Raw genomic sequence first — 71239 nt, forward strand, 5'->3', positions numbered from 1 at the left:
TGAAATTGTCGAAGCTAAAAAAATTGAGCCTCCTGAGTATGTTACAATGATGGTAAGAGTGAGGCTTCCTGTCAAACACCTTGAGCGCACTTTTGTAGAGCTGTTCGATGGGTTTTAGGATCGTCACGCCTGTGCAAGACCAGTTTGTAAAACAGTACTCAATGTGTGATAGGATCATACAGTGAAGATACGATCTGGCAGCTCCAACTGTCAGGAAGGGTCTAATTTGTTTAAAATTTTGAAGGTTGAATTTAATCGTATTTGTGACTTTCTTCACATGTTTTTTAAAAGTTAGGGTTGAGTCTAGTATGACTCCGAGGTACTTGAACTCTGGGACAAGTTCAAGTTCCTCCCCACCCAGAAACACATTTGAGGACTCCAACACAACTGGTCTTTTGGAGAAGGCCATGCAGACTGTCTTTTTGGCATTCAGGAGCAGACATGAATCTATAAGCCAGTCTTGAATGCTTGTCAGAGCTGAGGTTAAGATTATTGACACCTCTGCATAGCTTTTACCATGGGCAAGTACAACGGCATCATCTGCATACATCTGGACATGTAGATTATTACATACTTCAGGTAGGTCATTTATGTACAGTGAGAACAGAATTGGACCTAGTATTGAGCCCTGGGGGACACCGACCGAACAGGTGTGGTAGGGGGATTTAACACTGTTTACACTTACACACTGTTTTCTGGTGGATAGATAGGAACTAAACCATTGTATAGCTTCTGGGGAAAAATTTTAATGTGTTAATTTGGACAGGAGGACCTGGTGACAGACGGTGTCAAACGCCTTCTTGAAGTCCAGGAACACCGCCATTGCACAGGGAGCTCTGTTCAAATCACATTTCAATTTTTCTATGAATTGAAATGTGTGAAATGCACTCTGCTGTGCTGATATGAAAAGGCATAAATCTTGCCATTGATTGCAACTTCCAACCTCGATGGATACAGCGTGGACCCTCTGCGCAGGCGCAGATTCGTCTTTGTTTTGACGTGCATCGAGTTCACGCCCATTCATCGAACGTGGACCAATCGCGTGCGGACAAGGGGTTATCTCCTGCGTCACTCACAGCACGTGGCCCAATCACCGCCCAGTGCGTGGAGAGAGCTGGGCGGGGCTCTACCGGGTGGAGGGTCACCGCTGCTTTTTGACGACGTTACAGTCTAGATCCCATATTCCGGATGGACTATCGCGCTGTGATTGGCTAGTTGGTTGTCATGATCACAAACAAGATACATTGCAACCTGATTGTAACACGCTGTCCATAGATTATGTCTGACAAGGTACTATTTTCTCTGTGGTTCATTGGACGATTATATTCTCTAACGTTGCCAATGTAGCCTTCGATCAAGACGATCATATATGTATTTTATCAATTTTGACATTCGCATATCTACGATATTCTTTGCCTCACCCCCCAGAGTGTCCTGCACTTTCACTAGTAAATCCCGTATTTCTACGAACAAATGCAAAATATAAGGTGCTTAACCGGGTGCCCCAAATGTTATCTTGGCATTCGGAATCTTTGTGCACTGTATTAGTCCGTATTTTTCAATGATATGTGTTTTAATCCCGTCTGTGCATGAACGCAATTTTTCCCCTCGTTTACTTCCTTTATAAATTGAGTGTAATACCGGTTTTCACCGGATGCGCCCCGTGACTGCCGCCCATTGAGGAATACAGGGAACTTCCGACAGAATCCGACTCAGACGGAATTAAAACACATATCTATTGAAAAATACGGACTAATACAGTGCACACTGGTTCCGAATGTTGGGTTAACATTCGGGGCTACAGGGTCAGCACTTTATATGATTTTCTTGTACATGTAAGGAGAAGTACGGGCTTTCCGCGCGGATGTCGAGTGAGAATGGCGGGGGGTAAAGCCCAAGACTATCATAGATACGAAAGTAAAAGTCAGACTCGATAAAATACATATATGATAGTCTTGATCCAAGGCTAGGTTCATTGGACGATTATGTCCTCTAAAATTGTCAATGCATGTATGAGATTACACACACAGCTGTCAAAATAATTAGTAAAAAAGAATGACATAACATGACATCCTCGCGTCAGTGGTTGCCTGACAACCAACCACCCAATCATAGCACGGGCCGTTCACCCGGGCAATGGGATCGAGACTCTCTACCTTTCCCCCTTTGCAGCGGATCGGCAGTGGATCCAATGAGATCACGCCGCGTTCCGGGCCCTATGTGTGAGCACAAGCCGGTGATCAGAGGAAAATAAAAACTACAGATGCGTTGTGTGTGAATGAGAGACAAAACCAAGGGAACTGAAACCGGAGAAACACGCGTTAGTTGATTAGTTTGAGTCTCTGTCAGCCACGCGCCGAGTTGCTGCTCCATCTGGGCTGGTTAAAGAGAGGTAAGTTGTGTCATCATGTGTCACTCATGTATTCTGACTGATGGCTGGGAGGCAGCAAGGCTATAGCTAACAGCCTGTCAAACTTGTCATATAGGTATGATAATCAAGTTGGTAGGAGTAGCTTAATTCTGAAAAAGGGGCAACACATGCGAATGAGATGACCTTATTGTCCAGCAATGACTGAATTTAATATGTCAATGGTGTATTCATCTCTAATATAACCATGTAGGGACTTCTCTAGCCTTGGATGAAGACTATCATTGATGTATTTTATCGATTTTAACTTTTGCATATCTATCATAGATACGAAAGTAAAAGTCAGACTCGATAAAATACATTTATGATAGTCTTGAATTTGATCCAAGGCTAGGACTTCTCTTTGACGAGCCAACATGTACAAGTTGTTTCCAGAAACTAAAGAGAGTGCTCTTTGTTGTTGAATGGCCAGATTTCACCTGTGCATCCATTAGTGTTCATGCCTCATTGCTAGAAGTATCCATGCTCAGAAACATGCAGAAATAGCCTGTTGTTCAACCAGAAATACACATTTAACTGATTGTTATGCATTTTGTGTGAAGTCAACCCAGTCTGAGGCTCTGGCAAAGAAATGCCTTTGTCTCCTTAAAGATCAAAAGAGATGCATTTATTATCCTCCTGTTAAAAATAGTTGCAGTGTGTCTGCCTGCCACAAGTTGCAGGTGTTAAAATCTAATATTACACACTTAAAAATGGCATTACTTCCACGTGTTTGGAAACTGTATACACCTCATATGCTCAATGGGTGAGAATCAGGATGTGGTCCATTAAGTGTAGTGAACCTGGCAGGTTGTCCAACCGAGGAACTAAGATCCTCATCCCACTTAAAGTTAACCTAACTTTTAACTCCAAAGAAAGAACCAATATGAAGGACACAGAATAGTGGCGAGACTTACTGCCATGATCTGTTAAAATGCCCCATGCAAAATGTTTTGAATGATTGGGTAGGGACTAGGGAAATGGAAAATGGCTAGATCCTTCCAGCCTAGCTTCTTTCATGGACAGGTTAGTGAGGCCAGTGAGGCATAACTGGAAGTTTTGACTTGTAAGCCAATGAAGTGAACATTTTTGGTCTGTAAACAGATGAGGAAACACCATGATGTGTATTGAAATAATATACAGATTTATTTATTTTTTACACCAGGGAAATATTTTGATTCTTAGACAAAAGTATTACATTGATGCATTAATTGAATCAACTAGCTAGGCTATTTAATGTTAATTGACATATGAAAGTGAAATAGATGGTTGTCAGACAGCAAACCAGAGAGAGACAGGAAACCAAGGGCACAGGGGGACCTGAAATTCGTATCTGTCAGCATTTCACTGTTCAAGCTGTCAGTGTTGCAGAAGCAGATTATTATACCTTTTTATTTTATTGAAATCTGGCACATTTAACTAGGCTGAGGCACCAGTCACCCCTAGCCACTATGTAACCCTTCTGTAATTACACATTCATGCAGACTGTCCCTTCCTGTGGCTTCTAACATTATGTTTCTCCTGACCAATGCCAGTTCTTTTGGTTTGATCCTGATTTTGGAGAGTTCTAGACCACTTAATTTTATTACCAATGTTTTGACTTTTGGCCAATATTTTGTGTTGAAATCAATTTGGGAAAACCTAGATTTGATTAAATTAATTTTTAACTTCTAAGCAAACAAATACATAAAAAAAAGATGGATAAGACATGTAAATTAACTACATTAAACTTATGTGAAAATTACTTTTAACTTAAATTATACAATGAACAGCAAGCAAATAAGTAAATATAAAAAAGTCACATAAACTTTAACCACTTAAGCCCTATTAAAAAAAAAAAAACGTAGCCAATCTACAAGCTTACAACATGCCGCATCATGATTCGTTGTGAGCTTGTAGGTCTGCTATTTTAGATTATTGTATTTCTTAAAATAGGTTACTTGCAGCAGATCCTGTGTGCTGGTTTGAAAATCAATGAAATGTAAGTAAATACTGAGTGAAGGCACGCTGCAATAGCAGTTGCAGTAAAAGTCCAAGCTCTTTGATAATGACAAGATGCGAGCTTGCTCTATGAAACTATTTTTCAACCGTTTCAGCAGTGACACTGACACACGCTTTGTTTGATTACTTCAATTTCGCAATATCTGGCCAGTAGAATTGGCCAGTCATGTTGTCTTAGCAGAAAGAGTGTTCCTCTAATCCTCTTCAGTTCAGTGCTATTCAGTGCTAGTTAAAGCTATTCCATCGTGTCTGTGCGTGTGCGCATACATGCACCTGTCTGTGTGTACGTGCACACCCCAATAGGGCCACCGGGGTCAAAAAAGTCTGTACACGACACTGCTTCAGTTGTTACTGAAGAGAATGAATGATGGATTTTGGTTTTTTTATAACAGGTTCATCATGAGGCGAAAGCTGCCATTGTGTGCTCTCTTCTGTCTGGTTCTGGCAATGTTGCCTTCTCATACAGGTAATGGAAATAATCCTATACGTCACAATGCCACAATATGTCTTTATACTGATTGATCCTTATACACTGTGTTTGATGTGTTCATTTGATTTTGTTATTTGCAATTGCACACTGACTGAATCAAGCAAGTATAAGCAAGGTGGACAGTAAATATGAGGAACAAGTTACTAATATGTGCAGGAGAAACAGTAAAACATCTCTTAATTGATTAAGCATCAAAGTGTATGAAATGAAAGAAATACAGAAATTCAGTATAGGTGTCCTGCCCAAAAATATATGAAACATGTACGTTGTTGATATTTCATCGTTAAAGCTGTCAATGTCAGAAGCAGGTTTATAAGATAGATAGATTTTTTAATAAAGTGTATTTTTTTAGAGTTGATTCTAGGATGCCCATGTCTCAGGGTGACATTCTCTGCCTAAAACACAGTTGTTATCCTCTTTGCAGCATCTGTAGCAGTCATGTCTGTTGACTTGGGCAGTGAGTGGATGAAAGTAGCAATAGTGAAACCCGGTGTGCCAATGGAAATTGCTCTCAACAAGTGAGTATATCTGTTCCAGTATTCTAATCTCATTGCATACTATTTGACTGTGTTTGACCAGCTGTCCTCACTGTGGATTACCTTACCTTGAACCTTGAATGTTCAATGATGTGCTTGCATGCAACTTCATCTCATAACTTAGTACTTAGTACTATAACAGTAGTTTGCACACTAGCAAGATTTTTCTGAAATGTTCAAAAATAGCAGATATACAAGCTCGCAGCGCGGCACGAAGTGACGCTGTGAGCTTGTATATCCGCTATTTTTGACCAGCCAACGCAAAAATCTAAAATGACACAGATGCTTTCCCGGTTTTAACGGATTAAAGACAAGTACTATATAGATGTTATTTATTTTTCATACTTTATATGAATGCTCACATTTCAAAAGCAAGCACAGTTGGTTGCTTGTGGAAGTGTACAGTACTTTCCAAACTGTATATATTGTAAAGTGTCTTCTGTACAGGGAGTCGAGGAGGAAAACGCCAGTAGCCGTGTGTCTTAAGGAAACTGAGCGACTATTTGGAGATGGTGCATTAGGAGTGGTGAGATAGTTTCTTGGATTATTTGACACGTTGAAAGCCCAACTCCACTTGAACTTTCACCAATGGAAGGATTAGTTGCACAATGAATATACGGCTCCACTCAGACAAATGTGACAGTAATCTTCCTAACAATCGATGTCTTTTCTAATACATTTTGTCAACTTGCCACTATTTTCAGTCTGTGAAGAACCCCAAGATCGTCTATAGGCACCTTCAGAGCCTAATGGGCAAGAAGCACGACAACCTCCAGGTGGCACTCTACCAGAAACGCTTCCCTGAGCACCAGCTGCTAGAGGACCCGGCCAGAAGCACAGTTTACTTTAAAAACTCAGAGTAAGTCTTTCATGCTGTGGTATAGCATTCATTTGGACACCGTATGGACTTAGAGGGTGTATGGAGGTGTAAACAGGGCAGTGTGTGTAGGGTCACAAAAAAGTTTGAATATCTTGTCATTGTCATGCTCTGAAAATCTCAGATTATGAAGGTAACCCTGTCAGCATGTTTCATTAGTTGAGATGCTATGATGTGACTTTTGTTATTTTGTCCATTAATATTTGACTTTGGGAAACTATTTACGTACAATATACATACAGTGCTTGTGTGTAGAATGCATGTGTTGCTACTTCATTAAACTGTGTTCATCGTGTACAAGGTTAGGCTCAGGCTGCACTTTCTATAAAGAGAGATGATATAATCATGCAACCAGTAGGAAATGTGAATTATGTTTTATTTTCTCCTTTATGTGCAGCCAACTGTTAATAAATAGTTTAGTTTACATCCCCAGAATACTAAGGTTACTAAGTAACTGAATTGCTAAGCTTTGAATGGTTTTATTTCTAGTCTGTTTAGTGGTTGGATGTGATGCAGTGCAACATGATCCAGCCTGCTCCCATCTCTATCAGATGATAAGACTGTGCTTACTTACTTCAACTGTGACCTTGCTCTGATGAATGCAAATATCAGTCTAAAGCATTTACATAATGATTTCTGCTGTGCTGCTTGTGTTTAAGATCAGCATTAGTGTGCATGGACACTTGGTGTTCTTTTTTGACTGGGATGGACTTTCCTCTGTACTGTATGGGTGTATGACTTGATGTTCTTATTTCTGTCAGAGAACTACAATATACCCCTGAGGAACTCATCGGGATGGTCTTGAATTATTCTCGTGCACTGGCTCAGGACTACGCAGGTCAGTTTGCTCATTAATAGTGAAAAATACAATTTTGCACTTAACATACAAACGTGTCAAGCATGTAACATTGTATGCTGAGTTTTTTCTTTCTTTTTTTTCTCCCCTCTTTTACCTGTATCACACTGACAGAGCAACCAATCCAAGATGCAGTGATCACCGTTCCAGCCTTTTTCAACCAGGCAGAGCGTAGGGCAGTCCTGCAGGCTGCTGAGATGGCGGGTCTGAAGGTTCTTCAGCTCATCAATGATAACACAGCCGTGGCCTTGAACTACGGAGTCTTCAGAAGGAAAGACATCAACAGCACAGCTAAGGTGCTCATTCACAGTAACTGTTAAACACATGAATTTATATTTATTAGGTTTACTGTTGACAATAAATGTGGTCCAGCATACATGGGGATTACAATGATGGTTATTCACAAGTGTTGATTAAAAAGGAAGCTGATGATGCCTGCATATTCATAAAAATGTTGTTCTCGGTAATATAAATCAGCATCTTGAAAGCTATATTAATTTGAATTCACTTCTTGTAATAGTAATATAATTATTATTATTATCATTATTATTATTAAACACTTGAACCCCAGTGTCTCTATTCTGGGCATGTCATAATAGTCGAACATTTAGCAAAAATAGCAGATGTACAAGCTCACATAGCTTGTGGATCTGAAGGGGAAAAAGGAGGGAGCCAAGAAAGACCCCTGGGGTACCCCTGTTAATGAGGGATCAAAGTTTTAAAACGCGTCCTAAATAATAACGTAGCAAATTAATAGTCACTAGGGCACAAGCAATGGTCGTTTTAGGACTATACTTTCTTTAGTGGTGTAATTGTAGATGTACTTGAATGATCTGACGTGAATATTGTTCCCTCACAGAATATGATGTTCTATGACATGGGCTCAGGATGCACCACGGCCACGATCGTCACCTACCAGACCGTCAAAACCAAGGAGTCAGGCACTCAACCCCAGATGCAGATCAGAGGTGTAGGGTGAGTCCAATGCAGTCCATGCACCCAAAAAGTCACTGCATCCTTTGATGACAGCAAAACTATTATTACATACTGGCATGTGACAATCCCAATAGCCTAGCTTTTCACTGTGTTTGGAAGGTATGCATGTGTTATATGAATGCATGCTGATACAAAGATAAAGATGAGAGAAGCTTGTTGTGAGGAAATGAGGTGGCAACTTTTATTTGGACAAGGAATAGTCATTTGAAGAGATCTGTTCTGTGTACTCGAATACTGTACGTTTCAATAAGGAAAATATGTGGGGGGGAATCAAAACGCAGTCCAATCATTTGGTGAAGCAGTACTCTTGTAAATCAGATGTCTTCAAAGATGTCGAACAAAACCGAATTATGCCTATACACGTAATTGAAATAGTGGCATTTTTCTATGCGAGATATGTGCAACCTAAAGTGTAGGGGTGCAGGTTTGGCATGTGAAAAGTTTCAAAAATATCTTAAAAAATTTAAAACATTGTGGAAATAGCCGATCTACAAGCTCACAGTGAGCTTGTATGTCTGTTATTTTCAAAAAGAAATTGCATGACATCATGATGAAACAAAGTATAAATAGGACTTAAGTGGTTAATTGATTCGTTGATATATAATTTAAAAGAATATTTAAAAAAAAAACGCGCTTCTCGATTATTTGATTAATCAAAAAACGAATCCATAATTCTATGGATTAGTTTAGTTAGATCGGCAAGAAAATAATCGATAGTTGCAGCCTCCCTAAAGTGTGCTGCTCTATGTTCTGTTTGCCCACCAGGTTTGACCGTGGTTTGGGGGGCTTCGAGATGGACCTGCGTCTGCGGGACCACCTGGCCAAAGCCTTCAACAGCCAGGGGAAGAGTAAGAAGGATGTGAGGGAGAACCCCCGTGCCATGGCCAAGCTCCTCAAAGAGGCCCAGCGGCTGAAGACAGTGCTCAGTGCCAACGCTGAGTTCATGGCACAGGTCAGTCCAGTGAGACGCGCCCAGTGGCGGGAGAAGTACTCAGATTTTGGACATAACCCATTAAAACCAGGGAAAGCATCTCTGTCATTTTAGATTTTAGTTATATATACGAGTGTGTGTGTGTGACACGATTTTTCAAAAATAGCAGATATACAAGCTCACAGCGCGTCACTTCGTGCAAATCTTTGAATATATATTTTTAAAGCAAACATTTTGAACTCAAATCTTTGCTTCTGGGGGGTCCCTGGAACAAAATATTTTGAGATGGGGGTCCATGGCCAAATACATCCATTTTGGGTGTCCTTGACATGGAAAAGTTTGAGCACCACTGATATAGCAACATAAGTTTTTCAGAAAACTGTTAGGATTTAGAAGGCATTTGTAGAATCGGCCTCAGGTCTTAATGGTTTAAGTAAAAGTAGCAACTGTTAGGCCTCTGGTCTTTTTTGTTGTTGTTTTGTTTCTGTGTAAAATATGTCTAAAGATTGTGTAAAGTTTGCCTTGTCATATCTTATTATTTTGTTTAAAAACAATTAGCATATTGTTAAAAAAAGGAGCAATAGCACAGTGTAGAAATACTCTATTACGAATATTTTGTAATATAATATTTCCCATCAAACTATTAATCTGGTGATACCTCATTCATAGAGGTGGATGCTTTTACCTGCGGTAAATTATTGACTTTGTCTTTTTAATGCAATGTTAGATTATTACATTGCATTATACCCTGGTTATATTCAAGTTCTGTGTGGATGTACAGTAGTCATGACACAACAGCTGTTTAAATTCATGCAACTTATTGTCTCCGCCGGAGGTGGAGAGTATGTTTTCGCTTCGTCCCGCCGTGTGTTCACCTCCCTCCTAGCCAAGCTAACATTGGTCAAGCTCCATGTGACACGTGTCAATATGTTGACACCAATGCCTTTGATTGGCTAGAGGGACGCATGACGAAATAAAATCCTATAAATAGGTGTGTCACTTCAAAAAGCCATTTATGTTTTTTGAAGTGAGGTAAGACAGGATCAATCAGTCTTGATTGGAACAGTACCTTCCAGTAATCACCCGTCCGTGCGTGTGTGTGTCCCTCTGAGAACACCTAACATTGGTCAAGCAAAGGCGCAGAAGGCCAAAGCTAAGAAAGCATACTCATCTACAACAGTAACACAGAAGAGGACTATAGAGTTGAATTGATCCCACAACAAGGCCGAAGTCTTAATACTGTAACAACTGGCCGCCTTGATCAAATACATTATGTAGCACTAGAGAAAACTGACATAGATCAAACACACCAATCAACTGCTGAAACTGTTCAAGACAATGAAGATGAAGAAGACAGACAAGCATTTGAACAAACCAGTCAATTACGACGACTCCCATATGACACATTGCTTCAAGAAGAACATTTTTTAGATGCAGACACTACATATTCAGTCGCCCCTGCAGAACACCAAAAACCACGCGCATTCTACCAAGACGACCCGTTCTACCAAGACGACCCGTGCTATTAAAATAGCACGGGTCTGCTGGCGGAGACTTGTGCTCCGAGGAGCACATTTTCTAGTTTTAAATGCTCCCGGTGTGTATGGACCTTAAAAGTCCTGCACTCATAATATTACTTACCACTTAAACCCTCTTTTATACCCAACGTGTGAGCTTGTAGATATGCTTTTTTTTTAAAAACTGTACAAGATTTCTTGTAACAGTAACTAAACTGTCAAATAAATGTAGTGGAATAAGAAGTTCAACATTTGCCTCTGAGATGCTGCGGAGTAGAAGTATCAAGAAATAGAAATACTTGTGTAAAGTAATACCATGACATTGTACTCACACACAGTACTTGAGTAAATGTACTTGGTTACGTTAGATCACTTGACGCGCCAAATCTCATCTTTCTCACTCCGTTTCATGTCTCGATCCTCTGATTTCTTGCCAGTGGGCTTTCTCACATTACACATCAACAAGTTTCTCATCTCTCTCACATTACTGCAGGTAGTGTTTGACCTCAATTCAAGCTATAGGGTGTGAACACGTGTAAGGGGACAAACACTTTTTTTCTCCATCCATCAACATGTTTTGTTTTGTTGCTAACATTCCACACTAATGGCGGTTACGCACGAGACAACAAACTCTAGCCAAGTAGAATTACAAAAACAATATGAAAGGTGAGACATGAATGAAACGTGAAACTTGTTTGATATAAAGAAAATCTATCTTTATTCCAGGTAGAAGGACTGATGGATGATATTGACTTTAAAGCCAAGGTGAGCAGGGCTGAATTTGAGGAGATGTGTGCGGACCTTTTTGAGAGGGTGGCCCGCCCTGTGCAGGATGCCCTTACCTCTGCAGAGATGACCATGGTTAGTACCCTCAGCACCTATTACCATTTCTATAGCACTAAATGTCCCACACGGTGAAATAGAAGTCATTATGAAATTACTTTTAAAATGCACCCGGGTGCATTTTTAAATGTCTTGCCATGCATTAGCCAATACAATAAATAGCCAATACAATAAAGGCTGAGTGCCGTGGTTTTCATTTATTCCTTTTTTTTCCTACCAAAAAGCACCTGGTTTGGGTTTTCATTCATCTGCCAAAAGACGCGCTATTTTCTCAGTTTTTTCATTATGAAATGTTATTGAGGTTATTTTAACGAATTTAATGAATAGGAAAAAGTGTTTTAAAGTGTGTGGTGTGTCTATAGGTACACATTTGAAATATTTATTTATGTCCACATAAAAGTATAGGGTGTACAAAGGACATAAACACTGCCAGTGCAGTCAGATGAAGGGAAAACAGTTAGTTACAAAGCGCATGTAAAGCAGAGCATTGTTACATACAAAACAAAAGATGGCATACTTGTCGAACACAGCGGACAACAATCATGGGTAAAGGAAGCAACGCCTCCTCCAAATTGAGCGGCTTCCTATAATAGCTGATATTGAGCAGTACCTTGCTAATTGTTTAGCCCTCCTTTTGGAGAGGCTGGCCATTTGCAGGCCCCTCACAACCAACTTGTGCACGTGTCCTAGACTACCAAAGATAAAAACCAAAAGTTTACATCTGTAGCCTAGCTGAGAGATGGTCTGCTCTAGCTGATGATATTTTAGCACTTTGGTTAGGAAGGCTTCCTCTAAGCTGTAATCAAAAGTACAGCCGACCTCGAGAATGAACACCTCCCTATGGTTTTCATTAACAACAATGACATCAGGGGTGTTAGCTGAAATGTTAGAGAACACAGAATCATCGTTACACAGGTTAAACATGCTCGGCTTCACAGTAGAATGCTTATACAGCGTGATAGAGGACCTGAAAATAGATGTGATATCTTTAGATATCAAATCCACTATTCTGTCATGCCTACATATGTAAAGTCCCCTATATACATGGCACCCATTTAAGATGTGGGACATGGTTTCAGCTATTTGTTCATGACCATGATGTATACAGTGAGGAGCATGGTTGCCTGGAAACCAGATGGAGAGGTTAAGTTTGGATGGTAAAACCTGCAACCTCGCTTTCAGAGTAAAGACAACAATGCATTCGTCTAAAGCAACATTTTTGAGCACAGAGTGCGATACAGAATGGTCCGCAGCGGGGAGACACACACACACACACACACACACACACACACACACACACACATTATAATGTCTTTGTGCTGTGAGTCTGAGGCCTGTCCATTTCCTCTGACAGGATGAGATTGAGCAGGTGATCTTAGTTGGCGGTTCAACTCGTGTACCCAAGATTCAGGAAGCGCTGCTCAAAGCTGTGGGGAAGTAAGTGTCAAAAAGAAACGCACACCAATGAACAAAACGGTGCACTGATCAATGAAGCACTTACTTCATAATACGTAATTACTACCTTTACCTGCAGTCATTTGTATCAACTTTGACGACACACAATCTTAATTGCTCATTATTTGTACATATTGAAAAGGATTCTCAGTGTCCGTCTTAACAGTTGATTGTGTGTATGTGTGTGTGTAGAGAAGAGCTAGGGAAGAACATTAACGCAGATGAAGCAGCAGCTATGGGTGCAGTGTACCAGGCTGCTGCCCTCAGCAAGGCCTTTAAGGTCAAACCCTTCCTGGTCCGAGACGCGGCCGTTTTCCCCATTCAGGTAATGATGTATTCATTTACTTCACATAATTTCATATTTATTTATTATTTTGTGATTTGTAATTTTAAATGTCACATCTCCTGTCAATCTGAAAAGACCACATGTTAAGAGCAAATACATTTTATTTTATTTAGCCATCCCTTATTATTCCACCTTACATTCTTGTTGTGACCAGGTGGAGTTCACTCGTGAGACAGAGGAAGAGGACGGCACCAAAAGTCTGAAGCACAACAAGCGCATCCTGTTCCAGAGGATGGCGCCGTATCCCCAACGGAAGGTCATCACCTTCAACCGCTACAGCGATGACTTCTCCTTCGACATCAACTACGGCGACCTCAGCTTCCTGGGCCAGGAGGACCTCAGGTCAGATACACGTTGGATCTGAGCTCTCGCCCTCGTAACACCCCGTGCTTTCTGAAACCCTATATTTAAAACGTTACGTACTGTCATGTAATTCAGTGGTTTTCAACCTTTTCAGTAGTGATGGGCATATCGATACTTGTATCGATATATCGATCGATTGTCTGAATATCGTTTGGTATCGATACTTTAAAAAAATATCGATACTTTTTAATGTACGTCCGTTTCCGGTTTACGGCCATTTCCGGTTCCGTTTCTGGTACTTCCGTTTCCGGTCCCGTTTTCGGTTTGGTTCTGTTTCCGGTTCCGGTATCGGTATCGGAAAATCGGCCCCAAAAATATCGGTATCGAATTGAAAAAATGTGGTATCGGCACATCACTACTTTTCAGGCCGCGACCCCCCAAAATAATCATATTTGAACTGGGGACCCCCACCCTGACAACTTGGAATTCTAGGAGTTGAGGCATTACATTTTGTTTGACTCTGTTCCACAGCTAAACATTGTGAAAGATGATTTGACAATTTGGCCAATGTTTGACCAGTTTTTATAGTATAGTTTGTTGATTACTTTTGATGCAGTAATGGTCTTTTTTCTTTCTTTCTTTTTTTTAAAAGTCCTTAAATTGTCACTTCACTGTCATCTGGGGTGGGGACCACCACAAAATCCCACAGGTTGAGAACCACTGGTGTAATTGATGAATATAACTAATAAAATGACCGATCCTAAAATAATCTTGTAGTTTTATAAATGACTAAATGTGCTGTCTCTAAATGTGACGTAGAGCTTCTTTGCCCACTGTTTGTCCTGTAGCGTGTTTGGCTCTCTGAACCTAACCACCGTCAAGCTATCAGGGGTGGGCGGCAGCTTTGAGAAGCACACGGATGCAGAGTCCAAGGGAATCAAGGCCCACTTCAACATGGATGAGAGTGGTGTGCTTCTGCTGGACAGGGTCAGTGGCACTGTTTGTTCACATTTTAACTTTAACCACATGAACCCTAGCATCCATATTCTGGGCATGTGATAATAGGTGAACATTCGACAAAAAAGAGATGTGGTGTAGACTAGGGCAAAAAGGAGGGAACAAGTATAGATGTGCGGGACCCAGGTCAACAATTTATAAGGTTTAAACAAGTATGTCACCCATTTTCAACCATAACTTCATATATTTGGTTTTCACTAATGCTCATAAGATGGCACAATTTCCCTCTACTCATTCTGAGTCTCATTGGTGGGCTATGGACAGTTCAGAAACCTGCCTACCAATGACATCATCGATTGGATTCCAATCTAATAGAAACTATAGCCTTTCTCTTATTGGAAAGTTAGCATGCTGAATTGCATAAATTATAATTGCATTAAAAAACAAAAAGTTTGAGTTCTTGTTTGAAATGACCAAACCTGCCTACCGATGATGTCACTGGTAGGCAGGTTTCTGAACTGTCCACACCACCTTCATTTCTTAATTGAGTCATAATTCAAGGACTTGAGGCAGAGGTTAAAATCTGAGGAGGAGAAGAAAATGATCTTAAAAGGTTGAACTGAACTTTTAAATCATGATTTTAATCTACAGGTTGAGTCCGTCTTTGAAACTATTGTCGAAGAGAAGGAAGAGGAATCAACATTAACAAGTAGGTTTGGCATTGATAACCTCATAAAACTGTAAGAACATTGTTTCAATGACTTTCCCCCCCTTATTTCCACAATGTCTTCATTTCCACAAACCACAACAAAGAAAGTATTTACTATATTAATTGTCAGGTTGAAGATTTTTGCTTGTGCCTGTTATAGATGATTTGATTGTAGTGGCCTTTTTAAAAACTAGTTTCAATCTACTAGTAGCGCTGATTAGAGCTGATCACACACAGCTTGTTCAATCAAATCCGGATGTTACGTTTGTGAGGCCCCTAATGGCAATTTTAATATAGAATAAAGTGGTTGCAACATTTGTTTTGATTGGTCTTTTTTCCCCCTTTAGAACTAGGAAACACCATTTCCAGCTTGTTTGGAGGGGGATCTACAGAACCTGCTTCTAATGTGACTGAGCCAGTCCTCCAGGTAACTGCTGCTGTGTTCTGCCTCTGTGGAATAATGCTTTTACATTGTGCATTGTACACAATTTCATTCATTTCGAATGGGTTGATTACTCATTCTTATGCCTACATTTTTGTTCTCATTGTTGGTGCCGTATGTGCTGTATGGTTTTTATTTTCACCATATGCACACAACACCAGGACCACAATGGAAACAAGCCCCAAGGGCTTTTCGTGTTATCCTTTTAACAATCATTCAAACTGTTAATAAAGTATTCAATAAAAAAAACAATAACAACACAGTAATGGAGCCTCTTAAAATATATTCATCCCCCCCCCCCCCACCCCCTTTTTTCTTTTTTTTACCCCTTTTTCTCCACAATTTAGTCCTTATGCCAATTGATTCCTCAGAGACAAAATTAATGTTTGCTCACTGTAGCTCCCTTTTGCATATTTATTTTTGGTACCACCTGAGTGGGCTGAGCGACATTTCGAGCACACTGCCCTTCTTTAGACACTGAGGTTTGAAGTTTGAAGTTCAGCACCTGCCTTTAAATAAAAAATGGATGTGCGGCCTCTTTTGATCCTCATTACATGCCAATTGATTCCTCCCCGAACGCATTTCTGGGTGTAGTCACTGGTGTAACCTACTGGCTCACCTGCCAGTGAGGATCCCCCACCGGGAGGGTGTAGAGCCTTCGTCCTACTCCACCCGCCCAACACTCTCCGCTAACAGGTGCCGCCCCCCGGCTAACCACTTGAACCCTATGTACTTTGTTGACCGGAGTCCCTGAGGGGTTTATACTAGGCCCCCTCCTTTTTCCCTCTACACCATATCTCTTTGCCAAAAAATGCTTATGTACAATTTCATATTCATCTCTCTCACTCTAAATCCTTTGTGTATTTATATCCAGGATGAGGAGGAGGTGCCACCGGAGTCTGGAAAAGAGACAAAGGAGGAGGAGACCCAAAAGGAAGAAGCTCCCCAGGAGGAAAAGCCAGAGGCTGCAGAGAAACCTGCAGCTGAAGAGGCATCGCAGGAGAAAACGACTACAGAAGATCCGGGCAGCAAGACTGAAACTAAGGTACAGAACATTTGGTTATCATAATCATATGCAGGAAATGGTTGGGGTAGAGGAATGTTCAGATTCACCTTATCAGATGAAAGCTATGTTGCAAAATTATATAATTTAGCCAGCATCTTTGTCTTGAATGCACCTGAGCTGTAATTCTCCATGTCACGCATGACCATACAAATGACTACAGGCACACTGCACATTTGTTTATTGAGGATATGCTCATTTTCAAGCAATTCGTTTATATTAATAAGTAGCCATCAAGTACCCTAGTAATGTGTTTTTTTCCTTGTTAGCCTTCTGTTAACAAACTGGTTATTTGTGGTTTAACTCGGTTGGCTCAAAGTGACACGCCATTGCCTTTTTTAATGATTCGTACCTCTGATCATGAAGGAGGAGAAGGAGGAGGAGAAGGAGGGAGATAAATCCGAAACGGCTGAGGCGGAAAAAACAACAGAGGAGAAGGAGGTAGAGAAAAAGGAAAAACCTCAAAAGAAGGCCAAGATCTCTGAGGACATCACTGCTGAACTCGTCATCAACGACATTCTCAACCCGACTGCAGATGAAATCACTTTATCTACGAAGAAGTACAATATTTGCCATTTTCGTGATTTTGAAACTAGCTTTAATGACTTTCTGTAATAAGGCATGATGGAGGGTTAGTATAATAATAATCTTGGTGTCTTTTCAGGCTGAAGGACTTGACAGACAGAGACTTGCAGAAACATGAAAGGGAAAAGACGCTGAACACTCTTGAGGCTTTTATCTTTGAGACACAGGTAAGATACCTCAACTAATCATCAACTTATATCACATGGCTGCTGCATGCATCGACTCTTATCAGTGTCTCAGTTCTTTACCTTTACGAAAGGAACTTACCAAGGAAAACGCCCAAGGGCAAAAGAAAACATTATGAATGATATTTTCCAAAGACCATATAATGCAAGGAAAAACAAATAATTGTAAAACCAGTGAAAGCTCTCAAATAAAGTTCAGTGCTCTTCTTCCAATTATATGCTCTTACCTTTTTATATTAATTATACAATGTGGCAGCTCGCCCTCACCAAAGTCCCATCTTGATGATGTATACATCCATCTTTTCTTCCCTCAAGGACAAGATGTACCAGGACGAGTATCAGTTTGTTGTGTCGGAGGAGGAGAAGGAGGAGATCACAGGCAAGCTGAGTGAGGCCTCGGCCTGGATGGACGAGGACGGCTACTCGGCCACCACCAAGGAGCTGAGAGAGAAGCTGTCCGGGCTGAAGAGCCTGTGCAAGGCCATGTTCTTCAGGGTGGACGAACGGCGCAAGTGGCCCGACCGCCTGGCCGCCCTGGACAGCATGCTGAACACCTCCAGCTTCTTCCTCAGGTGGGGTGAGGAGGAGGCGTGGGTGTAAAGTGACGCTACACTGGGGAGAAAAATGGGTTTTGTGGTATTTATTGTATGTAATATGGGTCAATGTTTTTGTATTCATTCTCCCTTCAGGAGCGCTAAACTGATTCCAGAAGACGATCAAATCTTCACTGAAGTTGAGCTGAAGACGTTAGACAAAGTGATCAATGAGACCACGGTGTGTAGTCAATTTGTAAAATCTCTATACTTTGTTGCACAACTGTGTCGCTCACCGAAAATCAGTTACATATGGCGAGCAACACCATATCCTTTATCACCAAATATCATATATATCAGCTTTATCCTAATATATGTGCATGTTCTACAATGTCTAGGCAGCATTATTTACGGGATTATAGTGGATTAGGTCGTTCATGTGTTTTGGTGTTTACTGTTAGTGAAACTTAAAAAAAATGCACAGAGTAATTAACCCCTGACCTCTTCCCTCACCAACTACGGCCACCTCCACCCAGACGTGGAAAAATGACACAGTGGCACAGCAGGACAGTCGCTCCCCCACGGAGCGGCCCATCCTGCTGTCCAAAGAAATTGAGGCCAAGCTGGGACTTCTCGACCGTGAAGTCAACTACCTGCTCAATAAAGCCAAGTTCGCCAAACCCAAGCTCAAGGCCAAAGCCAAGAACAGCACCAGCTCCGACAAGACCAGCAAGGCCAATGCCACAGCCGAGGAGAAAGTAATTCCTCCTGTGGAGGAGAGTGCAGGCAAAGACAGTGGTGGGTGGAACTATAATAAGCCGTTTAATTTACCTTGTAATGTGGCCTTTTTTCTTCTTTCCAAAATCTGATATTTGGTGATATATATCATAATATGATAATATACAAGGTGATATTTGATCATTTTATAACAATTCAGTGTTGAAAGAAAGTTGGTTATTTTGATGCTTGCTTGTCACTATCAAAGGGTGGGCTATTCAAGTGTATGCAGTTTTCGCAACCGCTGTAGGCATTGTGCAAAATCATAATGGTGAGAGAGAGAGACCTTTTTTATTGTTGGACTGAAATTGTTTATTTTTTTATTAGATAAAACGGAGGAGGTGAAGCCAGGTGAAGCCCCTCCCACTGAGGAGACTGCTGCAGACAATACAGAGTCGTCTATTCCATCAGAGCCTACAGAGGAAGCAGAGAGTACAGGTAGGTCTGCTGTGCATAGAATCAGAATACATGTAGGTCTTCTACACAAAGAAATGGCAAAGAAACTGAGAGTTTGGAAGTAGAGCTCTAACATTTCAAACAAGCTGACAATTAAACAATCCTAAATCAGTCTAATCTGTCATTTACAGTGTGTGATAAAGTGATAAGATAAAGTGTGTGAAATGGCAACAAGAAATCCATAGTCCAAAGTAAAAACAACAAAACATAAGCATGTTGCATTGACATAATGTACATTTAGTTTTTCCCCTTGCTACTATCTAGGAGGCCTCTAGAAATGGTACACCACTAGTTCCTCTAATAACAGACATTGCCATAGCAACTGCTTACTGCATAATAATAGCTCAGATCTATATAGCGCTTTTCTAGTACCCAAAGTCGCTTATAGGAATCAGCACAGTGAAACCGGTAAACATGCTCTGGAACTGTTGTACCTTGAAATAGAAACAGAAAATCTACACATTTTATTTTTGTATTTTATTTTAAGAGTTAACTACTTCCTAGCCTGGCATTCCTTTATTTTTAGCATGTCATTATAAGTGAATATTCATTTTTCTAAATAGTCCCAAAATGTCCAAAGCTTTCTATCAATCCATGTTACCTATGTGATTAGCTGGCAAAGCCTTCTGTTATTTATAAATTTGTATGAACATCTATTTATGTCTGTACTGTAGTAGATGACACTGAGTATGAAGTCGTTTTTATTATATTTATATTTGATAGAATACTCATTTACCAAACTAACAAATAGTTGCTGTACTAAATTATCTACCTCTGTCCCATATTACATATTTCCTATTTTTTGCCCCATTTGTAGGACCAACAAAGAAGGCCCAATCTGAAAACCACATAGAAGATGAATTATAACAGCTGGAACTGAAAAATATTTCAATATATTTATTGACAGTGTATAAATGTTAGTTTCCTTCTCCCTTTGTTTTGGTTTGTTTTAATTACCTTATTTGTCGAATTCCTGGAAATTCATTGGATGAGATTGGAGGCCAATCAGCTTATCTACTTTTTTTTTTGTTTTGCCCCCTTTCTTCCTACACTGTACAATTCTGAGTGTTAATTTAGCTCTGAGTGTCCAAATGGACCCATAAGGGTCGCTTTGGTTCCATTTATGCACTCACGTAGTTAAAATAACACTGAGGATTTTACTGTGTGTATCCTGTGCTTTTCATCTCTTTCCAATGTCATTGATGTTGTGACATCACGGAGCACTTAGACTGCGAGGATGCAGTTCACTGAATTAGACCCAAAACAGCATCAGTGCCATTATCTTTGTATTCTGCCCCAATGTTCAAGAAATGCTACACTCCCACATTTCACTTCAATTAACAAGAAAGGCACAGTCAGCACAGTGCAAATCTCTGCTAGGAGGCATGCCTTAATAATATTGATGTATGTAGTGACATTTCTACCCACAGTCATGAGAGTAGCGCGTCTGTACCATCTTCTTCCTGGGATGTCTAGATGACATCTCCCAAAACATGTTATTTATAAATCCAGCATGCTCTTTGGGCAACTCTATGCGTCTGTGATTTCAAGGCGGCGCTGTATTACGCTATATTAGTGTTGGTGCAAGCTTTGCTGTGTATCGGAACTCTAAACTCTGTAAAAGTGGAATTAAGGCTGACTTAAGACAGTTCAGACTGAGTTCAATGTGCGCGGACATTAAGACTCTTAATTAGTTATTTTGGGGGGGTATGTTGTCACGTTTATAAATGTATATTTTGGTGTTATCTAATGTCGGCTTATACCGCTAAACTTGCATGTCTGCAATTGGCTAGGTCCATTACATCCCATAAGCTCCAGGGACAGGAGCATAGTAATTGGCTAAACTGGTGGGACACTTAACCCATACCCTGGAGGGACTATTGCTCTGTGTTTAAAAAAAAAGAAGAAGAAAAAGACACAAAGATATTTCAGAATTGAGGTCCTTGACCTGCTGTCAATGATAAATGGTGCACTTATGTAGTGCCTTTATCCAAAGCTCATTATTCACCCATTCTTACACATATTCACACACCGACAGCAGAGGAAACAATGCCAGGGATCGAACTGGGAACCAGAAATATGATGCTTATTGGCCTAGTCGTGTGCAAGATTGGCAGACATGCATACACACACTCATACAGGGCATGATCTTCTGGCGGAGATAATGACTGCTCGACATTTGTGCACTTAAGAGATTCATGTTTGCTTCGATATTTACAAACATAACCAGCATAAACAATAATAATAACTTTATTTGTATAGCACATTTCAAAAACAGGTTTACAAAGTGCTTCACAGACAAATCTATTACAACCTCAAATGTATGTAAAACTTATGTTTAAGGCACTTAAGGTCGTTACACACTGGGGCGATTTTTTCATGCGAATAATGTTTTTTTTTTAAAAACCTTATAAAGTCAATGCAAGCGTACATGGAGCGAAAAAGCGTCTTTTAATTATTCGGAACGAGTCGGAATTTTGCGTATATTCGCATATTCGCCGGTGTGTAACCGCCTTAACTGTTGTTTTTTAAAGCGAATAGATTTGGTTGGAATCACCTTCAGTCCGTTCAAATGTTAAACAGTTGTGGGCAACAGCTTTTCTGTACAGGTTGTCAGACTGCAATTCCAGTAAACTTGAAACATTAATACCTGGAGTAACGTGGAGTTCCTTCATTCGAAAACCACTGGACTAACCCTATAGTTCCTCACATGGTCACACACAGTGTTTAAATGACGGATGTACAGTATCAACTGGTCTTAAGTTACAGTAAATTATTTTCCTGAAGAGTTGTTAAATATGGCCATATTATGCAAAAGCCAGGGTACTCATATTGTCAAACCCCAAACTTGGCCAAAAAAGATCCTTGAAATTATAATTATAATTCATATATAGCATTTTCATTTTTCAGTGTGTTTCATGTGTAGCTCTCAACTTGTATCATTACTCCCTGATTGGCATTCAGATGACCATTTTGAGAGCTTGTGCTGCACTGATGATGGACAAACCCCATGTTTTAGTTTCATAAGCTGCTAAAAGGCCTGGTCCGTTCGCTGTTCCTTACCTCAACATGCAGACATTGTCCCTTGGCACAGATCCACGTCACATGTTGAAAGCTCTTAACCTCGGTCAGTAGGAGGAAAGTGGACAACAACTTGGATTGGTAACTAGGGTCAACTGTGTTCTTCTGAGTGTGTTTGTGTGTGTGTGTATGTGTGTTGTGTTATGTATGTGTGTGAGTGCGTGCATTGCCTGAGATAATTTGAAGAGGAACTGAAGCAAAGAATAGGGAGATGACAATATTGTTTTGTTTCTAAACTGTTAATAAAATTCTTTTTTTTATTTGGTTGTCCTGCAATTTAAATCATTTGTACTGTATTTTATATGCATTATATGCATTTTTCTGTTAGGTTCGTTGCTGTTGTCAGGCCATTATAGAGTTAAATGTTCCTGTAGTGCTGCCCTGCAAGGTATTTAACTTTTAACTAATTTATTTTAACTGACCCCTGAGAATAAAGAAGTTTCAGGATTTTCAAAGATTACCCAATTCACAATTGCTATTATCACTGAAAGACATGTCATGTCAGGGGGAAAAAAGTGTTTGGGACATTGATATCAGCCTAAACTCTAAACTGCATGGCAGGTATTACATGCTCAGCTGTATGGACAAACTGTAGTGTTGCGTAGAGTTGTTTTCAAGAACTTGCATAAGTTGCAAAACTATTGCACATTTGTCAACAAGAGAACTTTTGGATGTCCGCTTGTGCTTTCCTTTTTTATATTAAGAATTATTATGGCTATTAATTTACCTGATTTGTGTTCTTTTTAAAGAAAAAACACTGCGCTCCCAATATGCCAAACAATGACCAGATGATGAAATATTATTCTCTGAGAGTGTGGTAAATTTTTTTCCAGGCTCACTGCTCTTGGCAGAATATCAGATGTTGGTGCCTTGCAGCAGCAAACAAAACATTACTGTATCAATTATTTTCCTGAGAGGGGGAAAAAAATCATATAGCCTTTTTATTCATGAAGTCAAAATCAGGCAGATAATAAATTCTGTTAGGTCAGCTAGAATAGCATGGCATTGAAGAATGTTTGCTAGCCAGCAGTTCACTATCTTACAATGTAATCTATAGATTGTCAGCAGGGAAAACACCAGCTTAGTGTATGTCAACAACAGCCTTAGAAGCAGTGAATGATATATGGCAATACAATTGAATGTTAAAAACCTCTTAAATTGACTCAATTTGAATTGTATTTGTTAAATATGTAACAATTGAAGAAAGACCAGCTTAAAAACGTACACAGACAGTATATGTTAAGTTTTTATTAAAAACGTCATATGGAATTGTTGTGCCAATTGCTATACCAACTTTGTGAAAACTGCCAGAAATTGATTTTCAATAACCCCTGATAATTCACCATAATCAGTAAAAGTAATCTTCTGTCGTAGAAATAATGGTAATACCGCTTTTTAGTGAGACCCACTAAAAGCATGGCCCTGCTTAGATTTCACAGTGCTTAATTTCATTTCCCAATTTTAGAATATAAAATGATAGAAAAGACTGAAGCAGTGCATAAGTGCTCTATTGTTAAACATGCATATAGGTGCTTATATATTTAAATTAGATATCTGACTCTTCTCTTATTTCCTGTTTCCTTGTAAACATTACAAATGAAAAGCAAAGATCACATTTTTGTAGTCTTCTGTTATACTGGTTTCAATTTCTGTCCCTTCACGGTTCCCACATGTATTATTTTATTTAACTTCAGAGATGTAAACTTTTACATATACTGTCCTACATGCTTATGGGACTTACTTATGGATTATGGCACAATAGACCGAAATGAAATAAAAGTGCGGTAAGTTTATTTAGTAGTGAACCATGAATAGGCTGCTGATATATCAAAATAACAGAAAATAATAGCCTATATACATAAAAAAAAAGACTATTTTGAGGATTAAATCCTATGATAATAATTGACAAAGTGCCCACATGTCACAAAGGCTGGTACAGTATGGTCCTTTAAGACTTAAGTCACCAGTGCACATAATGCTGGCACGCTATTTCAAGCCATACTGTAATAAATGGAGGAAACAGGACTTAAGAGAGCAAAGGACCCAACAACGGGTTACAATCTTCAAAGCTGTCCGAAAGCTTTTTTTTTTATGTCTGCTGTAGGAAGGGATCCCTCACGCCGTAGCTGCCTTTTGACTGGAGCCGGTAGCCAATGAACAGCATCAAGGTAACGCAGAGGGCTCCTAGGATCCCTGCTGCTATGGCAACCCCCAGCACAGTTACGCCTACTTCAGTCTCCCGCGCTGCTGAAAAGAGATATAGTGCATCAGTACTGCAGAGACTAAGATTAGACAATCCAATATAGCATGATGTAAGTTACCAGATGCATGCATACCTTCGAACTCTCCCGTCGCCCCTGCTGTAACAAATACAAAGAAAACTCTCAGTTCATTCATATGTGAAAGGAACTTCATGCAACCTATGGTACAATGCTAGGAGAAAAAACAAAACCCTGCAATAGCCTGATTTATACTTAATAAATTAAGCATTTATTGTTGTGTTGCTGCGGTGTCATTAAACACTGGAGTATTAGGCTTACCTGTAGTAGGAGAATCATGCAGTTTGTCTCCGTTGTCCACGTGTGCTCTTATTTCGGACGAGGTCACGGTGGCCTCCTCACTCACTGTAGTGCTGCCTGCGTCATCGACGCTACGACGTCCTCTCATGCCATTCAGGCCATTCCTGGAACAGTTCTGTGCAATGGATGTTCGGTTGAGTGTGTGTGTGTACAGGATGTGCAAGGATGCATATGCATCATCAGTGAATCTCATGGCGTCTGAATGCTAAATGTACCGTTTGATTCGGTGTATTTATTGTTACTTTAAAGAAACATTTAAAGCATTGGAATCATAGTTGTAAATGTGCGTCATAGAATACTTAAATGTTTCTATTACTGTTTTAATGAGCACCAGAAGAGAACCACTATATACACAGGAAATGTAAATACTGTAGCTCAGGGGTCTTCAACAGGGGGTCCGGGACCCCTGGGGGGTCCTCAGAGTTACTACAGGAGGGCTGCCAAATCTTTGTGTGATAGGATTAATTTTGACAACAACTTGAACCCCAGCATCCCTATTCTGAGGAGAACGATGGCCAAAAATTGCAGATCTACAAGCTTGTTAGATGGCTATTTTAGGCAAAACAAAAAGCAGACTAAGTACAGAGTGAAAGGTTAAGTTTACTAAGTATTGACGGTTTAAGTGGTTAAATGTCTGAAAATACACATTAACATGAATCAAACACTGATGATAGTGTTGTCAAACAAGTCTATCAATGAAATCTGTGAAAAGGTTTAATCTGCAACGCAATTTTATACAATATGTAGTGGGGAGGGGGGCTAAGGGGTCCTTGACCTGAAAAACATTGAAGACCCCTGCTGTAGCTTATAGGACAAGAACAACACAGGGACTGCTGACCGGCGGAAAGAGGGAGGCGCACACGGAGGTCTCGCAGAGTCTGGTTGCACAGTGCACGTAGAACGTTGACAGGCTCCTGTTCTCATGCTGGACAAATCTGAAGGCCTCAAAACTGAAGCGAGCTGCCTGTTCCAATCCATTCACATCAATTACAGTCTGGCCGTCCAAATTGCATCTGTGTGAGGAGGACAGGTTTCAATTGTTGGTCTTCATTTCATGTTCAAAAGTTTCATTTTTTCTTTGTAATGGGTTTTTGTGGGAACAGAAATTGAGAAATACTTTCGGGCTTTGATACTTTTGGTTGAACATGGGTCTATTGTGAAAGGGACACTGCAGGTATATTGGCACATCATTGAGTATTTAGTAATCAACTGTTAAAACTGGAGGTATTTGCCAAGATTTGCTGAATATCATCATCATCATCATCATCATAACCAAGCCCTCATTTTCAATGTACCGTAGCCGAGATACAGAACACAATACTCAAGAGGTAGAGATATTCATATACAGCAATATTAAAATACATGAATCAGAAGACAGAAAATACAAAAAAAAACTAAAATACTCGAAGAACTAAAACGGATAAACCAAAAATGAAATAAAGCAGTTAATGTACAATCTTGAACAAAAGTGTTGGAAACCATTGCCCTGAATTGACCCAAAGAAGAAAGTGAACTGATTTTAAGGTCTTCTGGAGCTCATTCCGTAAACATCCTTATCTCCATCTTCATTCATCACAAAAAGCCTACACTTGCCTCAATTGGGTCAGAGCCTGTCCTAATGTTACAGTATACGCAAATTTTCCATATGGCAGAAACGGTTGGTAATTTTATATCAACCTGTTGTCTGAATGGAACATGAGACCTTTACATTGTTTTGCATGATTTGGTTAAGTGTTCCCCAAAGGTTGACTCACTTACCCAACAAAGAGATCATAATAGGTGCTGGTCAAAGGAAAAGGAGTAGTCGTAGCATAGCATCGGTCCAACAGAACCTTGAATCTGTTTGGGAAGATTGTTGGCATCAGTTAAATATTCAGTTCATTTCCATGTTTAGGTCTATGTTTACAGTATGTGTTACTTTCTAGTTTACCAGTTACCTTACTTCACAACACCCAAGAAAGTTTTAACCATATCTTATATAAAGGAAATTTCAATCAAGATCTGCATGTACTTGGCAACCGTATGTCAATATCAGGGAAATTATGTGTTGTGCTCAGATGTATGTTGATGATCAGTGTGACTCACCTGTCTGTGAGGTTAGTGGCCTTCACTTCTACAAAGATCCTGGTCTTCAGCTCAAGGCCTTGACTGGGCATTTGCATCATTTTTGTGTAGGTACTTTCCTTTGAGGAGGAAGAATGTCATTAAGATTCACATGTTGATGCTTGATAAAAAAGTAATGGTTCAGAAATTGATGTTCAATTTAGTATTCTGTAAATAGGCCTACAGCTTTTCACCAAATAATTCACCATTCATATTTTACAATGTTCTTTTCTATAGTTTCAAGATCACAAGTACATGAACAAGTTTCAGATATCTACATACATATTCAAATATGTTATTTTTTGGCATATTCTCCCTATGAATCATTAGTCGTCCACACTGTACTAGGATATTCTGTATTCCAAAATGTGTTGTTAATGCAGTTATATTTGACGTTATTGATACAGTGTGTTTCATTTCCATAAACCATGGGAATTCCTCTTACCGAGTAGAGTTGCATGCTTAATGCACTGAGGAAACTGCCATTATTTTCATTATATGCCAGGCTTACACCAGATCTGTTGGGCAGAATAAGTCACATAAGCAACTGTCATCATGGGAAAACCCCAACATGTCTACAATCAGGTCATTCATTCATTTGATATACAGGAAGAAACAACACACTCGTAGGTGGACAGGTGATTCACAGATGTTGAAACTAGGTGCAGGTGGAGCACACACCCTAAAAAGCCATATGATAACCAACCAAGTAATTCTATACCTTTGGGGGATCTGGGAGATCCATATTATTTGCTCTTGACACTGATTACATTGGCAGTACATGTTGGCTCTGTTGATTTTGTTGACCAAATATGCCTGTAGTTGTTCCTAATATTACGCATACAACTAAATTGGTGCTAAATAGTACTAAATGTGGTTATTTAGTTTGTGATAATAGGGAACCTCTTTTGGTGCTATATAGCACCTATCTTAAATATGCTATATATCACCTTTGTAAAAATTGTGCTATTTAGAACTAGTTGGGGTGCCTAGACTAAGCTCAAGAATCAGTAGTGAACCTCTAAAGAACCATACAGGGGCTGAATAGGTTCTTTCTATTAGAACCCTCAACTCTCGCAAAGAACCGCTGAAGAACCACTGTAGAGTGAATATGATTTTGCTTATTTTTCTTCTGTGTTTGCTGGTGGGGACGACTTACACGCTCATCTCAGTTCTGTTGACCAGGTATTGGAGCGGATAGTGGCAGGAGAACTTGTATAGTACGTCTTGGCGATAGGTGATTGTTCCAGTATCAGGATCATTGGATTTGATCATTCCGGAGATGTTGATGAACTGGACATTGGAGAAGTCAGAGAAAATTCCAGTACCCACTTCTTCAGTGACCTGTTGGAGAGACAGGGAGAGGGATCAGCATAATGGACAGTAAAATGCATTCTTGGTTTAACTCTTACTTTCAGAGTTATTAACAGATTTTGCTGATAAGGTATATCTTTTAACTTGGACAATATTGGTCAAAGTCAAAGGGCATTTAACAGTGGATTGTACATTGCATCCAGGTTACATTGCTATCAGGTCATACAAGTGCTGTGTTTTGGCTGTCGTGCATGAGCATGTTCAAGTGTGGATATGAAAATACCATCATGGTGTTGGAGCAAGCTGCAATGGCCTCCTCTCTGATGGAGAAGTTGAACCTTAGAACCGGTGGGTCCACTGTCCAGTCAGTAATCCCTTTGCACTCGTCTTTGTCAAACCGAGAATTGAGGGCCATCAGCGATTCGTTGTATCCACAAAAATAGATTGGACACAACAGAATCTCAAGCTCCATCTTCTCAGTTCCACAGACGACACCAATGTCTGAATTAACTGAGATGAGAGCAGATGAGTCATTAATATTTGTAAAATGTACGAGATTAGTTCATGTTCTTTTATTTTATTATGCCATTATGTTGTCTGTATTTTGATTGTAGTGATGATTTCTATAGAATATAGACAATGTGCATGTGACATTATTGGTATCAAAACTGCTGCCACACAATACAGCCTAATTCATACTTCCATCAGACAATGGTCTTGCTGTAAACTGTTTATTTTTTTGTTCATTGTGAGTGTGACAAAGTATAGATTAGGCCAGAGGTGGCATTCACTGGCAATGCAAAATGACTCTTCACAACTAAACTATAGCATGCTCTTAGTCTTACTTATCAAGAGGTCATTGAACAAGACATAATGACATAATTAGTTGTAATATTGTGCATAGAACCACTAATGAACTTCAGCTTTCTTCCCTGTGACACACAGATACTCCCATTATAGCTCAATAACAGATCATCAACACAGTTAACTCATTAAACAAAACAACTTGCGTCAAATCCTGAGCATTAATTTGACTTTAGAATGTGAGAGCTGATCTGTAAGGGTCAATTTATGAACTCAGAGTTAAGTTAACAGATTTTGCAGACAGTAGACTGTTACTGTGTTACTGTAAATAGATGAGATAAGGAAGGGAAGGCAAAGTCATTTGAGGTAAAGCTTTAGGGAAAAGCTTTAGGGTGGCTAATTTCACTGACCTGGCTTCCTGAATGTAGGGTGTGTAAGGCAAGTATTCTGAGCTTGCAAGAGAGAGACTATGGCAAGATGATACACAAGAAGAGCCAGCCACATTGTCCTGAAACTGATGAAAATAGTAGGATAACCATATGAGACACTGATTAAATATAGTAAATTAGTCTAATACAGTATGTCAAAAAGCAGACAGAGTGTGTTTATGTTAACAAACATGAGTAATAATAAAACAATATTGTAAAGAACACCTACTGTATCAAAATGCTATTAAGAATATCATGAAAACAATAACGGTGATCATAGATGCTATGTAATCACTAAATTACATTCTGACAAAGGAGGTATTCAAATTGAGATCAAGATATTTGAGAATTGACGTGTCATTACAATTACATGTTACAACACAAATTACCAAGCACCATAACTTTCTTTAATTGAACAATGCTCATAATGTCAATAAAAGCTATTGACAACAGAAGACGAGAGCTAACACAACATTATAGACAATCTGAGAAAGGAAGATACCATATATAAATTGAGAAGAAAGTTGATGGACGTTCCCAAATTAATTCAAATGCCATACACAAATATAATAAAATATAGAAATAGGAAAAAAGCAAATTAAAAAATGTATATTGTTTACCTGTCTATGTGCATTGACATCATATTGTTAAGCTGTAGTGTAAACCAACTTAACCTGGTTAAGATTGGAGTTATTTTCGTCAGGAGACTTGCAGACACATTCTGTTCTACTGTAGCTGTAGGTGAGAGAGGCAGTAATCATAAACCTTAATGACTATGATGTAAAATGTACAAAATTTTGCCTAAAAACTGCAAATTTTCCTCCAATGTCTATGGTAAACAGCTAACGTTGTTCCTTACCTTGAATGAATGTTGGGTGTGTCCCCCTCTACCTTCCTCCTAGTGTGTCATTTGTCTCTCTGCTCTTACCTTCATGACTTTCCACTATTTATACTGGCCTCATTTCCAGCGAATGGTTGAGGAAGAGAGCTGAGGTAAAGGGAGATGGCTATAAGACTGACAGAATCTTACAGACAGGAAACAGTGGATCATGAAGCTATTATCTTTGGTATGGGAAGACATTTGCCACTAAACTCGAGAAGCGGCTGTGCCTGTGGCTGTGACATAACTTTTAATACCCCCAAAAACATTTTATGATTACAAGGAAGAAAATACAGGTTAGATCAAGTTAAAGATAAATGTGTTCTGCTCTGTCATTATTCCCCCATTGGGCACATTTATTCACTTATAGTTTAATATATTTTATAGTCATATATTTGTATATTGTCAAAAGCTAATATCATGAATGTTCTTTAATAATGTACTGTATATTACGCAATTTCTTTGAAAATGTATGGGTTCAAATGAAATGCTGTGTATTGCTTATACATGACCAGAACTTGAACTTCAACTTGTAGAAGACCATTCAACACGTGTCAAGATCCAGTGTGAATATAAACCTATGAATATTTGCAAAAACATAAAGTCATAAGACCTACAGAACTTACATGACCACTTTATTGATAATGGCACTCTTTTCATACCATCTTATGACAACATTGTTTCAGGTCACTTTCACGCAACAGTGTTTGAAAGGGCCCTTACAAAGAGAGGCACTAAAGCTATGCTTGTTTTCACACCCCCGTTTTGCCAGGGGCTACTACTCTTTGTTAAGAAATTAGGTCTCCTGCACCCCATCTCAGACACAGACAGGAAGGCACACCCAGCCACACAAAACCTTCTACTACTTTTAGTGTCACCTGAACCTCTGCTAAACCATCAGTGAAGCTCCACTGGTCCCTCCTAGAAACCCCTTAGAGTAGGCCCAAACAATGGTCTTCAGATGGGCTTACTGAGAAGTCATAGCCAGCATTACTATCTGTCGAACTCTGTCCTATCTGGTCAGGAGCCATGACTGTGTCTGAATGGGTATTAGGTAGTAGGCTACATGGTGGACTTGATCTTGTCTGCCAAAGCTTGAGGGAGTAATACTGGACTATGACTTGAATTACGGGACATTTCTATGTCTCTCCTGTGAAACTTGTTTTCCCCCAACCAGAATGGACAGGTGATGCTGCAGATGGATTTATATTATTATATGTTATTAATTATTCAGATTTTGTAATAAAACTCTGCAGATTCAATTCTTCATCAGATTGTTCTATTATAACAACTGCTAAATGCCTAACTTGTAAATGGTAAAAAAAAAACTATTTGCGCACTTCATCTAGAATTACATTTACAATTATTTTGCAGTAATTGGATCCATGACTGTTAGTAGGTTAACCAATTAACAGAGCAGTTTCTTTGTCGAAGGCCATGAACTTAACCCTCCCGGAACAAGCTGCTCCACTAACACCAAGACTTAGCTTTCTCACTTGAGTATATAAACGTAATGCACAAAATTAGACAGCAGCCACAGCCCACACAATATGAGTTAAGGTTAAATTCAATATCCAACATCCTCTATGTTTGGTCTCCATTTCCATCACCTGGGGGTAGAAGAACGGACCTCAATACTCAACTGATGAACCCACTCCTTTCTTTGTGTCCTGCAGTAACAGAATCTGTATGATATCACAGAGACAACCTTTTGCTGTCCTGATTCTTTGGACGTAACAGGTCATTAAGAGTTCTGCTGTAAAGATGAGCAAGGTCTCTTTGCATTCTTCAGTGATGATACATGTCCCATCAAATTCTCCACATTCAGTGTGAGTTCTCTGCGCTCCTTTTGTTGATGTATCAAGGTTTCAATGTTTATTTTCCTTGCTCTACTGGCTCCTAGGAATGGATTTGAAACAGACTACAAATGATTTATAATTTCTCAATAAAATTATAAATCTGAAACTAAAGTATAAATAATAACAATTAATATTAATATTATTATTTAAATATATTTAACATTTTCAGATGAAAGAAGCACATTAATACATGTATTATACATATGGCAGTTGAGGTGGAGGACGATGTACCCGTAACCCACAGCTTGGACAATCAAAATGTTTATGTATTCTGTTTGTGGTGTATCTTGGTGTAAGTACATTGTGTGAGTGTCTTATAAGCCCGTGCGGGCTGGGCATCCTGTGGTGCAGGACACTATAATAAAAATCTATCTATCTATCTAATACATGTATAAGCCTAGAATAAGCCTGAGTTGCAGTGCGCATAATACAACACCTGAAAAACACCTTAATTTAATCAATATTTAGGCTAATCAATAGACATCCCTAAGCTGTTTTTCATATGAAATAGCAATTGCCATGGCGACTTAAATGTTTTAATCAATGAACTAACATAATTATGTTATTATGTTGACTGTTATAGATCGTTACAGATAGTTGATGTTGACAAGTTTAGCTATATGGACATGCTGCATAATGCTCTACAACACACAGCTTTTTTTCTTAGAGTAGGACTACATAGCTAAACAGGCTATATATCCATTTTATCAGTTCTTCTGAACCCACGATTGTAATGATGTAGGCTATAAACCTAGCCATAATCAGTCCACCAGAGGGCTATCACAGTCAGATTGAATATTTTGGCAGGAGAAGGCGGCATAGGTGGTGCTATTGGGTCTTTAATATTTCGCTCAGCCATGCTGTCGTGTTGACGGATACAGGCTAGGTGGGCACAAGGGACATCTAGGCACTATATTTTTGGGAAGACTGGGCACTAGGAAGAGTGGGCAGTGGGCACCAGGAAAGTTGGGCATCGGGATAACTGGGCACTAGGAAGAGTGGGCACTAGGGAAATCTTGGCACCTGGAAAAGTGGGCACTTAAGGGTGGAGAAGAGTGGGCACTAGGAAAATTTGGGCACCATGATAACTGGGCACTTGGAAGAGTGGGCACTACTAGGTGCACTGGTGAAAACTTCAGAAACTGCGTGTTTGGCGAGCTCTCCGGGAAGCAGGAGATCTCTCAGGAAGTGCTTGTGTACACGTTTGTTTGTTTGTTTGATTGATTGATTGATTGATTGATTTTGATTGAATACTTTATTTAGAAAGACATGGTAAAGTACATGGAAGTACAATTCACAATACAAGTCCTCTGGATCGCTCATAAAAGCAAATTGGCTTATATTGGCTTGTAAGACTAAGACATGAGAACAACAGTACATGGAAGTACAAATTCACACGTAAATGGCATAATTTACATCTACTTCCTTGTCTTGCAACGTTTTCGTATCCCCTTTCTTCTGGGTTTTGGTCACTCGCAGCCTTTTTGGGACCATTTTTAAGCGCTGGTGCTGATTTTACAAGTTCAGGTATTTCTCATGTGTGTATCGTCAAAAGAACAAAACAAAACAAAACAAAACAACTGCATAGCACTTAGTCAACACGACGGAAGACAGCTACCGGTGGCAATATTGTGTTAAGCCAGTCCTGTATGTATTTATAACATGGCTATGCAAATGGCATGTGTCATTCGCTTTATATGATTGGACACCAAAACGTGGAGGACGTCCTCTTCGATAATTCCATTGGTTCGTGCGTTTCTATTCCATTCAGCCAATCACACCGGCCTTCGAGGTTTATACAGTGTTGCTAGGTGACAGGTCTGATTATTATAAGCTACTTTGGGCTTGTTTTTCAGTAAAGTTGCGTGTAAAATATTGGTAGTTGCGGGTTGCGGATTTTTTGTGGCTTGTTTCTAAATGTTTTGATTATAGTTTAAACCAGTGGTTCTCAAACATTTTCAAGTCAAGGACCCCCAATATGTATTTGTCCACGAAAAAAATGTTTTCAAAATGTTTCAAAAACACATTTTTTTTTTTACATATTTGCACTTTTTCTCCCCCTCAAGAATATTTTTAAAATAGTTGTGAGCTTGTAAATTGGATATTTTCAAATAGCCGGCACATATAAACACAATACACATAGCATAGGTTTTGAAGTGCTCATGTGCAGAGCCATAAAGAGAGTTCTGACACTAGCGTCGACTCCCATTGTAAGAATGGAATGCGGAAGTGCTCTGTCTATCTCAATGAGATAGTTCCAATGTTTGGAACTATAGCCCATAGGAGCCCGCTTTGCGGCGAGATCAAAGCGTGTCGTTACTCTCTTTTCTAGACTCTGCTCATGTGGTGCTTCTTTGGGCCTTTTTATCATAGACCTGGTTTTCTTATTTCTCTCGCAAAATCTGGCAACACTGGTTTATATCCCTTTACACAGGGTCATTACGTAAGCGGACTCCAGCTCGCTGCGTCAATACACGACTGAAGTGAATTCAGTTCTTTTTCTTGACGTTGTCCTCTTTCAACCCGAGCCATCATCATGTCTGGGAGAGGGAAGACCGGGGGGAAAGCCCGAGCCAAGGCCAAGTCCCGCTCGTCCCGCGCCGGGCTGCAGTTCCCGGTGGGACGTGTCCACCGGCTACTGCGCAAAGGGAACTACGCAGAGCGCGTCGGCGCCGGAGCGCCCGTCTACCTGGCCGCCGTGCTGGAGTACCTGACCGCCGAGATCCTGGAGCTGGCGGGCAACGCGGCCAGAGACAACAAGAAGACCAGGATCATCCCCCGGCACCTGCAGCTGGCGGTGCGCAACGACGAAGAGCTTAATAAGCTGCTAGGTGGTGTCACTATCGCGCAAGGTGGAGTGCTGCCCAACATCCAGGCCGTGCTTCTTCCAAAGAAGACTGAGAAACCAGCGAAAAGCAAGTAGATCACTCTGGACTGGACAGTCAAAACAAACGGTTCTTCTAAAGAGCGACCACTTGTTCACACATACAAGAGTTTTTCTTTTTCTTTTATAAAGCCTCCATTTAACGGGGCGCTAACACGGGACTGAGCTTCGTGTTGTTGATTCTACAGTGAAAACATACCATCATGTTATTGTCAGGACTGTTCAACAACAGACCGATGTTCCACCATGGGCCGATCATTGGCCGGAGGGGGGGTCAGAAGGGCCGATGGGTGCTTTCACCTCTGTGTATATTCTTGGATCTGGAAATGGAGGCGCGTCTGAGGGGCGGGGTGAGGAAAGCCACGAACATTTCACTTGGATATATGGACCAATTTGGGGGTTTGTTTTCTTTCGTAGTTTTGCTTTTAAAATGCGCTAAATTATGTCATATCATGTTGTTTCAATAAACGCTCTGTACTGGTAGTGGTACAGGGCTAGCACATTAACGTCATCTGTCTGTTTTTGTTTTTATGACCTGGGGACCTCTCTCAGTGGGACAGGTTTTTCCAAGACTCTGTCAAGGACACAGATGCAACTAGAATGAATGGTTCATTCAAAGAACAATTGTTGGTCTCGATTTCCTTTAAATCAGTGTTTTGCAGTTACCCATAGAAGAGCCATATATCTCATGTTTAAGTAAGACCAGTTTATACAGTCAATCAGGACAAATGACTTGATTCACATAGATCCATATCCAGAAGTTGATGGTATATCATCACACTCAATCTGGTTGGTAATCCAGAATCATCCCCATTACTGTCCATATGATTTGACAGTACAGCACACCCTTTTAACTGTATGCCAAAATTGAACAGAGACAGCTTTAGTTGATCAATTATTTGTAAATGTTTCTTAATAGAGATACAACTGAGTGAGTAGTATTCTAGATGCATAAAGATAAGGTTCATGGTGATCTTTGTTACATCTTGTGTACAGGACAGGTGCATAATGATCTTTTGATATCTAGGCCCTAGAATAGATCATAAAACAGATTATATTTAATGCAAATGGAGTGAGGTCAAGGGATAATCAGGGAGATGTCAAGATGTTTCAGTGAATTCTAAGTTTTAGAAGTAGTCTGAATGTTCAGTTGGATTCAAACAAGTTTAAGTACCCTGACTGTGAACCCTTACAGATCCGTAACTCTGAGTGTATAATTTGTTTGTTCTCCGATTTATGGGGGTCCTTGACAAGTTTTAGAACTACTAGCTTAAACCATTCAATGTCTGGAATACCCTGAAACAACTGTTCAGAGTTGTAGGAATGGATGTAGGCAGATATACACAATACCACCTCCTACAGGTTTGTTGCAAATCTGCATCCTATTTTGCAACTTATGTGGTACTTCAAAGTAGTATGAGTATTCAAAAGAATGAGCATCCACTCATTGCTGGTGTTCCAGCAATAATTTATTCATCAGGACTCAAAATGTACAGGCAACATTCAATGTCTTCAATTTCAGTTCTCACTCATTTATCGTTAGCCAATGACCAGCCTTGGCATACAGATATGGTCTCCGGTGTGGTACATGCTTCATGTTTATGCAGGGGCGACAGGCAGTGGAGACGTGGTTAGTCAACCTCCTCGATGGTTGGTCCAGAGGATCCACCACCAGCAGGGGCACCGCCTGCTCCAGGGAAGCCCCCTGGCATTCCACCGGGCATTCCCCCTGGCATTCCACCTGGCATTCCACCAGCACTCTGGTACAACTTGGTGATGATGGGGTTGCACACCTTCTCCAACTGCTGTTGCTGGTGCTCATACTCCTCCCTCTCTGCAGTCTGGAAAAAAGAATGAAGCAGTCAGATCGTGCTTATGCGCAGACCTGAACAAAAGACCAAACAGTTGAACCGATAATCTGGTATTAGGCCGTATGTGGCGCGCGCGCACACACACACACACACACACACACACACACACACACACACACACACACACACACACACACACACACACACACACACACACACACACACACACACACACACACACACACACACAGTATATAGCTGTTACACACACATTGTTATTACTTTCAACACTTATATTATTACTGATGGCTATTAATTGGATACTTTCAATTTAAACAATATTATATACTATCAAGTTGTTAATTGAAAAAAAAACAAAAAAACATTAGTTACATGCAAATAAGCTAGTCTCCCGTGGCTCAAGTCCGCTTGAGACGGCGGCGCCTCGTTTGGTCACTAAGTCACAATATGCCTTTTGGGGAGTGAGGGTGACAGTATTACTTTCACAGACTCCATCTGAAAATTATTTCATGACCAGCATTACCTGATTCTTGTCCAACCAGCTAATGATTCCATTGCACTTGTCCAAGATGATCTGCTTGTCCTCCTCACTGAGCTTGCCAGAAAGATTTTCGTCCTCCACAGTGGACTTCATATTGAAGGCGTAAGACTCCAGAGAGTTTTTAGAGGACACTTTGTCTCGCGTGACATCATCCTCAGCCTTATATTTATCCGCCTCTTGGACCATGCGTTCAATGTCCTCCTTACTGAGACGTCCTGTCATGACAAACGCACGGTTAGCGTAGCAAAGAACTAGCCATAATTGACAACTGACATTATTTCACTGTGTGTTTACCTTTGTCATTTGTGATAGTGATCTTGTTCTCCTTTCCAGTGCTCTTATCGACAGCAGAGACATTGAGGATTCCATTTGCATCTATGTCGAAGGTGACCTCAATCTGAGGGACACCACGGGGTGAAGGAGGAATTCCACAGAGCTCAAACTTGCCCAGCAGATTGTTGTCCTTGGTCATGGCACGCTCACCCTCATAAACCTGTGGGATGCTTAGAATGTTAGTATGGAAGTCCATTTCCGCCACATAATAAAAAGGAATAAATTGCTGTCACAGCTTTCTTTCTTGCATTTATGACTTTATACCTATAGTTCTTTCGGTAAAATATAATAATGTCATAATGATATAATGATAAATTAAATTTAAATTGTGAGGGTGAAAAAAACTCCAGATATTAACACCAGATATTATACAATAACTAAGTATCGTTCAGACATCCAAGGAAGGACTGGGCCATCTCTGGTTTTGCAACCTCAGGTAGAAACTACAAAACTACAAAAGGCATGTAAAAAACGTCATCATAGCGATACACACAGTAATACTGGGAGAAGACATGTTCCTCACCTGAATGAGCACACCAGGCTGGTTGTCCGAGTACGTGGTGAAGGTCTGGGTCTGCTTGGTGGGGATAGTGGTGTTACGTTTGATCAGGGCAGTCATGACACCTCCAGCGGTCTCAATACCCAGGGACAGGGGGGTGACATCCAGAAGAAGCAGGTCCTGGACGTTCTCAGACTTGTCACCAGACAGGATGGCAGCCTGGACAGCTGTGGATGACAAACGTGTACTGGTTTAGTTGGTCCTGTGCTTAGTGTGGAAATCCTTAGGAATGGCCAGTGTGTCATGTCTGACTTCAAATCACATCACAATCCAGCACATGCGATTCCTACCTCCACAGTATTTATCCACTTCAGAAAAGATTAGTCAGAACTGTTAAGGTCATTACACACCGGTGATTATGCGAATATACGCAAAATTCGGACTCGTTCCGAATACTTAAAAGACGCTTTTTCGCTCCATGGAAGCTTGCATTGACTTTATAAGGTTTTTTTAAAAAACGTATTATTCGCATGAAAAAATCGCCCCCGGTGTGTAAGGAGCTTAACTCTTTCAAAACGACTTGACCAGTCTGCTCCACACATGGTAAATTTTCCCTTGAATACAGAGGTACTACACTTTGGGACAAGTACTCTTCTTGTATACAACTTGCGTCACTTAATTTATATAAGAACAAATTTAAGGATGTTCTGATTGACCAGGTCACATAATGTCACATTCATATCATTATCACACTTTCCCTGATAACTTTTTGTTTGGTTTATCTTTGTCTATTCCCTGTTTGCTTCTTGGATTTGACACACTGTAAAATCAGATATGTCAACTATGTTGGCTAATTATTATCATTAATCTTGTCATGGATAATCAGGTATAATCAGGTATTTGAATTATGTTGTAGATTGTTTAATATACAGCAATCATGTTATTTGTTAATTCTATATATTCATATTTTGTTGTTTACAAATCATGCTCTATTAGTTTTTAATGTTGTTATACTTAGGTAGAGGCCTCGTATGCTTTTCTTTTTATATTGTGTACTGTTTTTATGTATTGATTTTACATGTTGTGCTAAATAAATCAAATCAAATCAAACCTAGAGACTATCAGTCTTCAGTGCAGAATAAGAGAATTAATTAACATTATTCTGTACACCTCTCATGGAAGAGTCATTTAAATGTGATCAGTCAAAAGGAAGGTTTTATGCCGTCATTGGTCTTTCAACCTCTGCTGGAAACTACGAAAGGCATGAAAAAATGTCATCACAGTGATCCAAGCCCATACTCCCCCATACGCTGTACAAAAAACTGTGGTGGTCTTACACTTGGAATAGAAGCCACAACTCACCAGCTCCGTAGGCCACAGCTTCATCAGGGTTGATGCTTTTGTTGAGCTCCTTGCCATTGAAGAAGTCTTGCAGCAGTTTCTGGATCTTGGGAATGCGAGTGGAGCCACCAACCAAAACGATGTCATCGACAGCACCCTTGTCCATCTTGGCATCACGGAGTGACTTCTCCACGGGGTCCAAAGTGCCACGGAAGAGATCAGCGTTCAGCTCCTCAAAACGAGCCCTGGTGATGGAAGTATAGAAATCGACTCCCTCGTACAGAGAGTCGATCTCAATACTGGCCTGAGTGCTGGAAGACAGGGTGCGCTTCGCCCTCTCACATGCGGTGCGTAGACGCCGGACAGCCCTCTTATTGTCACTGATGTCCTTCTTGTATTTGCGCTTGAACTCTGCAATGAAGTGATTGACCATGCGGCTGTCAAAATCTTCCCCTCCAAGATGAGTGTCCCCAGCAGTGGACTTTACTTCGAAAATGCCATCCTCAATGGTCAAGATGGACACATCAAAAGTACCACCACCGAGGTCGAAGATGAGCACGTTCCTCTCAGAACCTACCTGAAACGAAAGAAAAAATAACAGCTGAAAGACTTATACAAACAAATCATATCATTCCTAACTTTTTTTTTTTGTTGGATGCAATTGTGAACAATAGCCAGCCAGTCAGATAATGTATCCATTGGCCAATCATACACTTCACTGCAGCTCAATAGTCAGTGTGAAGGGCGGTCAGGAGACTCGTTGAAAGTAGACCACTTTGTTTCTCACCTTTTTATCCAAGCCATAAGCAATAGCAGCAGCGGTTGGTTCATTGATGATTCTTAACACGTTGAGACCAGAGATTGTTCCAGCATCTTTAGTGGCTTGACGCTGAGAGTCATTGAAGTATGCTGGGACTGTGACGACAGCATTCGATATTGACTATAAAAAATGCAAAGCATTGTTGTTAGTACACTTTGCAGCCTACGAATGATCAAAATTATCGTTTTCTAAACGTACCTTCCCAAGGTAGGCCTCAGCAATCTCTTTCATCTTTACTAGCACCATGGATGAGATCTCTTCTGGGTAGAAACTTTTGGTTTCACCTTTGTAGTCAACTTCCACTTTAGGGCGTCCACTATCGCTGATAACAGTGAATGGCCAGTGTTTCATGTCTGACTGTACTACTGCATCCTCAAATCGTCTTCCAATCAGACGCTTGGCATCTGTAATTTCCACAAAAAACATTGTGTTGGTGCTAGTGGTGGCTGTTGTATCTATATGTTATGCAATATCACATCTTCCAGCAATAAGCCTTACCAAAGACTGTGTTGCATGGGTTCATGGCAACCTGATTCTTAGCTGCATCTCCGATGAGCCTCTCAGAATCAGTGAAGGCCACATAGCTGGGAGTGGTCCTGTTGCCCTGATCGTTGGCAATGATTTCAACTTTTCCATGCTGGAACACACCCACGCAGGAGTAGGTAGTTCCAAGATCAATGCCAATTGCTGTTCCTTTCGACATCTTCGACATGATTCCTTTGAGAAAAGGAGACAATATTTAGTAAATTAAAGTAGTTAGTATTATTCCAGTAGGGGGCAATCATTCCTAACTAGAGACACTGCACTAAATTATAGATGAGTCATTTGGACATATCTTAGTCAGGACCTTTTTATGTTGAAACAAGCCAACTCACCATTACACAATTTATAAAAGTTATAAAATACTTTTTACTTTTTTTTTTCAAATGACAGTTTATGCTCATCTAATTATATTTTTTTAGAATCTCCTATTGCTTTTCATAAGTGATCTGAAGGCAATATTTGAGTCATATTTTTCTTCTAAAATGAATTGCATTGTTCTCTGATGGGTGGTTACAGTATACTGCTGTAAGGGGATAGTGTCTGCCTGCCTGCCATAGGTTAGATGCCAAGGGAGTGCAGCCATCTTAGGCTGCTGAGGAAAGCATTCTGTACTGAAGAAATGTGGAGATGCTACTACTGTAGTTCTGAAGGACTGGTATAGTAATGAGCAGCTTGAAAAAAAACCTTTTAAATTATGTATAGGCTACAAATAATTAATGCATAATTACAATTATTGTTCCAAGTATAAAGTAGGCTAGGCTTTAATCTAATTTACTGAATGAATGAAATTAAGCCTATAGAAAATGTATTATTTTCATATGAAAATTTAATTTCCCCCCCTTCTTTTGTTGAACAATGCATTGCTGGGTATTGTAAGCACCGGCTCAAAGCGCATTTGCAACATCACGCTGATTCATGCAGCTCCTTGGAGCTACTTAAAAAACAACAAGCTGATCCCTGTGACCATCTGGAGGAACAGAAACATGCTGACACCTCCTCACCCACTGAGCCGACTTTCTGAAGGACAGTTTGCTGCAGTTCTGCAGTTCTACAGCTCTCCGTCCCGCAGCTATGCGCAAAGTTGAATTAAGATAGCCTACTATCGGCAATCGTTAGGATTCGGATACTGGTGTATATTTGATAAGTATGTCTGTTAGTGAAGGAATATTGTCAGTCTGAAGTAAAATTACAGATGTAGGCCTACTCTTTTCAGAATAATGGACTACAATTTTGTCTAAATAATGTGCTCTAACTTTGTGGATATATTGAGATATAATTGATCAATTATAAACTATTATAAACTATAAAAATTATAAACTATTCCCGACCATTTTCAATTGAATGAATTCATAGTCACTTACCCGGTTACGTGATGCTGTTCACTGTCTCCACCACCAGCTGACTGTGTGTGGTTGAGGGGACAGAGATGCCGGTATGGTGACCGGTGTTGCCAGATTGTGAGAGAGAAATAAGCAACCAGGTCTATGAAAACAAGCCCAAAAGAAGCAAAGTTCTACCACATCATTCGAATTTTATTTGAAAATAGCCAATCTACAAGCTCATAACCCGTCGCGATGCAGGGTGAGGAAAAAAACTCAACCCGCAAAGCCAACTACCAATATTTACAATCGACTTGGCAGAAAAACAAGCCCAAAGTCGCTTATAATAAGCGGACATGGCAACTGATGCCGGCGTGGTGAGTGAGCTGGTATAAAATAAAGGTGATTGGATTAATTTGGGTCATAGTTATTTAAAATAACTATGACCCAAATTAATCCAATCACCTTCCACAAAGACCTTGTTGCACCTGCATAATGCACAGTGCACTTCCAGCACATTCGTTCAGTGCCAAACCGATCTGGAATCAGATGTGTTTTTAAAGCCTCACATCATGATATGCCACCTGTCTCTGGGTCGGTTTTTGCGTTCGATAAAATCCCTCGTGTCGTATTCCGAATTGGTTTAGCCGGCCCGGAACCGGAGTCATAGGAGAAAGTTGTAGCCTACGCCCTACAGTAGGCTAGACTATGGCTTATTATTATATTAGGCTACTTGAATTAATTCATTGCAAGACGAGAATGAAACATTCAAATGAAATAAAGTCAGTCAACATAATTTTTTGATTTGTTTGATTGAATACTTTATTAACAGTTTGCAAAAAAAAAGGCACAGTGGCACTTGGCACAGATTTATACAAAAGAATGCTAAAAGAAGCCCAGGGCTTGTTCCCAATGGCAATAAGGTCCTGTGTATTCAATTCATCGAGAGACATTTAAAGACAAAAAAGACATTGGGGTCCTTTGTACTCAATTCATAGTGACATTAAATGACAGACAGATATACACCACTATGCAGAACATAAACAGTTTAAAAAATAAGAAAAACAAAAAAATGATACAGTAAACAGTTTGAGGAGGGGGTGGGGGGGTAACCTACTAACCTGCTAAACCTACTAAATAAAAAAGAAAGTACCATAGCCATATAGTTCAATCATCCCAGAGCCAGTTTCCAAATAATTCGTCTCAGAAATAGCCTAATAACCAAACAGTTCAACAACATAGCCTACGTAGTACAGTTCCTTCAACGAAGAAGGTCCACTTTGGGATTTCCCCATTATTCAAAAAAAGATAAAACAAGGAAGGAAGCAACCACTGTATGGAGGTAGATATATTATAACTCTATGGGAAGTACCTGCAACATCACAACAACCACAGTTCATCATAAAATGACATAGTCCACTTCGGGAATTAAAAACAGTTTTAAAAAGTTTTCGTGGTCTGTCTGTCTGTCTGTCTGTGTTTGCAGCTAATCTCAGGCACCTCTCTCTCCTATGCCACCTCTGCTCATATTCTCCACCAACTCTATTATGGGGAAAACACACTGTCATTGAGGCAGCTGAGTGAGCATCTCCACTGACTTGTCTCCAGGGTTTCTGTTTTTATTTTATTTCATTGAATACTTAATTAACAGTTTGCAAATAGTAGCCTACAGTGGTACGATTATACAATGATGCTAAAAGGATAACACAAAAAGCCCTAAGGGCTTGTTTCCATTGTGGTCCTATATGTATTCAATTCATCAAGGCATTTAAAGACATACAATAATATATACAAGACATCAACACTAGTAGCAATAAACAAAAGAAAACAAAACTCATCTGTTGACTTGAGCTTTGTCTTTAACCAGTTACCAGTGTAGGTATGTTTGTTTCTTGGTGTTATTTGAGCTATCATTAGCCATATCATGCGTATTGTGAGTAAAGTTAGTTTGCTTGCAGTCTCCAGGTGCTACCAACTGGTTGTACTGATCGATGGCTTGGACTCATCTGACTCTGAGGTTTGTGTGTGGGTTAGCTAGCCAAGTAGCCATGTATATGTTGGTAGGTTGGTAATCCTCCCCCGATTCATAGTATGGTTAATCAGTGGCTTGTGGCACACTGGTTGAAGTAAACTGGTCACTGGTACCAGTGACTGATGATGCTGCTTCGCTTGGGCTGAAACTGAATACTGTAGACTAAAGTATACCTGGCTTGAAGTTGAGGGGGACCGTGTGCTGCAGCAACCATCACCAGGGCCTACAGTATAGAACATACTGGTCTAAAACATGTTTCTGTTTGTTTGGATCGTGATTTGAAGTCTTTGTTACTTGTTTAGGACTGGAGTTGGGCACCTAGGCTGGGTGCAGCGCTAACCGGTAGGGGTGTGTATAGTGTATTATTGGGCACATGCTAACATGCATGTAATACTGTTTAAGATTGAAGCTCTTACCAACTTTATTGTTGCTGCTTGTGAAATAAAACATGGCATCAAGACAATTTGTACTTGATGCCACGCCTCTGCTCTGCCTCAAATCATTCAATGTACAATTAACTTTGTGGGGAGTCATACTGTGTAATCATTAGATTGGAACCATTCCTTAGGTGGCGTAGTTGCCACTTAACGCCCTGTTACACTTGCACACTCCAAGTAGGCAGCGGAAGAACCTCCTCCTGAAATTGTTAAAATCGGCCTCATATGGCACAAACAGGCCGCTTCACGTTTTGGCCTGTAGCCTAACACTTGAACCATAGGTCATAAAATCAAAAGGTTTCCCCTGGATTCCTTAGATCACACAACTCCAGCACTGTTCCTACCCCCTAGTTGACGTAACTCTCCAATAGAAGGCTCTGCATTGTACACGCTGCCACTTATGTTGGCTAAGCGGCTCAAACGTGACACGAAGCTCAGCCAATCAGTGAAGCTGACGGGTCGGGTTGGCCAATCAGAGAAGCCGAGGTCCACACCCAGAGATTTGGTGCGTCCTCTGCTGACCTGCGGACAGACAGACAGACAAACAGATACAGACATTCATGTTTTTTCTGTTCTCAGAAACAGTTGGTCCGATTGAATTGCCACTCGGCACTGCATAGCCTACCCCCGGGTCATAGGCGCCAAGTTTGAGCTCTTTAAGATATGATGGTGAATGACCATTAAGGGCTTTATAGTTGAAGAGAAGGATTTTAAATTCTACAGCAGCATTCTGGATCAGCTGACGTGTCTTTAGAGACTTGTTGGGGCAGCCTGGTTGATATTGAAAATGTTGCCTTCTAATTCAGACCTCTGAAGTAGCATACTGATCAGCAGCTTAACCAATCAGAGAACATACAAATGAGTACAGCACCCAAGACCTCATTGAAATCAATCATTGTCCTTTTAGTGACTGCTGCGTAATATGTTTATAAAGCTCTGTTTCTAAAGAATACACAACAATTGTGAAAGCGGTGAGACAATGTGCCTCAGATGTTCATAAATGGGCATACAGACATACAGAGGGGTTGTGCTCAGAACAATTTCTTACTTTAATCTGTCACGTGAGATGCTCTTGGATCAAAACGTTTGTGGAAACCACACGCTTTATACTGTGATGTCACGGAAGGTCCCTTAGCTGTAGTACATAACGACAAAACATTGAGGAAATGCTGCTGAGTGGAGTTCTGGGTCTACCGAAAGACAGACATGGTACGAATGCAGCAACTGACTGTCTTATCCTTGTTCATTAATGGTGAGTATTTTACTCTTTCATTATTTTATTTTTTACAATGTAAACTACTATGATGTACATGATTACAGAATAAGACTATAAACCGTAGTGAGGTTTACCTTGGGGAAATGGCTAGTTTATGTTTTAGCAGTGAATTATTTTGTTTTATCTGCAGTACAGAGCTGTTGGATGTATATTTCATTACATTATGACAATACTGCACAATTTTAACTTAGACTACTGCACTATAGTGCTGTATACCGGTGAATATTCAGAGGCCCCTGGATTGACAGGGAGCCCTCAAAGATACCATAGTTTGTGCAGCAAATTTTACAAGGGTATCCAGTATGATACCCGTGTCATGCGGTCTATGACACCAACTAATGGGACCCAGAAAAGGTCTAGTATTTGTATGGAAATGTGTGGTCTGTAGTATGCCTTATTGGGATAATTTGCCATCCAAGAAACCAAACTATTTATGGAGGATTAAATATTATGCCAAAACTATTACATAAACACTCAAACAATCTTTGACTAGTGTTAAATCGACCTGTCTGGTTCTAAAAAACAAATCCTCATTTTAAATTATACACTGGCCACTCCTCATGGAAAGTAAAGCTTAAGTTATAGCCTTCTCCATCACAAAGCTACCACTATCAGTTATTGTCAGCAAGCAACACCATCAAGTATTTGGGACTTAACAATGCAATAGAATCTACTGTACTGTACTGTACAGTACAGTAACTGGTACATTGTCTTTATTTATATAGTGCATTTCTAGTCAACTACTGTAAGACCCCAAAACTCTGAACTGGGAACCTTCTGGTTCCAAGACAGCCACTGTACCCGCTAAGCCACTGCCGCCCCTCTTTTACATGTGTGGGATGTGCAAAAAACATCCCACACATGTGAAAGAGCTGAACATTTCTTAACCTCTTCGTGAGCATCTAAAGCCCCCCAAACATCAGTGGTGTCAAATAAATGCCCCCAGACTTGTGTTTTCCAAACACCTTGTCATTCTTGCAGGTATAGCGTATAGGAATAACCAACACCCATGTGCACAACCCAGAGCAGAGATCATGCATAGTGTACTTACCGCACCTGACCTTACTTTTCCTTTCACAACAGTCATATCATGAGGGGACTGACCACATGACTTCCTGTCAGAATAGCATGAAGATGATGAATGTGTGAAAGGGGGCTGCTTCATTTAGAGCCGTGCTACAGTGACAGATTCTAACGCTTGTTTGCTCCTTTGCTGTAACACCGCCTACACACACACATCAATAGTCACATGGCCTGCCCTCAGTTTCCTATGTAGCCCCCGGTGGCACATACTGTACATTTGTTACTGTTGGAAGAAATATGGTGGTCGTTTTTGGACACCCCTGCCTTTGGCAAATGACTCAGTTCTTTGCGTTCAATCATACTTTCATTACTGTTGCATTGGTGACAAAGGAGCCTTGATTAAGGAATACATTTAAATGATTTACTGGTTGTCATGGTGATGACACATTCATTAGGGGATCAGTACACGGTTTCACTATCAAACCAGACACTTTTCCAACAGTCAGATTGTCTACCATGTAGTCCTGGATCATGGGCTACTAAAACATCCATAGGAAAGCAATTAATTGGCAGTATTAGGCTGTACAGATACATAAGGGGTTACTGCATTGGGTAACAAATTGTAGCACCTGAACAGTCAATTGCATTGGCTCAAAATCTACAGCTCTGTATTCTCAATAACGCTGCAACACTATTCATTTACTACAATACATTACCATTCCATTCAGAAGTCCTGTGTCTGTTCATTATGTTACACTTTCCTTTGAGCATTATTGCTGAACTAAGTTACCATTCCTTTTATGTAGTTACATTTTATCATAAAATTAAATGCTATTATTGATTGTTGCAGTATCACTTGCGGTGTGGCAGCATGCAACAGTGATGGAAGGCAGGACATTGACCCTAACATGCCCCATTAGAAATGCACACAAGAGCCACGTGGAGTGGAAGAACCCTAATGGATTTGTTATGTTCTTCAACCGAAACAAAGGTAGATATGGTACAGTATACTGTATATGTGTGTTACATTGTCTGTTTTTATATCAATATCGAGCCAATACTTAAATGGTACCGAAGAGTCTCTAATGTTTAGGTAAAAAATCTAAGAGTATAGGCCTGCCACACTTTGAATAGTTACTGATAGAGTAAGCAGACTAACCGTCTTCTCTTCACCCTTCATTGATTAAACTTTCACAGCCTTGAAGGACAAACGCTACAGCATTGATAAATTGTCTGCATCAGAATTCACCATCAGTGTGTCCAACATCACCTTCAAAGATGGAGGCAACTATACATGTATTCATTACAACCACCCTACCAGAGAGAAGACTGTGGAAGTGACTGTATTAGGTATGTGGAAAAGGGGTCCCTCATGATTGGGTTCAGCAGTGGTTGCAGTGGTTACATTCAAATGCTAAAACATTGTCTGCTTGAGTCGGTTTGTGTCAGTTAACTAACTTACATAAATCTTGACAGTATGTTATTGTCACATTCAATATTTATTCTATTTCATTAATTAACAATATTACTGATTACTGATATAGGTCAAGTAGGCAAATCAAATGACCTATAACCATAAAAAAAACATTGCTACATATTATTTTTTTTCTTTTTTTGAAGGTTATCCAAAGATGGCACTAACACGATTGAATGGAAAGCGTGTCATCAAGTGCACTGCAGCAGGAAACCACCATATTCCACAAATATACTGGCTCCTGGATAATAAGATTGAAATCACTGGTAATTTGTCAAATTAATATGCAAAATATCTATATTACTGTAGATGCAACTCATTCATAAAAACTTAAATTAAGTGTGACAGTAAAAGAGAGGAACCTCAAATATCTATCCTAAACCAACATTGATCTGAGTTCATAGATATTCTACTGCGTCTCTAATAGTGGTCATTAACTTTCCTTACCTTGCAATTACTTTTCCTATCCCACAGCTCAGACCCATTCCAGTGTCGAATACGGAATAAGAAAATATACCTCAGAGGATACTTTACACATTAAGTCCGTGCAGAAAAAAAGAGTCACAGTGACATGCATTGTTCGCCATCCAGCTCTGCATGGCGAAGTGCTGAGCAACTTTGTTAACATTGGACAAGCTTGTGAGTACAATTTAAACATTATTATTTCTAATATCTGACCAGATTCTGGGAAAATTAGGAGAGTACAATTTAAAATCATATTCCTCAAATATGAAAGTAAATAGTGTTTTTGGGAAAACTCCTGCCTGTTTTCTCTAGAAACTAAGTATAGAAGCCTGAATTTGAGGAACATGAACATGTTGTTCAACAAAATAAAACAGGGAAAGTACCGAGTTTGGTTTTCGTTGCGCCATGATGACCATGATGGCTATCATGCGAAACTATCTTACGTCACCAAACAATCGCCACAGTGAATTCCCTTTTCCAGTAAATGGACTGACAGTAGTATTCTGGTCACTATGCGTATCTACATATTATTATTAGATGATTGTCATTATTTTGAAAAGTTATTTCAATATTATTGTAATATTTTTTAAATGTTTTATTTTAATCAGACGAAGCGATTAAATTCCACAATTCATAGCTATCACACACAGGCAGACATGTGATATGATATGATACTATGATAGTGTTTTCTGTTTCTACAGTAATAGTGTGAACCTCGAATAGAGAGAATACTACATGATAATTTATCTAATACTCTTCTCTATAGCCCCAAAATTCCCATGGTCAATCGCAACAACATCACCTATGACTCAACCACAAAGGTCAACAGACATGCCAAGAATAACATCTCAGTGGCCTAGGACTGAGGAAACCACAGAAACACCACAGAATACAGACACATCTGGACCGTCATCAGAGGGCTCTCTGATCTTATCAACTGTTAGCTCCAGTGGACCAGAGACAATCACATATACCACTGGAATACATCTGAGCACTATTTGTGAGTAAAGCAGTTATTTTAACTAAAACTGAGTTTTTGAGAGACAGACTATTTGAGAGATGTGATCCAGAAAAGGCTTGATTGAATTATAGATTAATACATAAGTCTAAATTCATCAATAGCACACATAAGTTCAAACAGGAGAATTAACTTTAATGATCTCATATTTGTGAACTTACTTGACAAACGACCACATTAGGTTCTCATACAGTACCACAGTTCTGCTTCCTTTAACCTAAGTGAAGTGAAAGAAAAATGTGACGCTCAGTAACAACAATCTGATGATAGTTTGATTCTTTGTGCCGTTGAGATTCAAAGGCTGTTACATTGTATTCCAACAGTGCATGAACTCGAACAGACAATTAGAATGTTTATCTAGAGATGTAAAAAAATAACAGGCAACATTTTTGTTCCAGCAGCAAACATACTTCTGTGGTTTATTCACCACAAATTCTTATATATTTTTTGTTTTTTCCAGATGACTCAGAGAACTCTCTATCTGATTCAACCTCAACAAACAACAACACTACTGTCAACAATGTAACCACCATAACAGGTATGAAGCTCGGGTCAAATAGATTACTGTGACCATTGAGATAGGGATCTACTGTAGACTAAACTTCAACCACTTACACCAGTCATCTTTGGGTACCACCATCTAGTGGTGAATCACCATGTCTACAATTAGATTAGTTTCATTTTGACAACACAACAGCCTCCTGGCCTGTTGTAGTACTGCATTGAAAGTCTAACATGATGATTCTTCTTCATTCTGAACAGATCAGACACATGTAGATGAGGTAACAAATAGAACCACAACGCATAATGGTACATCAAGCAACATAACCATTGGTAAGTCATCGTCAGCAGCTTGGTTCAGAGACAAAAAATGACAATTAGATCATTATATAAGATTATACGTACATACATTGGTGTGTATTGTATACACAGTAAAATCCTCAGTGTTCATTTATTCCATTTGTAACTCAGAGTTAAATCAATACTCTGTATTTTACAGTAGTGCTCATGGGAGATTCATTATGTCTGACCGAAACACAGGGTAACATGAGTGCATTATGTTTCTGTTCATTCCCAGATAGCTTTGATGAGCTGGCAAGGCAGAAAGGAAATGGTTCATCTGTGCTAGTCTTTCTGGTGACATGCCTGATATTTTCACTTTTAGTGGTAGTCATTTTCTTTGTTATCAAACTCAGGAGAGCGCACATCCTCTGGAAAAGAGGTAAGTGAACATGCACTTGCTCATTTTCTATACTGATAGTCAACAGGTGTTGCACAAAGCTGGTGTAGAACCTGTCTCAGAATCTAAAAGCTCAATGTACAATCATCACATGTTTTGGGGGTTTCGTATTGCTAAATCCAAAATAGTTCACATGAATATGTTCAACTTACTAGAAAAAGAAAGACATACAATTAAGACATGGGTTTGTGTGCATCCGTTTCATGTTATGCCATTCTGAAATAAAAATATTTTGTTATTCCCATTCTTACAGAAAATGAAGAATCAGATCAGTCAGTGGATAGCAGTAAATCAAAATCAAGCCATGAAGAGAAGCAAGTCCAGGGGCAAAAGCGCAGAGGTAAAATATTAGCCTTCAGCCACCTGACCAAAACAAATACAGAAAGGGCCTTACAGTAGCTAGTCATGGACAAGTGGAAGATGTGGCTCATGCTTTTTTTTAATTATTTCTTTATATAATTTGTTGTGAAACGTTTTTCCCTGCAGGTCTTTTCAACACAGGACTCACAACATATGTCATTCAGGAGCCAACAGAGATAAAACCAAATATAGCACCAAATACTACTGAAGAGTCAGCAGCTGAAAGCATACAAAAGGATACTGATATCACCCCACAAACAGATGGGTCTGTCAATGCACATATTAAAGAGACAGAACTGTGACATTGTTGTGAATATTCCCATAATGAGTTGCCTGTAAATACTGTATGTTTGTATAAATATGTTTTTTTTTATTTTACTTTTATAAGAATGTTATGTTGTTTAGGCCTATGTAAATGTATTGCTTTTAGTATTAAAGTTTTAATTTAAAAACAACTATATTATGAGAAATCTTATTGGTTTTTGTGCAGTAATTGTTCACATTTTAGTTTTTCATGTCAGCTGAATAGAATGTCACACGACATCTCAGATTAATACAATTAAACAATAATCGATAACAACAATCACTATTAACAGTTTGAAAAGACACATTTTTGCTCTGTCACATTTCAGTTACAGTACTGTAGGCCTACATTTGTATATAGAGTCTGACTAAAATGTAGTTTCAGCTACACATTTTAACATGATCTCAAACCCATTGCATAACCGATTGGGCTTATACTTCTTGCGTTGTTGTTTAATATTGTAAAATTAGACGCACAATTCACTGATTCTGTTCAGCTAAATTCACTGATTCTCAACATGGGGTATGGGGAGGACCCCCATCCACATGGCTCCTTGGGGAGGTTCCAGGGGTCCCCAGGTTAATAGTTGATATTAACCTGGGGATTGATAGTTAGGAACCAGATAGACCCTTTAACAGATCCATTTGTTTTTTTTTACACTTTCAGAATTAAATTAACACTGAATATTTTACAGCATAGATTGGGTCACTGGGATCCCAGTCGAGATAAAAAATAAAATAAAAAACGTAACAGTGTCTAGCCTTAATGAATACCAACGTGTGCATTTAGTATTTCCCTTTATCAATGAGTCATTTATAAGTAATTTATGCATTATCAATGAGTGAGCCACTTTATTGGAAACCATGTGGTTTTACATACCGTATACCAGTGGTTCTCAACCTTTTCAGACCGCAACCCCCCAAAAATTCATATTTGAACTGGGTACCCCCCACCCTGATAAGCACTTGGAATTGTAGGAGTTGAGGCATTACATTTAGTTTGACTCGGTTCCACAGATACATATGGTGAAAATAACTGATCTGAGGCGTTGAGAGCATGTAGATCAGCTATTTTCAAAGATTTTGCCTCTTTCTCAGGTAATATCTTTGCAGTATTAAAAAGGTCTTAAAAGTCATTAAATTGTAACTTTAGAAATGTGCAGATACCCTGTATACACTTTAGTCTAGATGGAAAGTGGGGTCCATGCGCATAGGGTGGATTGTTTTCCACCACCTGAATTTTCTTCATCCTTGAAGTGTTTATTTTAAGATTCTGCCAGGTAATAGGCTGAAATAATGTCCCATGGGGTTCATTTTTAACCCTTTATTACACATATGGTGAAACCAAACCTGAAAATGGAAGAAATAGAAAAGAGCATAACTTTTGAAGGAAACAACCAGAGTCAAATAAAATAAAAATAAATCCCATACAATTTGGGAATTAGGAATAAAGTGGTTATTATTAAGATTCAAGCACATCTTGACTCTATATTAGGCTACAGGACAAAAACAGCACCAAAAAAAGGAGCCGGAAATATCACATATATATTTCTGTTTTTACTAAATAGTTCTTACCAACTGCATTTTCTTAATCCTTGAAGTGTGTATTTTAAGATTCTGCCATGTACCAGAGGGTTCATTTTGAACCCATTAACACATATCCTACCCAAACCCCAAAAGGGAAACATAGAAAATATTTGGAAGTATACAACATACAAATAAACACATATTTCATACAATTACAATTTGGACTCAATGAATTAATTAAAATTGGTATTATCATATATGATTGTTTTCTTGTTTCTTGTTAATGAGGTAATCAAACGTGGCACTGCACTGGCTATGACGACATTAGAGACTATGGATGATGATGATGGTGCTGTTGTTCCCCAAATGGAAGGACATTTTTAAGACTAACCTGCTCTTAAACGTAGGGTGTCTGCCTCCTGGACCAAACCTCAAAGATGGTTCCACAGGAGAGGAGCCTGATAGTTGAAGGTTCTCTCTTAGATATTCTAGGACCCACAAAGTAAGCCTTCATAGCCTGAATGCAGGGACACACACAAGTATTTGGTAAACAAGACAAATATAGATGTAATCTGAACATTCTTTGCTCAGTCTTTTCAATTTTTGCCATACAATAGAGTCAAAATATGCTTGAATCTTAATAATACCATTTTTAATGAATTCCTTGAGTCCAAATTGTATGGGAAATGTGTTCATTTGTATGTTGTATATACTTCCAAAGATTTGCTATGTTTCCATTTTTGGATTTGGGTACGGGTAGGATATGTGTGATAAAAATCAACCCTGTGGGACATTATTTCAGTCTGGTACATGGCAGAATCTTAAAATACACACTTCAAGGATTAATCAAATGCAGTTAGTAAAAGAAAGTATTTTGTAAATGCTGTGCTGTTTTTGTCCTGTAGACTAATAGAGCCGAGATGTGCTTGAATCTTAATAATAATCACTGTAATGAATTCCTTGGGTCCAAACTGTATGGGATAATTATTATTATTATTATTATTATTTTGTCTCTGGTTGTGTCCTTCAAAAGTGGGTCTTTTCTATTTCTTCCATTTTCAGGTTTGGGTTCAGGATATGTGTAACAAAGGGTTAAAAATGAATCCCATGGGACATTATTTCAGCCTGTTACCTGGCAGAATCTTAAAATACACACAAAAAAAACAGGTGGCAGAAAAAAATCCACCCTATGCGCGTGGACCCCACTTTCCATCTAGAGTCTAGACTACTACTTATACTATATGTTGGTTTGTTTACTGTTGAGTGAAAAAACAATGTTGCACATTAAAGCTAATCATCTGGGGACCCCCCGAAAATAATGTGGGGGGGGTCCCGACCCACATGTTGAGAACCACTGCCGTATACAATGGAGTACAGGTAGCCTGGTTCCTGACCATAGACCCCGCCCACTCTCTGAGTGTGCTCCTCTTGCAGCTTCTGTCTGATAATCAGGCTAGAGTACAGGAGTAGTAGTACTACAATGTAACCACTCAGTCAAAAATGAAACTCAGGCAGCCGACGAAAGAAAGGCGGAGACTCCTAACAGGAAGTGGGAGGGACGTAAAGTAAAGTCACATGGCGATTAACCTCGCGTCACCAGTCTTTCCACGGCGATTGGCTTACCACATGTACTGCCTGGTGACGTCAGGGTCAGGTGATTGGTTGGATCGCTGAGAAACAGCCTCGGCCTCGGCGTGTGATTGGCTGCTATGGTCACAGATATAGAAGACCCACTGCCTGCCTTCTTTCTTTCACTCTCTCAGGCTCCAGGCGAACAGCAGCAGCTTCGCCACTGCACAACTCGACCAATAACACCATTTTCATCATCAGCGGAAGCTTCCAATATTTGGTGAGTCTCATCATATTTCATTATTTTTCTTCTGTGTGTGAACAAGAAACAGCAGCGTTGTTTTTAACTTCTGCCACGTGTTTCAAACGGTGAAACAGAGCAGTAAACGGGAGGGTTTAACAATGATCGCATTGTATTCGCCCTGGTGCAGAGCGTGGGGAGTTCTCTCAACGCGCTGCTCTAACCAAAATTCCCCATCGTGCGAGGTCTCCGTCTTTAGTTAACATTAAGAACTGTTTTGCTACTTGCCGAAAAAAAGACAGTTTTGGTCGTTGGAAGTCTATTCCCCAGGGTGGGAAGCCTTTCAGGACCCCACCTTCTCTGTATAATACACTTTTTGGGCAGAAAATAAAATGTCCGCCAGGTGGAAATTATTGTCTGTACTCCACTGCGCCCTCTACAGATCTGGTCGATGGTAATTTATATTGACCAGATCTGTAGAGCGCGCAGTGGAGTAAATGGACATTACTTATTTTCTGCCCAAAAAGTGTATTATACAGTCCTAAGAGGCTTCCCACCCTGGAGAATAGACTTCCAACAACACAAAACTGCCCTGTTTTGAGAAGTAGCGAATTTACTAAACGAATTTACTACAGTTTGAGACCTCGCACGGTAATGGAATTTCGGTCCATGAGTAGCAGCGCGCCTGGCAGAGTGATGGCGAGAACTCGATAACGCTCTGGACCAGAGCTATGTTTAACAATGGCCTGTATTGTGTTGGCTTGGAAAAAATCCCAACGGTAGTTCAACAAAACGTTAGGAAGACAACCGGTTTATTGTCTTGATATCCACCGAGATAGTGAAATGGCCTACAACAACTACAAGATTGCATCAATGCATTGCGAAATGACTGTTGGTTGCGACAGAGCCGGCAGAACGCTCGACAAGAAGCTGTAGAATGTTCTAGAACATCTCCTCTCACCACGTGGTCTGAGCCCCGCCATTAATGGCAATCTCTTGTTGTTCCCCCACAAGGAGATCCGCGGCCCAAAGCATCGTGTCCCTTACTTGATGTCCCTAAGTGAGCAAGTCAATGTATTTACGTTAATTTTACTTTCAGGCCTAACTCAAAAGATGATTTGTCCTTTTAAATTAAACTTTATTTTATTTACCCGTGTCAGATTGGAGACATGATTTACACCCATGTTGGGTTTTAATGGCTTGTTTACATATATTTTAGCTAGCTGGATTGGCAACATTGGGATCTCATTTGCCGTTGAAATGTGACCTGTTGAGGATGTGTAAATTCGATTCAGTTGATTGCTTTCCTCGATGACCTGCTGACTGGCTGTCTAAATGATATCATTTGATAAAATGGAACATCGTTGATGGTGTAATGTTTAGTACGATGCCAGAAGGCAGGATGCCAGAAAACAGCAGGCACATCACTGCTCATGAATATCACTCTTGGCTGGGATTCGGTGTAGCATGGTTGCCATCCAGCGTTAAACTGTTGCAAATGTGGCGCCTCGCCATTTTGGGCTTTGTGAGGAAGTAGCAACTGTTTCCTGCTTGACCTCATGAATGGGCGGGAACTGGTAAAGAGTTGTCAGTTGCTTCAAATGTCACATTGACACACCCAGGCCATAACTTACTCTACCATACAGATTCCTCAAACAAACAAGTTCCAAATATCAGTTTAAAATGGGCTGGATCACTGTGATGACGTTTTTTCCTGCCTTTCGTAGTTTCCACCAGAGGTTGAAAGACCAAAGATGGCATTAAACCTTCCTTGGATGTCTGAGTGATCAAGTAGAAATAGGAGTGCTAGTGACAAGTGTGATCCCAACAGAAAACATATTTGGAGCCAAATGCATAGTGACCCAACAGTTAGTAGGCTACAACTTTATGGCAAAGCAATTTTTACCATCTCTGTACGTTATGATGTTCTTTCAGGAAACATGTCTAAGGGACCAGCAGTGGGCATTGACTTGGGAACCACCTACTCCTGTGTGGGTGTGTTCCAGCATGGCAAGGTTGAGATCATTGCCAACGACCAGGGCAACAGGACCACACCCAGTTATGTGGCCTTCACAGACTCCGAGAGGCTCATCGGAGATGCCGCCAAGAATCAGGTTGCCATGAACCCCTGCAACACAGTCTTCGGTAAGGTTTCAGTCTTAATCCTTACATGTCGATCAGAAGGTGTGGTCTGTCTGGAGACAGTCCTCACCTTCACCCATTTAACCTCTTATGCCCTATTTAGTACTTGTCAGATATATATATATATATATATATATATATATATATATAAAAAAGGACAAATGGGGTGATCTATAAGCTCACCTCATGCAGCAAAGCTACATGGGGACACCAGGTTGTAAGCATTTTGGTTACCCAATGGTTAATATTAAAGCTGCACTTCAATCCATAAACTTTCAAGGGATTCAACCCCAAGCCTCCTGTGCAGAATTTCAACCAGTGAGCGGAGACGGATAGCCTGCTTAATGCAGGGTAGCTTTCGAGTTGTGCAATACACTACTTTTGAATCATCTGAACACCACCCCAAAAATCTGCGGATGTACTAGTTATATTGTATTAAAGTACTCTACCATACAGATTCCTCAAACGTTTAATTAATGGTCCAAATTGCAGTTTAAAATGGGCTGGATCACTGTGATGACGTTTTTTCCTGCCTTTCGTAGTTTCCACCAGAGGTTGAAAGACCAAAGATGGCATTAAACCTTCCTTGGATGTCTGAGTGATCAAGTAGAAATAGGGCTGTGGCAGTTGAACTAATTGATCATTTGGAAAAACATTATGAAAATGTGGTTCTCAGTTGATGGAAAGTAATCAATAGAATAATTAACAAAGTAATAAATAGTTGCGGCTGTAGTAGAAATGGCCTCAACGTGACGTGACTAATATTTTCTGACACTCTTTGCAGATGCCAAGAGACTGATTGGTCGCCGGTTTGATGATGGAGTTGTGCAGTCGGACATGAAGCACTGGCCATTTGAAGTGGTCAATGACAACACCCGCCCCAAAGTCCAGGTTGATTACAAGGGCGAGACAAAGTCATTCTACCCAGAGGAGATTTCGTCAATGGTGCTGGTGAAGATGAAGGAAATTGCTGAAGCGTATCTCGGAAAGGTGGGTTTCAAGTGGCTTAAAGGCGGTGTGTAATTTGGCGTTGTTCAAGAAAGTAATGGAAGTGACTGGATTGTTTGTTCTCTCCCCAGACTGTAAACAATGCAGTCGTCACAGTGCCTGCATACTTCAATGACTCTCAGCGCCAGGCCACCAAGGATGCTGGCACCATCTCGGGTCTGAATGTCCTCCGTATCATCAATGAGCCAACAGCTGCTGCCATTGCTTATGGGTTGGACAAAAAGGTATTCAACTTATTCCCCGGTTGCACAGTACTGTGAACATGATCAAAATGCACCTAAATTGTCCTTTGCACAGTGCTGCTTTAAAAAAAAATGGGTCCGTTTAGTGCTGCTCTAACTGTAATCTTATTTTCAGGTTGGTGCTGAGAGGAACGTGCTCATCTTTGACCTCGGTGGTGGTACTTTTGATGTGTCCATCTTGACCATTGAGGATGGCATTTTTGAAGTAAAGTCCACTGCTGGAGACACTCATCTTGGAGGGGAAGATTTTGACAGCCGCATGGTCAACCACTTTATTGCAGAGTTCAAGCGCAAATACAAAAAGGACATCAGTGACAATAAGAGGGCTGTCCGGCGTCTACGCACCGCATGTGAGAGGGCGAAGCGCACCCTGTCTTCCAGCACTCAGGCCAGCATTGAGATCGACTCTCTGTACGAGGGAGTCGATTTCTATACTTCCATCACCAGGGCTCGTTTTGAGGAGCTGAACGCTGATCTCTTCCGTGGCACTTTGGACCCCGTGGAGAAGTCACTCCGTGATGCCAAGATGGACAAGGGTGCGGTCCATGACATCGTTTTGGTTGGTGGCTCCACTCGCATTCCCAAGATCCAGAAACTGCTGCAAGACTTCTTCAATGGCAAGGAGCTCAACAAAAGCATCAATCCTGATGAAGCTGTGGCCTATGGAGCTGGTGAGTTGTGGCTTCTATTTCAAGTGCAAGACTACTAGTCTTTCCGCACAGACTGTATGTGGGGGGGGGGTGGTATAGGCTGGATCACTGTGATGACGTTTATTCCTGCCTTTCGTAGTTTCCACCAGAGGTTGAAAGACCAAAGATGGCACAAAACCTTCCTTGGATGTCTGAGTGATCAAACTAAAACTTCATGGGGGGGGGGGGGTGTACAGAATAATGTTCAACACATTATGTAATCGTGCACTAAACACTGGCTGTAAATTGGCTTTAGATTTGAATTTAGACATTACACACTGTCCATTCATAACAACTTCATACGAAGTACATGACTTAAACTGTACACATTTGTCATCCACAGCTGTCCAGGCTGCCATCCTGTCTGGTGACAAGTCTGAGAACGTCCAGGACCTGCTTCTTCTGGATGTCACCCCCCTGTCCTTGGGTATTGAGACCGCTGGAGGTGTCATGACTGTCCTGATCAAACGTAACACCACTATCCCCACCAAGCAGACCCAGACCTTCACCACGTACTCGGACAACCAGCCTGGTGTGCTCATTCAGGTGAGGAACATGTCTTCTCCCAGTATTACTGTGTGTATCGCTATGATGACGTTTATTCCTGCCTTTCGTAGTTTCCACCAGAGGTTGAAAGACCAAAGATGGCACAAAACCTTCCTTGGATGTCTGAGCGATTCCCATAGATATTGTTTGTCATATCTGTTCATTTGTACATGTGGCGCTAACGTTCCATGCATCCCACAGGTATTTGAGGGTGAGCGTGCCATGACCAAGGACAACAACTTGCTGGGCAAGTTTGAGCTCTGTGGAATTCCCCCTGCGCCCCGTGGTGTCCCTCAGATTGAAGTCACCTTCGACATAGATGCTAACGGCATCATGAATGTGTCTGCTGCTGACAAGAGCACTGGAAAGGAGAACAAGATTACCATCACAAACGACAAAGGTATGACATGACAATGGCAACAGTTGTTTACTTAGAACATTTTTATTAGTTTGCAGAATTTCTACCAGTGAGCAGAGAACGACTGCCTGCTTAATGCAGGGTAGCTATTGAGTTGTGCACTACACCACTTGTCAATCACCTGAACACTACCCCAAACAACTGCAGATGTACTAGTTTTATTGTATGAACATACTCTACCATACACATTCCTCAAACCAAACCTCATTAAAGTTCCAAATTGCAGTTTAAAATAGGCTGGATCACTGTGATGACGTTTTTTCCTGCCTTTCGTAGTTTCCACCAGAGGTTGAGAGACCAAAGATGGCCCAAACCCTTCCTTGGATGTCTGAGTGATCAAGTAGAAATAGGGCTGTAGCAGTTGAACTAATTGATCAATTAGAAAAATATTATGACTGTGCTTCTCAGTTGATGGAAAGTAATCTAAAGAATACTTAAAAGTAATAAATGGTTGCAGCTGTAATAGCCTCAACGTTAGTTGACTGATATTTTCTGACAGGCTTTGCAAAGGCCATGAGACTGATCGGTTGCTGGTTCGACGATGATGGAGTTGTGCAGTCAGACATGAAGCACTGGCCCTTCTTTTTTTAATCATTAGTTTGACACTGTATTCTATTGTCTTGTGTACCCAGGTCGTCTCAGTAAAGAGGATATTGAGCGCATGGTCCAGGATGCTGAGAAATACAAGTCTGAGGATGATGTCCAACGTGACAAGGTGTCATCAAAAAATTCTCTGGAGTCTTACTCCTTCAACATGAAGTCTACCGTAGAGGATGAAAAGCTTGCTGGTAAAATCAGTGACGAGGACAAGCAGAAGATCTTGGACAAGTGCAATGAAGTCATCAGCTGGCTGGACAAGAACCAGGTATGAATGTATACATGTTTGTGTAGTACATTGTGAAGCATTACAGAATGCCTGCTTAACCCATTTAGACCTGAGGCTGTTTTTTTAAAAAACTCCTAATCCAATTATTCCTGTTGCTATATACATGGCAATATCTAAAATGACACGGATGATTTTCCTGGTTTTAAAGGTATAACAACGTATAGGCTTTCCCGGTCCTCATGGGTTAATGCAGGGTAACTTTTCAGTTGTAAAATATACTACCACGAATAACTGCAGATGTACTAGTTTAATTGTATTAACATATTCTACCATACAGATTCCTCCAACGTTTCATTAAAGTTCCAAATTGCAGTTTAAAATAGGCTGGATCACTGTGATGACGTTTTTTCCTGCCTTTCGTAGTTTCCACCAGAGGTCGAAAGACCAAAGATGGCATTAAACCTTCCTTGGATGTCTGAGTGATCAAGTAGAAATAGGACTGTGGCAGTTGAACTAAATTTCTCAAGTTGAAAAATAGTATGAAAATGTGCTTCTCACTTGATGGAAAAGTAATCTATAGAATAATTAACAAAACAATAAATAGTTGCGGCTGTAGTTGAAAAATAGCCTCATTATATGTATTAGTTGCCCATGAGCAATATGTGAGGCTTAACCTTTCCATTTCCCTTGCTTTCCATTGCAGACTGCAGAGAAGGAAGAGTATGAGCATCAGCAAAAGGAGCTGGAGAAGCTGTGCAACCCCATCATCACCAAACTGTACCAGACTGCTGGGGGCATGCCAGGCGGGATGCCCGAAGGTATGTCTGGTGGCATGCCTGGTGGCTTCCCTGGAGCAGGCGGTGCCGCTCCCGGTGGCGGCGGATCCTCCGGACCAACCATTGAGGAGGTCGACTAAACATTCCTCACTAGCAACTACCTCCTGAGAGAAGAAGTTCAACCCTCATAGTTCAAGATGGCAGTTGAGCTACAGAGTGCCAATTTTAAAATGGGGGTTTAATGTTTGTTTTTTGAACGGGCAACAGTTTTGTTTTGTTTGCACAACAAGCTGTCATTTTAATTTTAACACGGAAATGTTTTCTACTGTCTTGACTAAATAAAATATGACAACCCTCTACCCTAGTTTTGACTGTTAATTGTATTTTTACCTGAGTTTTGTAGGTCAGATAACTAAGTAAATTTTGGACTACGTATATTGCCAAGATGCATGTTCAGTATTTAAACAGGGTTTAAAACCCTGGACTTCAGTTGTATGCCAGTTCAGACCATGCACGCTGCAACTAATCAAATAATGATCGGTGTGCATTAACATGAGTACTGTGTTCTGGACACTTCTATCTACACCAGTTTTTGATACTGTTGATTACTAGCCTGGCATGTTAACTGCTGTAGTTTTTCAGCTGAACCTGTAAAAAAATTAATCAACCTACAGATTCATAGGCATAGCCCTTTAGGGAGGCCATGATCATCCATGCAAAGCATTATGATGTGAGCATCCACAGTTATATAGTTATGTAGACGGCCATCTGCCTGGGTTGGAACGATTTTTATAACTACCCCTCATACTTCATGTGTCCAGGGTGTGATGGGATATCGTTAGAATAAGTGTAAGTAGCCATATTCTGATCCATTAGTTGTAAACGGGGACTCAACTCTTTAGTGGATGGAAAATATATTTTCAGATTGACATACCAATTTCATCCCGATCACCTGAGACTGAGCAGAATTTTCTGTTTACTAAGAGCTGGAGAGACTGGGATACCCCGTTACTGTAAATAAACGCTAGCAATTACTAATCGATCACTTACACCACCAGTCAAGAGACTTGTCTTGTTTATAACCCCTAGCTGGACCTATACACAGATATTTAAGTGCCACCTGGTGGCTGCACCCAGCAACTGCTGCGCTGGACTAGGTGTCGTTTATTAGTCTGTCAGCCTACATTTTAGATATTCGACGTCAATAAGATAGCTTAGGTAAATATTTTTAATGAGGGCAATTGTAAGATGTTTTGCTGCAACAATAAACGTATTGAAGTAAATGTGAAGAATCGTGGAGATGGTGACGGTCATTCCTTAGACTTTTAAATGTGTATCTGTGTAAATGTATTTCACTTATTACATTTACTCAAGTACTTTTACTTGTACTACATTGGTTGCAGTATTGCTACTTTTACTCAAGTAAAATATCTGAGAACTTCTTCCACCACTGCTGTTCTGTCACTGCGCAGGCGTCTTGTGGCGTTCTGCGTTTCCATGGTTACATTCCCACTGTCAAACATTGAGACATGAAAATGGGTGAGTAACTTGATTGCTACTATAATGACCTGTTAATAATGCCACGTTTTAGTGAAAATCGGTGGCAGCCTGTATTGTGTTCTCCTATAGGCCTGTGAGATGTGTGGGTTCCTGGGTGGTGTTTTGATACATAGTTTGAACATGTGGATGAATCTAGCTCTGACGATTGTTTGAGGCCTATATCCGTTGCTAACATTTTTTATTGTTGCTCCAAATAATTCTTGATCTAATTGTTAGACTAACACCTATATCTTCGCAAAAGAGTGCAAGAGAAACACTAAAATTAATAGTCTGGCTCACAGTGTGTGTGGGGGGGGGGCAGCGCTGGATAAGCTATTGCATATTGCTGACAAAATAATATATTTTGTAAAATATATGAAGCCACGAAGAGACGCTTCATTGTGTAAAAACAGGATCATTTTTATTGAAAAAGACGGTAGCTGACTAGCTGTGTTATCTAGTTGTCATAGCCTTGGATCAAGACTATCATAGATGTATTTTATCAAGTCTGACTTTTACTTTCTTATCTATGATAGTCTTGGGCTTTACCCCCCAATTGTCACTGAACATCCGCGCGGAAAGCCCGTACTTCTCCGTACATGTACAAAAACATCATATAAAGTGCTGACCATGTAGCCCAGGGTGTTGACTCGACATTAGGAACCCGTGTGCAATGTATTAGTCCGTATTTTTCAATAGATGTGTTTTAATCCCGTCTCTCTTCGGATTCTGCCGGAAGTCAATGGGCGGTAGTCAGGAGGCGCATCCGGTGAAAGCCGGAATTACACTCAATGTAAACAGGAAGAAAACGAGGGGGGAAATGGCGTTCAGCCACAGACGGGATTAAAACGCATATCTATTGAAAAATACGGACTAATACAGTGCACACTGGTTCCGAATGTTGAGTTAACATCCGGGGCTACAGAGTCAGTACCTTATATTCTGCATTTGTACATGCTTGGAGAAATACGAGATTTACTGGTGAAAGTCCAGGAGGCTCTGGGGGGGTGCTAGCCATGACTATCGTAGATATGCAAATGAGAAACTCGATAAAAAATACATCTATGCATAGTCTTGATCCAAGGCCATAGTTGTCACATGATTAAATATTTGACGTGACGCTTCACGCATGCTGACAGAAACAGTCACGTAAACAAACGGCCAGCGGCGGTGCACACGTACGACTCGTAGCAGCATGACTTCTAAATCAACAAGCAGATAAAATACATTTACCGCGAGCGTGGTGCTCTCCATTGCGATTTGCGAAAGTGCCCCCACCTCGCATCAGGGCAGTTTGAGTAACAACGCCACTTGTCTGGCTCCCCTGATTAAAATTGTGGAGCTGGAATAATAGGCTTACATTTGAACTAATTGTGCTTCAATTTGGTTTATTTATATTTATTATGCCTTCAAACAGTGCTCTAAGGAAACGAAGGCATTTCAAATGTATTTTTAAAAATCTTTTGTCTTTTTTAAATCATTGAATGTAAGCACTTTAATGAATCGGTTTCAGATTTCTCCAATTGTATGCTGTCATCCTACTACAAGATTGAAAACTTTTTTTTAAATCTGTTTACTTGGCTACAGGATTTAAAAGGCCCATGATCTATGGACACAGCATGATGAAGCAATACTCTTTTTTTATTTTCCCAGAGGCTAGCTACACAAACGTGGATAAAGACCTCAGACATGGAAAGACATACATGAAGGATGCTCAAGTCGTGCCTCCTTCACCAGAACAAGTTCCTCTCAATCCGTGGGACTCCCCTGAGTCTGATACTGAAAGCCTGGCCCAGGAGAAGGCCTATCAACAGGAACTACAAAAGCGAATAGGCAGCAATAGAACAACTAACTGCATACAAACCCAAGAGGAGAAAACAAGCAGCTTGCATCAGACAGAAGAACATGAGGCGAATGAAGCTGAAGAAGAAGCTCCTCTTCAAGTGGATGATAGTCTGGACATAGCTGCACAAGAGCTTGAGAAGAACAACCCTCTACTGTCCACAATTGAATCTTCCAATGCACCTCTGGACAGAAATGAAAGACATCTGTCAAGGTAAAGAGTTTAGTGGACAGTTTGTCATATATCATAAAATGGCAATTTTTATATTCAAATGAGATATTGATTATTCTACAGAAAGCAGTGGTGGACGAAGTACTCACATTTTGTACTTAAGTAAAAGTACCAATACCACAAAGTAAAAGTACTCATTTTGCAGAATGTCCCATTTCACAAGTTTCCAAAAAGGCTTTGAAAACGTGTTGTGAGCTTGTAGATCGGCTATTTTCAAATAGCCTGTATACAAAGGGCTGAAGTGGTTAATGCATGTTTTGTAATAATAATCAAAATCTACAAAGTAACTAGTAACTAAAGTTGTCAAATAATTGTAGCGTAGTAAAAAGTACAATATTTGCCTCTGAGAGGAAGTGGAGTAGAAGTAAAATAATTGAAAATTGGAAACACTCCAGTAAAGTAAAAAATCCTCAAAAGTGTACTTAAGTACACTTCTTGAGTAAATGTACTTAGTTACTTTACACCACTGACAAAGTACTAAATGATGGTGTGTTGCTCCATTGGTAGGAAACAGACTGCGTGCCACATATCAGTGAACTTGACTCGGTAGTCTTTTCTTAACCACATGAACCCTATAGTGTCCTTAATCTGGGGCGAACATTGTGCAGATCTAGCCTCGCGTTGCCGGGCAATTTAATTTTTGCACTGGCAGATTCGTCTGGTCCCAGGCTAGTGCAGATCTACAAGCTCACAACGTGTCCCAACGAGACGAAGAGATTTGGTGTAGACGGGGGGCTAATAGACCCCTGGGGGACTCTGGTCAACAAAGTATATAGGGTTGGTTGGTTATATACAGTACTGTATATACCTCCAGCACTACACATAATGAAAGTGTTTGCTGCATTCTGTCAAATATTACATTTTCCCAGTGACACAAAAATGTACACTCAGAAAATCTACAATGCCAGACGAGTTGTCCTATCCCCTTTAAAGCATATTAGACCTAGCCTGGTAAACCCCCCTCCCTCCGGAAATCTCAGGGGGGAGGGGTTTACCCAGGCTACATTAGACCCCCCTGTCTTCTCATTTTTGCAGTTAAGAGTTAGTGATCCACTTCCAAACAGCAGGGCCTGATAAGAGACCAAGTGAAAATTTGCATAGATAGCAGGCTGAAAAAAACTGTACTTATAGACTTTGGTCTGTAGATGGCAGTAACTGATTGTACTGAATCTAGTGATTCACCATCAACACTGGTTGATTTCAACTAATATGAGGCCACCTTTGTTTTAAAAATAATGTGCAACTTTATGAGCCTTCAAAGTTGTCTCCCCCAGATGAAGTTTCTTGCCATTTTCCTGTTTCCTGGTTTCACATTACACGTTACTGGAATGTCACCATATCGTACTTTCAGGTTCATTTTGATTTCTGGGAACAGAGTAGGATCACAGGTGCAGATCACAATGCAGAGGACCTTTTTAAAATAATAATAATACATGTATTTATTATTATTATTATTATTATTATTCATCTTGAATGTAGACAGCAGTGTATAATGTAGTGTGGTATACACTGTGGGTCACAACCCACAGAAGATAAGCCTATCTACATGGCTGTGAAATCGTGTACAGCAAGACTTACAAATGTTCCCAGTATACTGCTTTCAATAATTTATATTTTAAGCAGAATTTGATGATAATCATTATATGATTTCTAGTATATGTTATCTGCATCTTTTTTTCTCTATGTAGTTTTAAGAGCAGGCTTTGGTGTGCCTTGAAAAATATTACAAAACACTTTGTTTTGCCTGCACAAATGCCAAATCCTTTAACCAAGTTTTCTGGGATTATTTTGCTATGTGATTCCAAGGTTTATACACTCCTCCTGGCATTACTGACCAATCAAACAAAGGGGGGGGGGGCGACAGTTCACAATGTAATAAAGGCTATGTCATAAAACCATCTGATTATCCTTGTAGATTAAATCTACAAGGAAACGTAAAAAGCATATTCCCTATTCTGTTATTTGTGAAAAGTTGATCAGAAGTGAGTTTCAAATATTTGTGTTGCTATTTTGCTTAAGTCAAAAAGAAAACAAGGGGCTAAATAGTTAAAGTATGGGAGAGGCAGTGTTGTGGGAAAACAAACATGCTTACAACCCATGAAACACTAAATATAATTAGATTTAGTTTTAGTTGAGTAGCCTGCTCATCCTTTTCCACTTGCCAGTCTGTCACAATAATTGAACAGAAATGGCCCATTATGTAAACAATGTACCATTATGTGGTTTGTGCTCTTCATTAGTTTGTCTATCGCATTGAAATGTCACTATTTCCACTGACAAATTAATTAAAATTAAGCTGATAATAACACTGCTTATGTGAAATACAATAGCTTGAGCTGCACTAACAAACCCTCTCTCTTTTTAAACAGCACATAGAAGATAAAAGATAAATAGGTTTCATTCATCATTCGACAATGAGTCCGCTGCAGTCATTTAATGAGATGTGGGCACTGACAATTTATTGTGGCAAGGATGGCCTAATTCAGGTGCTTTCAGAATAACTGCTTTCATTTAAGGGAAATTAGATTTTTGTTATGTTTGGGATGGATCACAATAAGTGGTCACTCTGTGGTCCATTAACAACGATGGTCATCATCAGTGCAATGGAGGTCTCTCTCCTTTCTGTTGCTCCCACTCTCTTCAGAGGGCAGATGTAGGAATCTATGGTGACGAAGGGCATGACGACACCGCATCTTTTGTCTCTCTCCCATGGGCACAACCTGTCTGGAGGGCCATTCTCCCTCCTCCCTGTCATTAACCTGTAGAGATTGGTATCCGCCATGTGTGGATCCACTTCCCAAATATATTGTTTCAGTGAAAATGACCATGACACGTTACAAAAAGGCTCCATTTCACAGAGCCAGTGCATGGAGCCATCATCATATTCTCATAGTCCCCTCTATTGATAGCCTCCTCAGAGTGGACGACCCCTTTCCCACAATGCTGGCCAATGCGTACTTTAACAAACCCAATTGGCACTCTCTATTCAAGCAGAAGATTCCTATTTAAGCAGCTCTATTCATCCCTCTGTGCTATATTTCCCCATTTCTCTTGAAATCCACGCCAAAGGCTGCCCACGTCCGCACAGACGGTTTGCAACTTGCTTTTACCACCTTTGTGGTATGTGGTTATCTTTCTCTGTGGCACAGGCCAGGAATAATTGGCCATGCTGTTTTGCCAGTGTGTGAGGTTAGCGTCACCCAGCTGCATGTTACCTCTCTAATGCATTCTCCAACTTGTCTGAGTCATTAGTGAGCCATCCCTTACCCTTCTGGCCTCATAGAAGTGAAGGGCCCTACACGAAGGCAACCCCCATCGCTCAACATCATGGCGCGAGGAGTAGGCTACCCTTGTCCTCCCTGTAAGCACAACAAAGAGGCTCTCTGCTATTTATTTTAATGAGATCTTTTCATCACCATCAGAAAGAGCATTTTAGCCTGCAATTTTCAAGCCATTTCATAAGCTGAAAATTGCAGTTTGTCAACCATTACCCCCGCTACTAGTCGTCAAACACACCTCATTAGTGAGCCTGGAGGTGAAAGTACGTAAATGATCTCTAAATACAGGCTCACTTCCCCCCTCATCTGTTTCAATTTCAGAAGACGGCTTTTAGTCTCCAAATAAGATCTAGCCCTCTTTGTCTATGGGTATCATCATCTAATAATGGTGTAATGTCTCCTGGTCTTTTGACCTCCTATGCCTGTGTTGCACTCAGGTTTTTTAAAAGCTTACTTCAGACATGGAAGGCCTATGAGTTATAGACAAACCTTAGGCCTACAGGTCATACATACTGTATACGTAGACCATGTTATAGGTTCATAATTATATACATTTATATTGTACATGTATTGTGTTCCACTTAAACTCAAAACGTTTCTAATCATTTAAAAAAAATTGCTGGTTTACAAGCTCACAATGCATCACATTGTTACAAATTGTGAGCTTGTAGATGTAGATCTGCTATTTTTGAGAACTTTTCGAAATGTTTCAAAATAAATGTTTTTGCCTATAATGGCAAAAATGGGACACCAGGGGGGCTAATTTGGTTATAGTTTATTTCATTATAAAGGGGGTATAGTTGAGTCATAGGTACGTATGTTTATATTAGGCTACTTTCATTGATCTTTGGATCTTTATTGCCATGTTCATTCTTCTATTGCAGACAGTCCTCTGATGATGCTTATTCAGACCTCCGCTATGATCCCAACTGGAGGACCAATCTCAAGGAAGCAGGGCGTTTTAACGAGAGCCCACACCTCTCCTTTGAGGAGGATACCAAAAACGACAGTATCATATCTGAGCAGAGGTGTAATGAAAACGAGGTCCTGTCCATGAAAGGAGGGTGTCAATACGTTGTCATTAGAGGTCCAGCTCTTGCGGAGGCGCCACACAGTACGACTGCCAACGAGTGTGAACAGCCCTACCACCTACACCAACAGCACAGCGAAGCTAGCACAGTTGTCTCTGTAACATCTCCCCACCCCCCTCATGTACATCAGCATTATACTTTAGACGAGAGATCAGAGAGAAAACTCAGAGAAGTCGGAAATGAGGAGACCCACAACCATGTCAGTAAAACCCTGAATGGCTTTCCTGAACATAGAGACGAAGAGAAAATACCTGCCGGATATGATGAGCAAGAGATTCTGTCATACTCTCAGCATGAGTTGGGTCAATCTCATCAGGTTGCAACCAAGAAACAGAGTCTCTCTAAATGGAAGAATCCTGAGCTCTTATGTAACAGAAAGCTAGAAACACAGAGAGAGGACGTTGTCAAACGTAATAAAATGACACTTGGGCGTGACACAGCCAAATGTGGCTCCTATCTGAAGGCATACACAATGAAGCAAGAAACACATAATACGTTGGATCAGGTATGTAGAAGATTGAAAGTTATCCACTAATATAATTTTGGTTTATTACCACTTTACATTTTAAAAGTGACATTAAGACCACAGGAGGCTGGCCCTATCCACAATGTTGTCCCTTTTCTGTCCTGAAAGAGTTTGCAGTTACAGGAACAGCCACCAGGAGCTGCCCTAACATACTGTAACTCACACCCAAGATGGTTGATAAGGGCCTGACTAACCTATTATTAGATTTCTTTTAGGTTGTTATATAGGTTGTATGAAAACTCAATGGTGACTGATGATGATCAATGTTCTTTGGTCAAGTCGCTCTTATCCAGGGTGACTTACAATCAGCCAGGTAATCACATACACAGAATGCAGAGAGACAGTGTAGTGCCTCAGGAAACTAGGATCACAGGTAAACCAAGAACCTAGCATCAGTCTAAACAATATACTATAAAAATAATAATCTGTACATTGAAACGATAGCGTATAGGTAAGCAATGTACCTAGCATCTGTTTAAACAACATGCTAAATTACAGCCTTAACATCGTAGTCAAGGAAAACAAGCCTAAGTAACAAAGGCATGAGAAACGAATGACCAAAGTATGTCTGCATGGTAGTCATATCTTGGTCAGTCGCTGGCATCAATGGAGCAGAAGGTGGCAGGAAGGGGTACGGTCAGAGTGAAGTACTAAGGGCCGAGGTGGAGACTGAAGAGGTCAGTCTTCAGATTAC

General features: G+C 40.2%; 6 protein-coding genes across 9 annotated transcripts; 4 read left to right on the plus strand and 2 right to left on the minus strand.

Annotated features, from left to right (window-relative positions):
• Window positions 1–2198: 2198 nt before the first annotated feature.
• hyou1 (hypoxia up-regulated 1) lies at window positions 2199–22604 on the plus strand. Of its 3 annotated transcripts, none has more exons than XM_080434692.1 (24): window positions 2199–2392; window positions 4801–4874; window positions 5323–5416; window positions 5882–5960; window positions 6139–6293; window positions 7073–7149; window positions 7282–7463; window positions 8027–8142; window positions 8929–9115; window positions 11338–11472; window positions 12809–12891; window positions 13102–13234; window positions 13410–13597; window positions 14407–14545; window positions 15167–15224; window positions 15572–15651; window positions 16541–16711; window positions 17096–17289; window positions 17394–17481; window positions 17815–18071; window positions 18189–18273; window positions 18569–18830; window positions 19137–19247; window positions 20083–22604. In XM_080434692.1, the coding sequence occupies exons 2-24, from the start codon at window positions 4808–4810 to the stop codon at window positions 20130–20132; spliced, it is 2991 nt and encodes a 996-aa protein (XP_080290818.1). In that variant the 5' UTR covers window positions 2199–2392; window positions 4801–4807; the 3' UTR covers window positions 20133–22604. The 3 variants fall into 3 exon arrangements, with proteins under 3 accessions (XP_080290818.1, XP_080290819.1, XP_080290820.1); XM_080434693.1 differs by having other exon boundaries at window positions 17105–17289; XM_080434694.1 differs by having other exon boundaries at window positions 17108–17289.
• Window positions 22605–25730: 3126 nt separating this feature from the next.
• LOC308090711 (zona pellucida-like domain-containing protein 1) lies at window positions 25731–28814 on the minus strand (the record flags this gene model as incomplete). Its single annotated transcript, XM_080435975.1, has 6 exons — window positions 25731–25938; window positions 26684–26764; window positions 27011–27108; window positions 27474–27546; window positions 28188–28372; window positions 28626–28814. The coding sequence occupies 6 exons, from the start codon at window positions 28812–28814 to the stop codon at window positions 25731–25733; spliced, it is 834 nt and encodes a 277-aa protein (XP_080292101.1).
• Window positions 28815–34751: 5937 nt separating this feature from the next.
• On the plus strand, window positions 34752–35699 carry h2ax1 (H2A.X variant histone family member 1). Its single transcript, XM_080435434.1, has one exon. It carries the CDS (start codon window positions 34850–34852, stop codon window positions 35234–35236), a length of 387 nt encoding a protein of 128 aa, XP_080291560.1. The 5' UTR covers window positions 34752–34849; the 3' UTR covers window positions 35237–35699.
• A 971-nt stretch (window positions 35700–36670) lies between these two features.
• On the minus strand, window positions 36671–42505 carry LOC308091197 (heat shock cognate 71 kDa protein-like). Its single transcript, XM_080436633.1, has 9 exons — window positions 42468–42505; window positions 41062–41280; window positions 40762–40967; window positions 40531–40683; window positions 39765–40320; window positions 38427–38629; window positions 37865–38063; window positions 37553–37785; window positions 36671–37038 (listed from the first exon to the last, which is right to left on the minus strand). The coding sequence occupies exons 2-9, from the start codon at window positions 41273–41275 to the stop codon at window positions 36829–36831; spliced, it is 1974 nt and encodes a 657-aa protein (XP_080292759.1). The 5' UTR covers window positions 41276–41280; window positions 42468–42505; the 3' UTR covers window positions 36671–36828.
• A 3556-nt stretch (window positions 42506–46061) lies between these two features.
• Window positions 46062–52193, plus strand: crtam (cytotoxic and regulatory T cell molecule). 2 transcript variants are annotated; one of them, XM_080434514.1, is made up of 11 exons: window positions 46062–46146; window positions 48044–48184; window positions 48391–48543; window positions 48814–48933; window positions 49142–49306; window positions 49899–50132; window positions 50611–50688; window positions 50913–50984; window positions 51229–51372; window positions 51644–51730; window positions 51877–52193. In XM_080434514.1, the coding sequence occupies exons 1-11, from the start codon at window positions 46101–46103 to the stop codon at window positions 52050–52052; spliced, it is 1416 nt and encodes a 471-aa protein (XP_080290640.1). In that variant the 5' UTR covers window positions 46062–46100; the 3' UTR covers window positions 52053–52193. The 2 variants fall into 2 exon arrangements, with proteins under 2 accessions (XP_080290640.1, XP_080290641.1); XM_080434515.1 differs by having other exon boundaries at window positions 46079–46146; window positions 48064–48184.
• A 3103-nt stretch (window positions 52194–55296) lies between these two features.
• LOC308091053 (heat shock cognate 70 kDa protein) lies at window positions 55297–62394 on the plus strand. Its single transcript, XM_080436354.1, has 9 exons — window positions 55297–55429; window positions 57326–57535; window positions 58317–58522; window positions 58612–58764; window positions 58898–59453; window positions 59815–60017; window positions 60219–60417; window positions 61068–61300; window positions 61965–62394. Exons 2-9 carry the CDS (start codon window positions 57331–57333, stop codon window positions 62175–62177), a joined length of 1968 nt encoding a protein of 655 aa, XP_080292480.1. The 5' UTR covers window positions 55297–55429; window positions 57326–57330; the 3' UTR covers window positions 62178–62394.
• Window positions 62395–71239: the final 8845 nt, after the last annotated feature.

Source organism: Gymnoscopelus braueri, assembly GCF_963280865.1.
Source record: "Gymnoscopelus braueri genome assembly, chromosome: 8".
Taxonomy (NCBI): Eukaryota; Metazoa; Chordata; class Actinopteri; order Myctophiformes; family Myctophidae; genus Gymnoscopelus; species Gymnoscopelus braueri.

Excerpts from the sequence above, each read along its gene's own strand:
- hyou1 (XM_080434692.1), top strand. The coding sequence starts at position 4,808 with ATGAGGCGAAAGCTGCCATTGTGTGCTCTCTTCTGTCTGGTTCTGGCA. Across the intron at positions 9,116-11,337 it reads ACGCTGAGTTCATGGCACAG|GTAGAAGGACTGATGGATGA; the intron begins GTCAGTCCAGTG and ends TCTTTATTCCAG. Across the intron at positions 19,248-20,082 it reads AGAGGAAGCAGAGAGTACAG|GACCAACAAAGAAGGCCCAA; the intron begins GTAGGTCTGCTG and ends CCCCATTTGTAG.
- h2ax1 (XM_080435434.1), top strand. The coding sequence starts at position 34,850 with ATGTCTGGGAGAGGGAAGACCGGGGGGAAAGCCCGAGCCAAGGCCAAG.
- LOC308091197 (XM_080436633.1), bottom strand. The coding sequence starts at position 41,275 with ATGTCGAAGATGTCGAAAGGAACAGCAATTGGCATTGATCTTGGAACT. Across the intron at positions 37,786-37,864 it reads CACTATCACAAATGACAAAG|GACGTCTCAGTAAGGAGGAC; the intron begins GTAAACACACAG and ends TTGTCATGACAG. Across the intron at positions 37,039-37,552 it reads GCTGGTTGGACAAGAATCAG|ACTGCAGAGAGGGAGGAGTA; the intron begins GTAATGCTGGTC and ends TCTTTTTTCCAG.
- crtam (XM_080434514.1), top strand. The coding sequence starts at position 46,101 with ATGGTACGAATGCAGCAACTGACTGTCTTATCCTTGTTCATTAATG. Across the intron at positions 49,307-49,898 it reads TGTTAACATTGGACAAGCTT|CCCCAAAATTCCCATGGTCA; the intron begins GTGAGTACAATT and ends TCTTCTCTATAG. Across the intron at positions 50,689-50,912 it reads CAATGTAACCACCATAACAG|ATCAGACACATGTAGATGAG; the intron begins GTATGAAGCTCG and ends CATTCTGAACAG.
- LOC308091053 (XM_080436354.1), top strand. The coding sequence starts at position 57,331 with ATGTCTAAGGGACCAGCAGTGGGCATTGACTTGGGAACCACCTACTCC. Across the intron at positions 60,018-60,218 it reads AGCCTGGTGTGCTCATTCAG|GTATTTGAGGGTGAGCGTGC; the intron begins GTGAGGAACATG and ends TGCATCCCACAG. Across the intron at positions 60,418-61,067 it reads TACCATCACAAACGACAAAG|GTCGTCTCAGTAAAGAGGAT; the intron begins GTATGACATGAC and ends TTGTGTACCCAG.